This window comes from Peromyscus californicus, unplaced genomic scaffold (genome assembly GCF_007827085.1).
Source record: "Peromyscus californicus insignis strain IS unplaced genomic scaffold, ASM782708v3 Scaffold_7__1_contigs__length_154581171, whole genome shotgun sequence".
Taxonomy (NCBI): Eukaryota; Metazoa; Chordata; class Mammalia; order Rodentia; family Cricetidae; genus Peromyscus; species Peromyscus californicus.
Window position 1 is genome coordinate 65,271,490 of NW_026294595.1, and position 72,089 is coordinate 65,343,578.

At 37.4% G+C, this 72,089-nt stretch overlaps 5 protein-coding genes and 2 pseudogenes across 5 annotated transcripts; all 7 read right to left on the reverse strand.

Moving 5' to 3' along the window:
• Positions 1-259: 259 nt before the first annotated feature.
• On the reverse strand, positions 260-1,225 carry LOC128101697 (olfactory receptor 4C15-like). The gene has a single exon (XM_052725013.1). The coding sequence runs from the start codon at positions 1,193-1,195 to the stop codon at positions 260-262; it is 936 nt and encodes a 311-aa protein (XP_052580973.1). The 5' UTR covers positions 1,196-1,225.
• Positions 1,226-8,081: 6,856 nt separating this feature from the next.
• On the reverse strand, positions 8,082-12,961 carry LOC128100927 (olfactory receptor 4C15-like; annotated as a pseudogene).
• A 6,338-nt stretch (positions 12,962-19,299) lies between these two features.
• On the reverse strand, positions 19,300-20,238 carry LOC128101409 (olfactory receptor 4C15-like). The gene has a single exon (XM_052724495.1). It carries the CDS (start codon positions 20,230-20,232, stop codon positions 19,300-19,302), a length of 933 nt encoding a protein of 310 aa, XP_052580455.1. The 5' UTR covers positions 20,233-20,238.
• A 10,469-nt stretch (positions 20,239-30,707) lies between these two features.
• Positions 30,708-31,625, reverse strand: LOC128102373 (olfactory receptor 4C6-like). The gene has a single exon (XM_052726082.1). It carries the CDS (start codon positions 31,623-31,625, stop codon positions 30,708-30,710), a length of 918 nt encoding a protein of 305 aa, XP_052582042.1.
• Positions 31,626-39,389: 7,764 nt separating this feature from the next.
• Positions 39,390-40,316, reverse strand: LOC128101548 (olfactory receptor 140-like). The gene has a single exon (XM_052724791.1). It carries the CDS (start codon positions 40,314-40,316, stop codon positions 39,390-39,392), a length of 927 nt encoding a protein of 308 aa, XP_052580751.1.
• Positions 40,317-50,953: 10,637 nt separating this feature from the next.
• On the reverse strand, positions 50,954-51,898 carry LOC128102200 (olfactory receptor 140-like). Its single transcript, XM_052725765.1, has one exon. The coding sequence runs from the start codon at positions 51,884-51,886 to the stop codon at positions 50,954-50,956; it is 933 nt and encodes a 310-aa protein (XP_052581725.1). The 5' UTR covers positions 51,887-51,898.
• An 11,139-nt stretch (positions 51,899-63,037) lies between these two features.
• The window catches only part of LOC128100928 (olfactory receptor 4A15-like), an 11,280-nt pseudogene continuing 2,228 nt past the window's right edge, over positions 63,038-72,089 (reverse strand).

Genomic DNA, 72,089 nt, shown 5'->3' on the forward strand with positions numbered 1-72,089 from the left:
AAAAGAAAGTCACTAACTCTGTCCATTTATTGCTTTCTGCCTTATTTCCTTAAGACAAAGTCTCCACTAAACCTTGACCTCACTGGTTTTCATAAGAGCCTTTGGGCTCAACAATACCTCACTTCACCAGTATTTGGTTAAAAGTGTCCAGCCATGACTGATTTCTGAAATGGGTGCTGGGAATCAGAAATAAATGCTTACGTTTCCACAAGGGCTCTTACCCACTGGTCTATCTCCCCAGCATTGGAAGTGTCATATTTTAATAATCATCAGAAACCATTGTCAATCTCTTCCACATTCTCCTGATGGCAGTTTTTATTTCCTTATTCCTGAAAGTGTAAACCATAGGGTTCAGAAGTGGTGTCATGATGGTGGCAAACACAAACGCATTTTTTTCAGAAGAGAAAGCAGTTGTTGGTCGTGCATATATTAAAAAACATGGGACAAAGAACAAAAGCACAACCGTAATATGGGATCCACAGGTGGAGAGAGCTTTAAGTCGCCCCTCAGAGCTGTGTGATCTCAGAGAGTACAATATGACACCATAGGAGACAAGCAATATAGAGAAGATAATGATGCTTATTGACCCACTGTTAGCAAACACCAAGATAACAAATATATGTGTGTCAGTACAGGCAAGCTTCAGTAATGGGAACAAGTCACACATGTAATGATCAATGACATTGGGTCCACATAAAGGCAGTTGCAAAGTGAAGATAATTTGTACAGTAGAATGTAAAAACCCTCCTGCCCAGGATATCACCACCAAAATGCTACAGAGCCTCCGGGTCATAATAGAAGAGTAATGTAAGGGCTTGCAAATGGCCACATAGCGGTCATAGGCCATGGCTGACAGGACAATCACCTCTATCCCAGTGAAGAAGTGGACAGCAAATAATTGTATCATGCAACATTCAAAGGAAATGGTCTTCCTCTCATAGAAGAAGTCTACAATCATCTTGGGTGTGACAGTAGAAGAAGTACACGCATCCAGAATGGACAGGAATATCAAGAAGAAGTACATGGGGGAAGCAAGCAGTGTGGGACTATAGATGATGGTTACCACAATCATCATGTTGCCCCAAATAGTTGCAAGGTAGATCAACAAAAACACAACAAACAATATTTTCTCAACTTTTGAGTTCTGTGAAAGCCCAAGAAGTATGAACTCAGTGACAAAGCTCTGGTTTTGCATTATTCTCAAGAAGATACTGAAGTAAAATCTGTTCACTTAAATCTGAAATTATCAGAAAAGAATACATCATTCAAGTTTATATAATCAACATGTACAAGTTGCTGCTTCTTTGAATGTTTTGCCAATAAGAAAAGAATGTTACTTTTCTTAAATGTGTAGTTGCATACCGTGTAGTATTAAAGTTGAGTTGAATTTTTGAGTACTTAAAATATCCACATCTAAAATATTGGAGATAAAAATATCTACTTGGGTGAGATGAGAGCAATAGCCTATCTCTGAAGGGTCAGCTTTCATCAGCCCTTATGGGATTCTGCAAGTGAAACACTGAAATGCACTTTAAACTATTCTACATATAAATGAAGCCCAGAATGTTAGTCTCCATTGACTGATCAGAGCATTCACTGCCTCATCTACCAATAAAAGAGGCAAAATGTATTTTAGGGAACACTTCAAAGTCATAGGTTCAGCTTAAACATGGGTAAAAGTATGAATTATTAGAAGTTCCAGTAACTCAGTCTATTTTTTATAAAACAGAAAATTCTTTGGGAAAGTATGCAGCACTCCTCTTTGTGCATATGTTGAAAGGTTGGAAATTTCACTAAATTATTCATTTTACAACCTAACAAGAACTTTACAAAATTTACACTGTTTTCATAATGGATAAGTGAAATACTATTTAAAAAAAGCAATTGTTCCAGACTTAAAGTCCTAGTCATATTCAGCAGTATGTTACTGTGGTTTGTGTATTTTAATTTTGGAAAAGATATAATTAAAGCTTTTCTGATCAAGCCAAGAAAAGATGCTCAACCTGGAACTTTTTTTTCTTGTTTTTTTTTTTGGTTTTTCGAGACAGGGTTTCTCTGTGTAGCTTTGCGCCTTTCCTGGAACTCGCTTTGGAGACCAGGGTGGCCTCGAACTCACAGAGATCCGCCTGGCTCTGCCTCCCGAGTGCTGGGATTAAAGGCGTGTGCCACCACCGCCCGGCTCAACCTGGAACTTTAAAGACACAAGATCTATCATACATGTTGTCTCCACTGAATCAACAGGGTGAAGAGTGAGATATTTCCATTTGTAGAAACTTCAGGAAAAGGATGCTCCTTCTAATTTCTTTCACTCTCTAAATGTTAAATCATAGTCTTTCTTTGTCCTTAAGCAAATGAGATATCTTAATAAAGGCAACAGAGTTAATGATGAAGAATCAGAAGGCCAAGGACCAATCAGCCATGAATGAAAATTGATCACAACATACAGCTAAAAATAGAAACTCACCCTCAAATGCAATTCATAGTCATCCAACTTAATAACTTGCCAAAACTGATTCTTTGAGAATCAAAATACATTCTTTGAGATTCATAAGAATTCACTATGAAACATATCCATACCATCTTACCTGCTCATCTTTAGGTATTATATGGTCAAATTAAAAAATGTCAAAATGTCACTCATGGTAGTATTTCTTTACAGTGCTAGGTGTAATAAATTCACAAAAAATTCAACTGTCACCCACAGAAAGTAATTCCACAAATCATCTTTGTAAATATTCCAAAATCTGATTCATTTTCCTTAGGTAGTCAGAACCCAAAAGGTGTCTATATCTTTTCCTGTAAAATATTCTCATGTGTGAATATATATATAGAAAGACATATTCATGGGTATGTATTTGAATACATGCACGTCTACAGTTGCAAATATAAGTGTGTATAAGAAAAATGTGTTTGTTCTGAAAAGAAAAATGTAATGTTTCAATGACTGACATCTAAAGAAAGTAGACCTTTCTTCACATGTTTATAAATCTATCATGTGACTATTTATTTATTTTACAACAGTCATTTACATGAAGTCCTAAGGTCAGTTCTTCACTAGCATGTGTAATATAACTCCATCCACTCACATGAAATAGCCAAGGAAGCAGTGGCCTGAAACAAACCCTATAAAGTCACTGGATCAGGCAATAATCATTTACGATACGTTAATATGATCAATACTTAATTTACCAGTTGTCTTTCAGAGCTAAGGTAAGATGGACAAAGACATTTAATAAGAAGTCAGGAAGGCGTGGTGCCATGCATGAAATGTCAGAGTGAAACAGCATTTCACACTATGAAAATTCAAAGGGAAATATATTTACTAACACCTGTCTCTCTGCTGCTTTCCCAAAATGCTTCAGCTTTGCTTATCTTACTGTTTCTGACATAAAGGAGAGGACTTTACTGTTCCCTCTCATTGCCTTGCTAATGGACTTCTAAAACTTCTTTTGCTGTCTGAGTGATTCTGCTCATTTTAAGAGAGACCAAGCCACAACCATGAGCACTGAAGAGGTTCAGATCTTCAACTAACTGAATTTTCTGAACAGTTCAGAGGCACTCTCTACACCTACAGAAAGTTAAGGGGACATTCTTAAACCAGCAAACTTCACAGTGATTTAAGGCACTCTTCTTGATTCTGTGTTCTCAGTACCATATCTAGTTTCCAGTTATAGAAAAAATACATTTTACATTTTCTATCAATAGCTATGTAGTAGGGACAACACCCCAACTAACCCAGCTTGTGTGCTATCATTCTTTACTTCAGACATAGTATTTTCTAATCAATGATATCAGAACAGTAAGAACACGTGTGTTACTGAAATGTTTTTTTCAAAAAATAAATAAACTGCTAATGTAGAGATAATAGAAAAACAGCACTTGTGACATTTCTCTGTTACTTGCTTTCAACTTCAAGATGACAAGTTGAAAATGTGTTTAATCTCATTAGACTTAAAGAAGCAGATGTTCAAGGAGAGGGAAGGAAGGAAGGAAGGAAGGAAGGAAGGAAGGAAGGAAGGAAGGAAGGAAGGAAGAGAAAGAAAGGAAGAAGAGAGTGAGAAGGAATGAAGAAAGAAATGAAAGAAAAAGTTCTCACTCTGACAACTGAGTTTTGGGAACCTGAGCAATTATTAGTTGACAAGCACTGGCCTATGAGCTCTGAATACATCATTTTAATCACTGATGTATTGATTACCCATAATTATATTATCAACACTAATGATGAGGAGTCTGAACACTAGAGTGTTTGAAACCCCATACATATAGCTATGCATTGAATGTACCCTGTTTGATTTAAACAGTGTCTTGACATACAGCATCCACACTTAAAGCGCTCCATCATAATTTAAAGTCAAATATGAAAATGTTGTAATGTACCTTAAATAGATCACCACTATGCATCACTTCTGTGAAAAGTCTGAAGTTAGGTATCACCTATTCTTTATGGAGAAGTCCGTTCAGTAGTGAACAAAATTCTGTTTGTATCCAACTCCCCTGTACATCTGAGAAAGAAAGCAATGATGAGAAGTTGCATTGGAAGTTGATGCAAAGCATGTGAACATTGCTTCTCTGGTCCTGCCATCAGCATGGTCTGAGAATGCAAGAAAAACAAAGAAGCCAGGCTGTGTTGTCACTGCATTTATAGAGGTATCCCTGAGATGTTACCAGTCTGGTGAACTGATTCTTATTCCACTGGGTTTTTAAGATTTCTTTCTGCATGAGTTTATGATGCAATTTTTGTGCTTGAACACTTGATTCAGTGTTTAAATCACTTTTTATTAATGTGGTTAGAAAGAGCTTAATTTTTCTACAAGGAGGTTCTTTTAAATTTTCCCTAAATGTTGAATTCTGCCACTAGAGAGATTTTTGTATTTTTTTATCTTTCATATTCGATATTTTTAAATAAGAATTTATATGTCCATGGATGCTATTTTTCTTTTGAATGATCAAGTTCCTGTCTGATAACGATTTCATGTAACACTGTATTTAGAAGGAGATCAGTGCTGTAAAATGATGGAATACAATATTTCTCTCCTGAGTTTAAGCAAAATTCATGGGTATTCACCAAACATAATAGCTAGTTCTTTCATAAGGAATTTTACACTAATCCCTATGAGAAATGTGTATTGCCTGACAAATAAAGTAGCAAAGACTGTTCCTCAAAGAAAAGCATTTTATGAAAAACTATATTTGAAGGTATATGTTAATTTGAATCTTATTTACCCTAAGAATCTTGAGCTTGTGTGTCTATAGCACTTGGATGGTGGTGCACAAATGTCTGTTTCCTTTCATAATCCAGGGAGAACTTGAAATTACAGTTACTTTTCTGTTTTAGCTTCCCAGATGCTGGAGTAATAGGCCTCGACCTAATCCATGGCTTGTATCACATGTGAAAAACCAAAAATAGAGTGTCTAGAAGTGGAAAGGCATTGTGTATTCTCAAAATGTATAAAAATATCTTGAAGATCACTTTAACATAGTGGATACAGCCTTGACATTGCTGCTTGAGGGAAAAGTTAACAGTTGTCTCATAGATCATTCCAGAGGTAGAATAAGCCAAATAGTCTGTCAAATTATGCAGTTCTTAATCATTGATTCCTGCCACTTTTTAAAGAATATATTTATTCATAATGTTAAAAAGGAGAATTTAAGTAACTCATGAAACAATTGTGAATAATGGTACTCAAGCAGCACCAGTATGACAGTTTATGTGTTTAAGAGGAATTGGGTATTCCCATGGGACCCCCTTGACCAACAATTCAGTTAGATATATCCCAGTCCTGGTTCTGGAAGTTTCATTTGATGACAAGAGATGTAAAGTTGGGACTGTGTCTTCCCCATTATTTGGCAATTTCATTTAGATTGCCTCCATATATGGATATATTTTAGGAAGCTTCTACTGTATTAAGTTTCCATACTAACCCTCATATGGTCCTTAATTTTAGCTGTCTTTCCCCCATGATCTCTCCCCTTCCATACTTGATCCTCCTATTCCAGTTATCTCTATCTATCCATAATTATCTATTCTATTTACTTTTCCTAATGAGATCTATATCTGTTCTATATATTCCCTTACTCTAGGCCTACCCTCGTTGGTTATCATTGACTTAATAGCTAATATCCACATACAGGAGAATAAATAAATATCATGGTTTTTTTTCTGGATATGGGATGCCTAACTCAGAATGACTTTTTTAGAGCCATCCCTTTACCTTCAGATTCATGATGTCACTATTTTTAATGCCTAAGTATAGCTAGAGTTTTCCTGCCTGGCCCACAGTCAGGACAAATCTCTCTCACCTGTCATTCCCACAGCCACTCAGACCCGACCAAGTAAACACAGAGACTTATATTGGTTACAAACTGTATGGCCGTGGCAGGCTTCTTGCTAACTGTTCTTATATCTTAAATTAATCCATTTCCATTAATCTATACCTTGCCACATGGCTGTGGCTTACCGGCATCTTCACATGCTGTTTCTCATCATGGTGGCTGGCAGCGTCTCTCTGACTCAGCCTTCCATTTCCCAGCTTTATTCTCCTTCTTGTCCCGCCTACACTTCCTGCCTGGCCACGGGCCAATCAGTGATTTATTTATTGACCAATCAGCAACACATTTGACATACAGACCATCCCACAGCACCTAAGTAATATTTCATTGGGTAAATTACCATATATTCTTTATCCATTTATCTATTGATGGATATCTAGTCTGTTTCAAATTTCCCACTATTATGAATAGAACAGTAATGAACATGGGTAAGCAAGTGTCTTTATGATAGGATGAAGCATCCTTTGGTATATGCCTAGGAGTGGTGCAGCTGGATCTGGAGGCAGATGGATTCCCATATTCCTGTGGAACTACCACACTGATTTCCATAGTGGGCGTACAATTTGCATTCCCACCAAAATGGTTGTTAATGCACATCCTTGGTAGCATGAGATGTCATTTGTTTTATTGATCTTCTCCATTCTGACAGATGTAAGAAGGAAATATCAAAGTAGGTTGATTTGCTTTCCCTGATGGCTAGATGTTAAACATTTCTTTAAGGATTCCACAGCCCTCTTGAGTTTCCTCTATTTTTAATTTTCTGGTTAGATCTGTATCCCATTTTTAAATTGGGTTATTTGTTTTCTTGATATCTACTTTCTTGCATTCTTTATATATTTTGGATATTATCCTTCTGGATGTATAGTTGGTAAAAAATATTTTCCTATACTGTATACTGCAGCTTTGTTCAAATGACAGTGTCTGTTGCCGTGCAGAAGTTTCTCAGTTTCATGAGGTCCCATTTATTAGTTGTTAATCTTAATTCCTGTGCTAACGGGGTTCTGTTTAGAAATTATATTTTTATGTGCCAATGAACTCAAGATCATCACTCCCTTTCTCTTTGTCAGAATCAGTATGACTGGTTTTATGTTTAAGTCTTTGATTCATTCGAACTTGAGTATTCTTCAGGGTGATAAGTATGGATCTATTTGCATTCTTATACATGCAGAAGTCAAGTTTGACTGGCACCATTTGTTGAAGATGCTGTCTTTTTTCCAGTGTCTATTTCTGGCCTCTTATACAAAATCAAGTATCTATAGAAGTGTGAATTTACGTCTAGGTCTTCAATGTGATTCCACTAATTTCCAATATAAATACCTTCTCTGTAGAACAATGTGCTCTCTTTCTAAACAGTGAGTAAAGCATAAAGTACTTATCAAAGTAAATATTGACTTTTATTCTTGACAGTAAGTTTTCAAAGTGTGATTTTCCTTGTTTGTGTGTATGTGTTTGCATTTGGGAATTAGCTCTCATGCAAATGCACAAGTCAGCAAAACCCAGATAAGGGCACTGACTGTGGTCATCTATTCACCTGGACCTTATTTTCTTGAGACAAGGTGTTTGAATGAATTTTGAGCTTGCTGATTTGTGAGCTCCCGGGGACTTTCCATATTTCAGCAGAGCTAGGTTAAAGGTATGCTTCCATGTCTGTCATTTTCCTGGATTCTGGCTCCCAAACTAAATCCCTCATACTTGTACATCCCTCATACTTGTACATCCCTCATACTTGTGCTCTTACCCAGTGAGACATTTCACCAGTTCTGTAAGTGTAGCACTTTGATATATATCATTATCAATACCTTCCCTATTTTCCTAATGGCATTCTTCATTTCCTTATTCCTGAAAGTGTAAACAATAGGATTGAGAAATGATTTCAGGACAACAGCATATATAAGCATGCTTTCTCAAAGGTTAATGAGGATATAGGTAGTCCATTAATAACAGAAGGAACAAAGAACAAAAGTACAACAGTACTGTAAGAACCATAAGTAGAGATAACATTGTATTGCCCTTCAGAACTGTGGGCTCTTGGAAAGAACACGATGACATTATGGGAGACTAGCAACAAGTAGCAGGTTAAAATTCAAATAAAGCCACTATTGGCACTGACAAAAATACATGTGTCAGTGTAAGCAAGTTTCAGTAATGGGAACAAGTCAAACATGTAACAATAACTGGCATTGGGTCAACAGAAGGGCAGTTGCAATTTAATCTGTATGACAGAATATAAGTAGCCCCCTGCCCAAGTCACTCCTACCAGGAAGCCACAGAGCCTTTGGTTCATGATGGAAGAGTAGTGCTAGGGTTCTCAAATGGCCACAGAGCAGTCTTATGCCCTGGCTGTTGGGACACTCTTCTCTAACACAGTAAAGAAATGTACAACAAATAAATACGTTGTACAATACTCAAATGAGATAGTCTTCCATTTACACAAGAACTCTACCAGCATCTTGGGTGTGAAGTCAGAAGAGATGCATTCATCCTGGAGGAAAAAAGAAGTACCTAGGACAGCCCAGCAGTGCAAGTCTATAAATGATTATATGTATGTGTGTTTGTGTGTGTGTGTGTGTGTGTGTGTGTGTGTGTGTGTGTGTGTGTGTGTGTATGTGTGTTCTCCCTAATAGTTGCATCGTAAACCAATAAAAATGCCAAAACTTGACGTTTTTCTTTGGGCTTCTAGCTCATAAAAAATGTCATGGAGACTTATTATTAATTATGAAAGCTCAGTCTGTAGGTTAGGTTTGTCCCACTAGCTCTTATAACTTAACCCATTTACATTCATCTATGTGCTGCCAAGTGACTTGTGCCTTTTACCTCTCCCTACATCCAGCTCACAATTCTGTCTTTCTTCTTCCCAGCATTCTCTCTGCCCAAAAAATACTGCCTAGCATTGTCATTATAATTTCATGAGTAGTCCACTTTATTGTACCTCCAGCTACCTTCCCCACAGACTTTCAATTAATCTGCATATTTATTCAGTTCCTGAATTCATTTTCACTAGGTAGTCACAGCTTTAATATTTGTATCTCCTGTGTGTATGTACATAAGTGAGATGTATCAGTAAAATATACTTTTCTATTTTTTTTTTTTTTGGTTTTTTCAAGACAGGATTTCTCTATGTAGTTTTGGTGCCTGTCCTGGATCTCACTCTGTAGACCAGGCTGGCATTGAACTCACAGTAGACCAGGCTGGCATTGAACTCACAGAGATACGCCTGGCTCTGCCTCCCGAGTGCTGGGATTAAAGGCGTGTGCCACCACCACCATGGCCAATAAAATGTACGTTTATGTGTGAATTTCTGCCCATATATGCACAAGCAAACACACACAGGTGTGCACACATATACTGATTGTTACAAATCTGTGAGTAAAACTGTAATTTACTTTAACTGTGGAACAAATAATGTGTTGATTTTAATGGCTGATATTTATACCAGGCAGACACATTTTACATATAAGTATGTCTAGCCAATGAAGTTACTTAAATTTATTTTTAAACAATCATTTCTATTGTGTCCTAAAGTCTGTTGCTCAGTAGTATTCATAATATAATCTTTTTATATGTTTACTCACAAGCTACAGTCAAGGAAACAGTGGTAAAAACTAAAACCCACACAGTCATTGAATGGGTTGGCAATCATTTATGAGACCAAGATTATTCTATAATTTACTAGCTGTCATTTAGGGCCAAGGCAGGATGGAAGAAACTGTAGCAAGATCACAGGGCGTAAGATACATATATGAAAATGTTACAATAAAACTCATCATTTTGTATAATGACTGTGAGGGAGGCAAGACTACTTTATACTCTTAAAACTTGCACTCAGATCCAAACTTTCCATTAAGATTAGATTATTCAAGTTCCTAAAACTCTAGGAGCCTAGGACTTTTGCTATGTAAATGAATTTAATAAGAAAGCATATCCAAAGTTCTTTTTTGAAAATCACATAAAATTAAAAATGGAAGCAGAGACTTAGGAATAAATGATGATTTTCATTAAGAAATTCACCGCCGGGCTGTGGTGGTGCATGCCTTTAATCCTAGCACTCAGGAGGCAGAGCCAGGCATATCTCTGTGAGTTCAAGTCCAGCCTGGGCTACAGAGTGAGTTCCAGGAAAGGTGCAATGCTATACAGAGAAACCCTATCTCAAAAAAACAAATAATAAGCCGGGCGGTGGTGGCGCACGCCTTTAATCCCAGCACTCGGGAGGCAGAGCCAGGCGGATCTCTGTGAGTTCGAGGCCAGCCTGGGCTACCAAGTGAGTTCCAGGAAAGGCGCAAAGCTACACAGAGAAACCCTGTCTCGAAAAACCAAAAAAAAAAAAAAAAAAAACAAATAATAATAATAATAATAATAATAATAATAAAAAGAAAAGAAATTCACCTGACAGGCACCAATGACACAGAGCAGAGAATATAGTTTTAGTTGTGAAGACGTATTATGCACCCCAATAAAGCTTACCTGGGGATCAGAGGACAGAGACAGCTACTAAATTAGACATAGAGATCAGGCAGTGGTGGCACACACCTTTAATCCTATCACTTGGGAGGCAGAGATCCATCTGGATCTTTGTGAGTTCAGTGCCACACTTGGCTACATGAGAGAAACAGGACCAGGCAGTAGTGACAGCCTTTGATCCCAGGAAATAATATGGTAGGACACAGAATAGTATGTGAGGCATGAGGAAACAGGAACTCACTCTCTTGATGCTGAGGATTTCATAGAGGCAAGCTAGTAGCTGGCTGTTATGCTTCTCTGATCTTTCAGCTTTCACCCCAATATATGACTGGGTTTTTTATTAAAAGACCATCTAACATTTGAACAATATTGAGTTGTTCAGCACACGTTCGTAAGTAACTTTTTTCTTCATATTTATTTACAAGGTAAAATATTATATCTTCAGTTGCAGTGAGATGTATCTGTTTCAAGGAACAATATTTTCTAAAGTTCTTAGCATTCAATGGCCAGTTGTTATGGTTCATACTTACAGTTTTTCTTGTTTCAGATAGCTTTCTTTCATAAAGAAAACAAAACTGACTGGGAGGTACTAAGAAATGAAGGCCCTATATGAAATAAAAAATAAAGTGTTGTCTTTATCTTTCATGCTCTAATTAGATATTCATTAGTTATACTTACAAGTAAAATGACATCATATTTTCAGCAAAATGATTTCCAAACCTCTGATTAAAATACCCACAGTGGTAAGTATAGGGTAGCCAAGGTTTATGACTACAAGAATGACTATTTTAACTCATTTAGAAGACCATTGACCTAAACACAATGTATAGTCTAGATTGAATCCTGCAATAAAAAAGTGTAACAGTTGAAAATTAAGCTACATATGAATAGAATGTGTTTTGTAGCTAAGAATAATATATACACATTCATTTCCTAATCCTGACAGTTTCACTCTAGCAAAACAGTGTGGTTATCAAGAGAATCTACAACCTGTACTATCTTGTTTGCTTTAATCTAAAATTAGTTCAAATAAAATATTAAATAGAAAAAATTTTGTTCATTTTTTGTCAAAAAAGGTAGCAATGCAACTTTATATCTAACAATCATGTGTCACTGAATGAACTCTAACACCTCAAGCTTTTAGGTTCAATAAGCAAAGTCAGCATTATTTTGTCAGAGATTGATAAAGTCTGACAAAGCTCAGGCTGGCTTCAAATTCACCATGCAATCTAGCATAATTAATTAATTAATTAATTAACTTGCTTTTTCCAGCCCAGTAATAGTTTCCTCTCTCTCTTCTCCTCTCAGTTCCTTCGCCCAGTTTCCCTGTCCTCCTCCCCCCATTCCATTCCTCCTTTAGCTTCAGAAAAAGACAAGCTTCTCATTTATATCAGCCAGCCATGATCAATCAAGCTGCAGTAAGACTAGGCACCTTCACTCCTATTAAGGCTGGATGAGGCAACCCATTAGGAGGAAAGGGTCCCAAAGCAGGTAGCAAAGTCTGGGACAGCCTCTGCTCCCAGTGTTAGGAATCCCACAAGAAGAACAATCTATACAACTGCAACATGTGTGCAGAGGGCCTAGGTCAGTCCCACACAAGTTCTCTGGTTGTCTGTGAGCCCCTGTGAGCTCAGGTTAGTTGACTCTATAGTTTTCTTGTGGTGTCCTTGACCCCTCTGGCTCCCATAATCCTTCCTCCCCCTCTTCCACAAGGGGAAGGATTGCCCACTCTTGGCCTAAAGTTTAGCTGTGGTTCTCTGCATCTGCTCCCATCAGTTGCTGGGTGAAGCCTCTCTGATGACAATTAGGCTAGGCACCAATTTATGAGTATAGCAGAATATCTTTAGGAACCGTTTCATTTACTTTTTAAAAATTTATTACCACTCATGTTTGGTTCTATCCTAGGTCTCTGGGCTGTCCAGCCTCCAGGTCCTGGCCCTCCAGGCCATGTTAGGTGTGAGCTCCCTCTCATTGTATGGGTCTGAAATTGGACCAGTAATTGGTTGCCTACTCAGCTACATTTCTATAATTTTTATCTTCTTTATCATAGCACATCTTGTAGGCAGGGCAAATTGTAGGTCAAAGATTATGTAACTAGGTTGAGGTCCTAAACCTTCATTGGAAGTCTTGCCTGATTATAGAGGATAGCTAGTTCAGGCTCCATATTCCCCATTTCTAGGAGTCTTATCTAAGGTCACCCTCATAGATTTGAGAGTTTCCAATGCACTAGGTTTCTAGTTTGTCCCAGAGAAACCCTCCTGATTCTAGTTGTCTCTCCTAGGACTCTCTCCCTCCAAACTCCTCTAACCCAATCCCTCCTATTCCCATGCCCATCCCCCATCCAGACACCCCTCCACCTGCTTGTGATGTCTATGCTATTTCCCCTTCACAGAGAGATTCATGTGTTGTAGATGAATTTCTAAATAGTCTTATTAAATAAAAAACACGGAGCCAGATACATGGGTGAAAGCCTAAGAGAGATCAGGGAAATAGGAAAGCTACCAGGCAACCTCACCTCACCAACTCTGCAGCTTCCAAAATGTGTGATTCCCTTATTACCCACGCCTATATGCCTCACTGTTCTGCCATCTGATTTGCTCTCTCTGTTGACCTACATCACTTCCTCTTCCTAAGCAGCTCTGTCACATCCTGTCTGTCTGCACAGATCTCCAGACCTCCATGGTTAACTAGTTTTGGAATTTAAGGAGTATTCCATCACACCTGGCTCTGTTTCCAAAGTGGCCTTGAACACACAGAGATCCTGCCTGCCAAGTGATAGGATTAAGGGTGTGTGCTACCGTTGCCTGAATTCTTTGTTTACTTAAAATGGTTTGCTATTTCCTTTGATCTCCAAACAAGCTTTATTTATTAAAGCACAAATAAAATATCACCACATTTCAGCACAAATAAAATATCACTACAGTGTGTCCCACCTTGAGCCCTGCCTTGTTACTCTTTGGATCCATGGAATTTCACATCATTTTAAAATTTTCCTCCTGCCTCTACCTCCAAGTGACAGGAGTTACTTTTGCTCCTGCTCAGAGATGCCTCATAGCAAGAACCCTGGTCCCTGAGCCATCTCCTGAAGCAGAGACCTTGGGAAGTGTGTCTGTCTTTCTGTGCCCCAGGGTCAATCTTGACCACTGTTTTCTTCATATTTTTCTCAAAATGTTGAATTCTTCTACTAAGGAGGCTTTGATTTTTTTTTTTTTATGTGTAACATTATTTTCTTGCTGTGGGATGGTCTGTATGTCAAATTACTCTGATTGGTCAATAAATAAAACACTGATTGGCCAGTGGCCAGGCAGGAAGTATAGGCGGGACTAACAGAGAGGAGAAAAGAAAGAACAGGAAGGTGGAAGGAGTCACTGCCAGCCGCCACCATGACAAGCAGCATGTGAAGATGCCGATAAGCCACAAGCCATGTGGCAAGGTATAGATTTATGGAAATGGATTAATTTAAGCTATAAGAACAGTTAGCAAGAAGCCTGCTATGGCCATACAGTTTGTAAGCAATATAAGTCTCTGTGTTTACTTGGTTGGGTCTGAGTGGCTGTGGGACTGGCGGGTGACCAAGATTTGTCCTGACTGTGGGCAAGACAGGAAAACTCTAGCTACATTTTCTCTTCAAAAAAAGTATAATTTGTTTATGATCACCAAATATTAGCTCTTTTCTTTTGAAGTGTTCTTGGATTTCTGTTAGAAAATGCTTTAACACAGCATCATGGTTATACAATGGATGGGAAACAGCTTCTCTGCAGAATTTAAGCAAAATGCTTTGTACCTACCAAACATAAGAGCTGAATTCAGTCATAATGAATCCTTCTGTCAATCTACAAGGAAAGTATATGTCTTGTTTTGAAAATACTATATCAATAACTGTTCATGAAAGAAAAATATCTTATGAAAGATATATGAAAAATAATATAGTGTTATATAATATATAATGGTTCTTATGGTCTACAAGAGCTATTAGGCAGAGGTAAGTGGATCTCTGAGTTCAAGGACAGTCTGATCCATAGAGCAAGTTACAGAATAGACAGGGCTATTACACAGAAAAGCCCTGTCTCAAGAAAAAAATATTTTATGAAAAATATATGAAAAGCAATATAGTATTATATGATATATAATGGTTCTTATGATCTGTCTCCTCTTCCCCATATCCCTAAATCTTGTGGATCAAGGTATGATAAAGACAGCCCATTTAAGCATGAGTGCTCCGAAGCTTCTCACTCTCTGCATATTACCCAGCTGTGAGTCCCTGTGTTAATTACCAATGAATTTAAGAAGTGACTTGGATTAGATATTAAGATGCCTGCCTTAAAATAACAATTGGTAAAGCAAAACAAAATTAAAAGGCTGTGAATTTGAATGAGAGAAGAGAGGTATATTGAGGAGTTTAAAGGAAGGAAAAGCAAGGTAGAAAATTTAAAATCAAATTATAATCTTAAAAACTTTTAAACAATCTGATCTTAGAAGAGCTTGCCAAATCTTTGGAGTGCTTGCCAAGTAGCTGATACAGAAAAGTAGAAAAATATGTAAAAATAAATAATAACGAACCAGCCAAATAAACAACAAAAAAAAGCCAAGCAATACAGAAACATCTGTGATGTAGTTTTATGACTGCTCTTCTTTCTGCAGATCTTAAGTTCTGATAGCCTTTCCAGTCACTGGGATCAATGTGGCATAAAAACTTTTGGAATTAAGTTCTCCCAGTTTTACTTATTTTATTAAAATTTTTCATGCAATATATTTTGATCATATTCTTTCTCTTTCCCCAGCTCCTCCCAGATCCTCCCCACCTCCCTCCCTACCTAACATCCTATTCTTTCCATCTCACCTTTCTCTCTCAAGATAAAAGGAAAACCAAAAGGAACAAAAACAAAAATTAACATCAAAGTTACAAAATGCAACAAAAAGCATATGAAAATATAAATATGGAGTCTGATTTTGTGTTGACTATACTCCGGAACATGAGTATTCCCTGACATGTGGTTGATATGCTTAGCATTGTGCCATTGAAGAAAAATGAGTTTCCCTCTCCCAGAAACTGTCAATTACAAATGGCTTCTTGGTTAGGGGTGGGCCTTTGTGCCCATTTCCTCTTCTGTGTGTTTGGATATCATCCAGTTGGAACTTGTGCTGGTCATGTGCACGCTGTATAACTTCTGAGATCATATGTGAAATTGATCTATTGTGTCTGAAAAATAAATTTGGTTTCCATAAATTCATCTACCAGTCTTTGTTCTTAAGATCTGTCTCCTATAACACATAGCTATCCGAGCCTTGTGTGTTAGAGGTGTGGGAAAGTTGTGATAAAGACAGCCCATTAGGGCTGAATGCTCCAAAGTTTGTCAATGTCTGCACATTGTCCAGCTATGAGTCTTTAGAAGCTTTTCCACTGAGGGTTGATTGATTGGTTGTTAGGGGTAATTTTACTGCTATATCAATTAGCAAAATAATAGTATTAATTTTCCTGTAGGAGTCATGACCTATTTAGTCTCAGGTTTTTGACCCCACTAAAAGTATCATGTATTGGGTATTGGTTCCATCTCAGGAAATAAGCCTTAAATTTAAAAACAGAAAAAAGTGGTTAATTACTCCCATAACATAACCTTCATGCTACTATTACACCAGTGGGCATATCTTCCAGGCAGGTTGCCATTTATTTGAAATTTTATAGAAAAGATAAAGACCTACAAATTTTCTGATAGTGTCTTCCCTTTCTCCTTAGACCACAGTCATTTTATACCTAAATTATAAAATCCTTTGAATTTGTCAGCATACCAGCCCTCCATGTATGCTACCTACCATCAGACAGGGTAGACTCTTCAATGAGGAATATAAAATTATGTAAAAACAAGAATTAAAATTTTAATTAAAGAAAATAGGCTTAATCAGTAAGAAAATTCAAATCAAAACTTTACTGACATTCCATCTCACAGCCGTCAGAATGACTGTCATCAAGAAGACAAGCAGCACAAGCCACTGTCAAATAAATGGAGGGTGGAAGGTATAAGAAATATCAAATAGGAGTCTTTTCTATCAGATACTATAAAATCTGTGTTTAAGATAAAGAATGAAAATCTTCTTGTCTTCCTCATCTTATAAGACTTTTATGTAAATGTTTTAATCCTCCCCATCCAATAAAAACTTTGTTTATGCCAAGTCCATGACTATATTCTAGGAATTTGATGACCTGAAGCAGTAACCACTTTGTCCTTCTTCCTTCATTTTCTACACACCCGTTTCTTTCTTTATGACCACACGCTTATTTCTGATAGAGGGAAGAATGACTTATTCAGTGCTAGTGAGAGCCTGTTCAGCCATTATGAAAACCAATATGAGAGTTTCTAAAAAATTTAAGACTATAGCTTATAACATCTAACCACAACCTGACTGAATATCTATCCAGTAAACCAAAGTAAACTTTCAGTGGAGATGTATTTATACTCATATTTACCATTCATTCATTATAGCTGAATTATAGAATCAGTTCAGGTGAGCACCAACATAGCAACTATAAAAATGTGATCTATATAGACAAATGTAATTTTATGTATCCATAAAAGGAATAAAATTATGTTGTTTGTAAGAAAATGGATGGAGCAAGAGACCAATGTGTGAAGTAAAATAAGCCACATCTCTGATCAAAGACCTATTGGATGTTTTATCTGACATGTGAGAGAGAGAGAGAGAGAGAGAGAGAGAGAGAGAGAGAGAGAGAGAGAGAGAGAAATAAAAAAGACAAGAAAGTAAAGGGAAACTACTAGGAATGAAGAAGAAAAACATGAGGTGGAATGTAGAGTAATTGAGGAAAGGAATGTAATCAAACACATTACATGTGTGCATGAAAATATTATATAACCTCTTAGGTTGTACAGCTCATAAACCCTTAAAAAGTGAAGAAAAGGTACACCAGTGTGTCCTCGGTTTGTTACACACTTCTGAGTCTGTCAAAATGTATATGCTTTGTCCAGATAATGGTTTAAAACTTAATACTTTATGACCTTTACCATGAGACAACAATGAATGCAATAATTTTTGTGCTTTGTCTATTGTTAGAAATTTTGTGCAGCAATAAGTATAACTCACATCAAAGAGGATGATAACATTGGGCCCACAGAAGAGCAGCCACAAAATGAAAAAAAAAAAATGTGTATGATGGAATGTAAAAATTCCCCAGATCTGGCTACCCATAGCCGAGTCCCCAGTTCATGATGGAAGAGAAATGGAAGGGCTTGAAAATAGCCACATGCTGGTCATAGGTCATGGCTGTAAAAACATGAAGTACTGAGGAAAAAACAAAATCTTTTTTAGAGCACTCGATTAATACGTGTTTTAATATTGGCATGTTAGAGGAATTTTAACTATAACCACAATGCAACCTAAGATAATAAATTCATTTATGGAATTACAGGCACAATTTATCTTTTTTTCTTTCTGTTGTTCTTGAGGCAGGGTGTTTCCTGTTTCAGAGGTTGGCCGAGAAGTATTTATGTAGAACAGATGGGTCACAAACTCATGAGGAATCTCCTGCCTCCACCTCCCAAGGGCTGGGATTACAAAAAACAGATATGTCTAACTTGAATCATTTCTTTTTTGATAACTTCAAATAAAGTTGTTTTTAGTTTGGGTATAAAAGTCATGAAGATTAAAGTCAATGTATAAATTGAAATACAATCCTCTTTTGAGAACTTTTTTTTCTCCTTTTTGCTCTATGGTGCCTGAATGTTTTACTGTGTCTTGGGGGCCAGAAGGAGAGTCAGCTCACTTCATCTGCAGTTGATCTTAGCTGTTTTAGTTCTGTGGGTTCTCTAGAATTATTTTGGGTTGTTTTCTTAAGAATGACTATTCACAAATATGGAATCCTCCCATCTACTTTCCCAGGGCTGACTGCCATAAGATGTCTCTCAACCCAAGGAGAAAACATGCAATGGCAGGAATGGACCAACCAAGAATTCTCTCTCAAGATATCAAGAAATGATTCAAATTCTATAGCAAATGGCAAAGGACTCCCATGAAATAATGGAGTCACAAGAGACAGGAAACCTATAGTACTTCTATGAAGATTTTCTTCCCATCCTGCCTAAACTCTAGCTGCTACAGAGATCACTCTCATAAATTGAAATTTCTTTTTACTGAAAATAGGTTTAATAAGTTTTCATCCAAATGTGTATGACATTTGGAATTTCCTGCAGATTTTTTTTAAAGCATGTACTTAATAGTCAACACTATAGCTGGTATTTTTAATTGCATTCTTTTTTATTAATAGATTCTAAGTAAGTATAAAATTCAGTTCTCTTTAATTTACACACAAGAATATTGAGTTTCCAACTCAGTGGACCTGCCTGATATAAAAAGGAAAACAACCATCTCCAACCATCAAAACAATGCTAGTTCTGGAGAATTGCATTAACTCCTTATAGGTAATAAACATACTGTAGGTTTGTGTCAATAGTTTTGAATCCTTTACTATTAATATTAATTCTGGTAAAATGCAACTTTTTATTATTCATCTGAATGCACTATTAATTTCTTCCACACTTTTCTTATGGCATTCTTCATGTCCTTATTCCTAAAAGTGTAAATCATAGGATTAAGCAAGGGGGATAGCATGGTGTAAAATATTGCTACCATTTTGTCAAAGGAGAAGGCAGTAGGAGGCCTTGCATATGTAAATATACACGGAACGAAGAACAAGACCACCACAGCAATGTGGGACCCACAAGTAGACAGAGCTTTCCATTGCCCTTCAGAACTGTGGAATCTCAGAGACAGCAAGATAAACCCATAGGAAACAAGCAACAAGGAGAAGATTATGATGCAGATAAACCCACTGTTGGCAACCACCAAAAGGCCAAAGATGTGTGTGTCAGTGCAGGCAAGCTCCAGCAATGGGTACAAGTCACATATGAAGTGATCGATGACATTGGGTCCACAGAAGGGAAGCTGTAAAGTGAAGATAATTTGTATGATGGAATGTAAGAAACCTCCTGCCCAGGCCACCCCCACCAGAGTGCCACAGAGCCTCCTGGTCATAATAGAAGAGTAGTGTAAGGGCTTACAAATGGCCACATAGCGGTCATAGGCCATGGCTGTCAGAACAATCACCTCAGCCCCACCAAAGAAGTGTTCAGCAAAAAGTTGTATCATGCACCCTTCAAAGGAGATGGTTTTTCTCTCATATAGAGAATCCACAATCATTTTGGGTGTCATGGCAGAGGAGAAGCTTGCATCCAGTAAAGACAGAAAAGCCAAAAAGAAATACATGGGGGAGCCCAGCAGTGTAGGGCTGCAGACAATGGTCACCACAATTGTCATGTTGCCCCCAATTGTTGCAATGTAAACACATAAACATACGATAAATATCAGTTTTTGAACATTTGGATTCTGTGATAGTCCCAGGAAGACAAATTCAGTTACAAAACTCTGGTTTTGCATGTTTTCCAAGGAAAAGATGAATGCCCAATAGAGAGCATATAATTTGGCAATGATAATAAACATTTGCTTCAATCCCATTTATAATTTTGGGATCATCAATGATTTATTATAGCTAGATCCAAAATAACATTGAGTGCTTGATTTCACTGAGAATAGAAAAAAGAGAAAAATTTACAGGGTGATTGTTGAAGATCAGTCAGATTGAGGCAGAGATAAATTGTAGAATACTTAAAATCTAGAGCTCTGCACACATGGAAACAGAAACAGCTGCATGTATGGAATAAGACTGACAATATTTTATATGTAATTCTGTTTGACAATTTACTTGAGATCTGAAGTGATTTGGTGGAAAACCTTCTGGCCTTTTGCACATGTTATGAGGATGTGAGGACTGCATAGTCATGTTTTCCATGGCCAGGGAAGCACGTAGGAATGACTAGATAAAGGAAAAATGTATCTGTAAAGTGAAGAAATAGCCTGAATTTTAGGAGACAAATGAACATCATGAATACTTCTTCATTGTTTAAAAAAAATCTATACTGAACATGGCCTTTAATAAATTTTTATCACTTCTTAGACTTTTGACTAAAGTCAAGTGTAGTACATGTCATTATGAGTTTGATACAGAATTCAATTAGTATTTATGGAAGAGAAAGACATATAGAAATGCCCAGATAACAGGCTTATGCATTAAATACAGTGTTTTTTTAATCATTATCTGAAATTGGAACAGAAGTTCATAAAAACAAATAATGCCACTCCCGAGTTTTGTTCTCATGGTTGATAATACAAAGTAAGCATTCCACAGGCCCCTAGCTGTTGTTTTCCCTGCTTTATTTGTAAGAAAATTATGCTTCAGGAAATTAAGTTGATATCAGGGGAAATGCCCAATGTGATTCAAATACTGGACAGAACTTCTGTCCAAGCTTAAGCCTGGTCAATTGAATGAACAGGGAAAAGGGTAACAATTTTTCTTTTATCCAGAACTTCAGAGCAGAGGAAGCATTACAATGTCTCTTTCTATCTGTAAATATTAAGATTTCTCAATAGTTTATTCAGGTTTGAATGGGACATATTAATAAAAAACAGAAAATGATAAAGAATTAGAAATTAATGGTCCAGTAGCCAATATATGAAAGTTGCCAAGAGCTATGTAATTGCTGAAGACAAAGAGTGAATTGAATTTTAGTGAGGGCTTTATTAATATTTTTCCAAAGATTTATAAATCTTGTTTGGTCTAGCCATGTATAGTTTCTAATGACACATATATCTGAAGCATAGATGACTTTCTTAAGAGGAAGAAATCTCCCATTAAAATATAACTGCTCATCGCCTATGACTATGATGCTATGTCAAACTTGAAAGTGTGACGACAATGCTGTCTATGGTAACTGTGACATTTTTAAACTTATTAAGCAATCTAGTAAAAGCCTTACCACAGAAAGATTTTCCATTCATTTCTACTTGTGCACAGAGATGAAAAGAATGATTGAGTTCTTGCACATATTTCTGACATGTATCAGTCAAGAAGCATATGTTTGTGAAGATATAGACATAGACATGTTTATACCTGTTTGTTAAAAATAGCCAAACAAAAGAATAATATTATGTACTATGGAAGTCAAAAAGAATCTTTTTTTAATAAATTCTACTTTCAGTTAATAGAAATCAATTTAACTATGAATAAAACTAACAAAGATGCAAAATGTACGTTAGTTTCTGTCCTTGATTCTCTGATTCATTTCTCCTGGGTGTCTGCACTATGAATTTCAAAATCATTTATAAACTATTATCAAGTAACAGGAGCATAAAACAAGCTTCAAATGATCATGGAGCCAGCCAATACCTATATATCACTGAGAACGGTATACCAATAGATGACTCAGGGTCTGATTAACCCAGGCTAGGGCTAAAGAAGGAAAGAGATTGGGGAGAAATGAATCAGAAAACCATCTCCTGACTCTTGCAGACATGCTCAATAGAGGATTTGCTATTTGTTCTGTGACTTTGAGCAGATTACTTGAAGTTCTAAAAACTCCCAAAGCCTCATGTGACATTTCTGTGCTTGAATTTGATAACAAAGTCTCTCAATTGGTTCTTAAGACAACAGGAAAACACGGTACTATGAATGCAGTCAGAATAGCAGGAGAAGACAGTGTTGAGACTCCTCACAGTCAGAAGGAGGGCATTATACACCTAATTTCATCACCACTGAAGATACATATTTTCTCAATCTTCATATATGTTTAAAAATGTTAAGATTTTATTTTGGCCAGTCACAGCATAATCACTAACAATAATCTAAACATCTGCCATTCACTCACAGATAAATGTATGACATTGCCTTCAGAACTCCTCCTCCAGATAGCTTCATTGTATCAAGAAAATCAAATTGACAGGGACAGTGAAAGAAAGGCAAACTTACATTAATTGAATAATTCTTATCACCTATACCCTTATCAATTTTCCTCAATTAAGCTTTTTCAAAATAAAAGTTAACATAAAAAATGTTTAGTTTCTGCTATCAAATATCCAGCAACGCCAGCTTGCTCCTGTGGCAGCCATGTCACTTAACAACCAAAGGTATTTCTACATCTTCTGAAAAAAAAATGGAGACAGTAACACGGATCAAGCTCAGAGACCTGTAAAAGTCCTCCAGACAGTTACAGTAACCACATTTTGCCAAAACATATATCAATGATGATAAAAAATACTGATGTCTGCATGATTTTAAGCAGCAATTACATAAAAAGTAAAATTTTAATTAGCATGAAAATAGAACACATCCTTTAAAAATTATGCCATCTTCAAATGTAACTCTTAAATTGCAACAGAAGTGGTTCATTCATTTAATTATTTTATAAAGCATATGAATAACAATTCTGAATGTGTAAACATGTTTGAAACATTTATATTAATAACTTCTGCTTTAAAAAATTACTATAAAGTTGAAATGAGATAGGGAAACAATATAATGGAAAATGGTCCACTAGAGATACTAGTAAAAGGGAGAGTTGCTTAATTGAGCATAGAAAGATGTTTATATAAATCAAACATTTATTCCTCACCCACCCAGGTAAGAATGTTCCTTTACATGACAATCTGGGAACTACATCCCTTCAGATTTCAGTACCTGCTCTCGGCTTTCACTGATGCTCTGATGACTGCCCCAAATGCTTCAGTTGTCATAATCTTGCTATTTCTGGAATGAGATGGGGTGTAATACCATTTCTGTGTTTCCACTGAGTTCATTCCAGAGGGTACCTGAAGCCCCTCTTGGTGTCTTCTAATTCATCTGATTTAAAGGAGACACTAAGCCATGGCTAGCACCAAAACAGTGCAGGACTCCAGACGTTCAGTTTTCCTGAACATTCTTAGGCAGGAACCTAGCATTGTTCACAAACATCAAACACACTTAGGGAGAGTATATGGATACCTTAACTAGGAATACTCCACTCTGTGACTTATGTCATTCTTCTTACCTTAGTGTCCACTCTTATGAAGTTGGCTGGTGTGTGATTTGTGGACATAGAAAATTCCATGTTGTACATCAGTTAAGTAGAAAGAGGACAGCATTCATGCCTCCACATCAGGATTCTGGAGACATTCTCTGAAAATTCACTGTTTAATCTTAAAAATGAGGAAGTGATAAAAGATGGAAATATGTTTAAAAATAATTCTACTGGTGAGGTAAAATAAAGCATGTGCTTGCTGCATTTTTAACTGATTTGTATTTAATTCACAGATTAAATTTAAATGTAATATTAATTTCATTAAACATATCAGAATGACTGCCTTGCACTTCCTTCAAAATCCTGATTATTTTTAAATGTCTTCAGTTTTTATTGGATGTTTATTATGCATCAAGTCCTGTCCTGCAGGTTTCATATATATTATTTTACCTGCTTCTCTCACCATTGACCATAGCAGCCACAGTCTAAACAGTGCAGCCTAATTATAAATCCCCTCTGAAAATGAAATAAAAGAATTATAAATCTCACTTATGTCAACCTATTTCTTATCAGTTCTAGTGATGAGCCTCTCCTGTTTTATATGGTGTAGGTTTCCTCAGTGTCTGCTTACACTCTAATGTTCCTTCTCATTTTTTCTTCTCATCTCTTACAGAGTGGAGGGGCATCTTCGGCAATCCACTACCCCTTATGTGCTGTCTACAGCAGGTTATCAAAGAGAAACAAAAGAAGCAAAAGTTTTCTTTTTGATTTACAACTGGAATTTAAAGAGTTTTCCATGGGATTTGAGATTATGTAGCCACACCCACCCCAGAGCTTGGAAACTTTCCATTATTGTGATTTTCCAAGACATAATTTTGAATGTTGTTACTCCCTCACTTGTTTATGAATTTCTATGTCCCCAAAGAATTAGAGGATATTTTTTTCTTTTCTTTGTACTTCTTCTGCATTTCGATTTGAAGATAGTTCCAAATATAAGGCTTGAGTTCTGAGACAAGATTGTACCCGTCCACAAAAAATAAAAAAAAAAAAATGGATATTCTGGCACAGTAGAATGTTTAGCAAAGAATATAACTTTTATGTACATACAGAAATATTTATTGGTTGGTCAAAATGTTATGTTTTTATCCTGGAAATGAATTTGGAGATCCTTTGACTTTAAAACTAAATGCAAAATTTTGGCAATTAATTCTTTTCTTTTATTCTAGAAGTGAGAGCATAAAGCTAGCCAGTGTCTTGTTAGTGGAACATAGCACTGAGCCTGAAGCATGGTACTTAGCTCACTGGAAGTTTCAGAAAAGACCATAGAAAGAAATACATCTGATTTGTTCAATTTTAAATATCACATTCTACTTAGTTTTCACACCTCACAGAAAAAAACAGAATTGAAGTGATGCATATAAAAAATTAAAACCTGGAGATTGATCTCTTCAATAGTCTATAGAATCAAACTGAAGTGGTTTTTGTTTTGTCTTGTTTTGTTTTTGTTTTGTTGTGTTTCTTTTTTTCTGTTAGTTAAAAGTTCACAATTGTGTCCTAATCAAAAAGAGTACCTGGCATGACCACACAGCTAATGCATTTTGTAGCCTTGTTGGTCACTTTGAAACATCTAGATTTTCTGTTTCTATGACTTCCTTTGCTTAGTATTTTATTGCCTATTTCAGTGAAAGGAGTAGAGTTAGATTACAATTAAATGTCTTCTGATATGAATAGGGCAGATAATGTTAAAAAAAAAATACCACATTGGTCCAGTTAGAAACCTGTCTTGAAAGAACTTGAAGGAGATAATTCCAGATACTCCTCCCTCAAAACCACCTAATATTTTGCATAGATTTCTAAAGGTTTGCGATGAGCTTCGTAGGTGTCCCATGGAAGGACTCACAGATTAAAGGATGTATACACACCTCACAGCAGGTGTGGTGTTATAAGTGCTGACACTACAGTCAAAGTACTAAAAAGTAAAATTTCACAAGGTCCAGTTCCAAAAGTCAGCAGGGTACTTTGTATCCCAGAACTTTAAACATATTCTTTATCACATAAAATCACCATGTTGATACCATGGTCATTACTGTTCTTGTATAATTTTATAAAATATCTAATTAAATAACCAAAATGGAAGCCATTATGCCAGACTAAACTCCTCAAATATGATCCTGACTATAGGAACTGACACAACTTCCTATAGGTGCAGCCAGAGACTGGGTGCAATCAGTAGACTCCAGAGGTAGACTCTGAGGTAAGAGATAAACTCAATAGGAAAAAGTCATGGGCTGAGGAACATGCAATAGAACTCAGTTGTAATGCTCCAGAAGACACTACCCAGTTCCTCACACTTAAGAAAAACTTAGAAAATTTCAACATGAGTTCTCCAAGTAGTGTATGGAGTCAAGGAAAACAGTCCTTCATGCCCAGGTAAAAGGACAAAACTTTCTGACATATTGGTTCTTCTTATCAGTTAAAACACAGTAAGTTTGCCACAAAAGATGGTTTGGAGAACATGAAATCCTTATAGCATTAGAGAGCATGTCTGACCAGGAAGAGGATCTAAAAGGTACCATACTTGGTGAGGAAGTCATTGAGGAGTAACTTGTAACAGAGTAGTTCAGAGAGATAGCCAGATTAGACATCAGAGCTTGACTAAATGCTAAGATTTTAGCTTTTGACACTGCATGTCAATGATATGTGTTGAGATCTGATTTATGAGATTAAAAGAAATATCTGAGTCACCCACTGAGGTTCAACTGTTAAAGCTGAGATCTCAGTGAAAGGGGAACCAAGTATACACAGTGGGTACTACTAAGTTTGATCTTTGCAGGACATTGTTAGGTAGATATTCTACTTCCACTTAAAGTGGATATATATTCTTAGTTTACTTTAACTTCAACTTCATGTCATGAATACTACTGAATTTTTCTTGTTCTAATAGGTAATATAGTTTACAAGCAAAATAATATTTACTTCAGAGATCAACATTGTTAAAAAAAAGTAAAGTTAGGCAAAGTTATAAAACATTGATGAGAAGACATTTTTGGAATTTAAAAGGTTATATGGCCCATATGAATGTCCAGAGAAGTTCTGAATTGTATAACTGAAAGAGTCTAGGCCTACCTCTTTACAGTTTATATTATATATATATATATATATATATATATATATATATATATATATATATATATATCAAGAAGATTACAATGAGAGCTGGCAGTTTGGTTTCCGTGTCTCAGGAAGTTAATGGGGTCACAGGCAGATGGGTATGACTCCACCATAGACTACTGGCAATGGTTGAGAGGGTACCTGAGCTGACCTACTCTGGTGATCTGAGGGCTAAACACCTTAACTGTCATCATATAACCCTCATCAGTGACTGATGAAAGCAGATGCAGAGATCCACCGCCAAGCCCCAGGCGGAGCTCAAGGACTCCAATCCACGAGACAGAGGAGGGATTCTATGAGCAAGAGATATCGAGACCATGATTGGAAAAAGTACAGAGACAACTAGCCAAACTAGTAGAAACACATGAAGTGTGGACAAATAGCTGAGGAGCCCCCATCCAGACTAGACCCTCTGGATAAACAAGACAGTTGTTTAGCTTGAACTGTTTAAGGGGGCCCCAGGCAGTGGGACTGGGACTTGTCCCTAGGGCATGAGCCAGCTTTTTGGGGCCCAGTGCCTATGATGAGACACTTTGCCCAGCCTTGGTGCAGGGAGGAGGGCCTTCGACCTGCCTCAACTGAATGTACCAGGCTCTGCTGACTCCCCATGGGAGACCTTGCCTAGGAGGAGATGGGAATCAGGGGTGGATTGCGGGGGCGGGGGGGGGGGCTGGAGGAGGGAGGACAGGGAAATCTATGGTTGGTATGTAAAATGAATAGAAAATCTCTTAATAAAAAAGGGAAAAAATTAAAAAGATGAAGATTACAAATATGTTAGATTAGGGATCGATTTTGTTCAACTATTTTTTTAATTTCATAATTGAACCAGGCAAAATGTTCTACATAAAGTTCTTACACAGACAAAAGTTTTCATATTATTAAGCTCACATTCTTCTTTGAGATAAGACAGGATTATAAATTTTAAATCTGAGTATTTTCTGCTAAATAATTGGTATAAGACATAAAATATCATTCTCCATTGTTAATACATAAAGGGCGATTTTTGATCCTCAGCTTTTAAAACCATCAGATTCATGTTGGATTTGGGTTTTAGCTGTGTACTAAAAAAGTATCTTTGACAATTCTGCTATTGCTGAACTTAAGGTTTTTTAAAAAAAAAAAATCTCTGTTCAGGGCCTCGCCGCTTCCCATGCTGGCTCTTCTTAGTGTTCAGCGCTGATCCCATCCTCACTTGTTTATAAACAACGTTTTCTGTTTTGTTCAGAGTGCTCTTTCCACTGGGTTGCTTGTGGGTGGTCTGGTCATTTGGATCTCAGTTTAAAAGTTCCTATGGAAAGACCAGCTGATTCCTAGAAGTAATCAATTACACACTGCTTTAATGAAATTACCCAAAAAACGTTTATTTCTCTAAGACATCTTTGTTTTCATTTTTATATAAATTATTTGGTTTATTTACTAAAATATAAGGTCCCAAATGTAAGGAAAACATATCTTATCTACTATTTTCAAAAGATTTTCCAGAATTTCTAACTCAACACATCCTTATAAAATGAAAGAAGAAAAGTTGTAGTTGTTGATTAGAGCTGATGATTTTTATACCTATATACTGGCTAAACATACACACACACACACACACACACACAGTTATTTAAAATGAAAATCATTATTTAAATGGTTTATTTGAATACTGTACTTGATCCTATACTTAATGTTATTGCATATTTTTTATTAAGAGATTTTCTATTCATTTTACATACCAACCATAGATTCCCCTGTCCTCCCTCCTCCCGCCCCCCAGCTTTTCCTCCCAACCCCCCCCCCATTCCCACCTCCTCCAAGGCAAGGTCTCCCATGAGGAGTCAGGAGAGCCTGGTACATTCAGTTGAGGCAGGTCTAAGCACCTCCTTCTTGTACCAAGGCTGGGCAAAGTGTCTCACCATAGGCACTAGGTTCCAAAAAGCTAGCTTATGCACTAGGGACAGGTCCAGATCCCACTGCCTGGGAGCCCCCTAAACCATTCAAGCAGAACAACTGTCTTGCTTATCCAGAGGGTCTAGTCTAGTACCATGGGGGCTCCTCAGCATATTTGTTTTATGGCAACAGAGTATTAGCTCATATCAAAACCTTAGGCTTCCCAAATACCTAATTAAGGGAACCAGTTTAAAATACCATAGTATATTTCTGGAATTTTCATAGTGAAAATACTTAAGAAAATAAATATCATTGGTTTTGGAAACCAAAATTATGAATGTAATAGCAAAATCACATCCCTGTAGTCATTCAAATAAACTGCACAGATCTATAGAGTTGTTCTAGTCTTGTGGGAAACACAAGATTTCAAGACAAAGGAATATAATTTTAAAACATCTGCCATCAACCAGAAGTGACCCTGAGTTTATTTCACTAAAGAATGACAAGAGAATCTGGGGAAGTGCCCCCAAAGGGTAAAGTGCTTGATAAATAAGGAGAAGGACCACAGTTCAGGTCCCAGAATCTACATAAAAACAGGGTAGGCTTGGCAGCAATGTGGAATCCCAAGAGAAAACTGGTCATAGTCTCCAAAACCATGACTTTTGGATTCAGTGAAAGACTCTTCCTCAAGGAAGGTGGAGATCCATATGGGAAGGCACCTCATGCCTCAACATGGATGCACACATATTCATGTTCATATTCACCTGCACATAGACATACATTCACACACGTGAAAATGCAAAAATACATGCACGTTTGCACACAATATACACCCATACAAACATGCGCGTGTGTGTGCACAAAAAACAAAAACAAAAAAGAATTACAGAAGTTCAGTGAATGGTGGCCACTGTATTAAAATAGCACTCTAATAAACAGAAACTGGCTCAAAACGGGACATGCGGAAACTTGCAATCTGAGGTAATTCTATGTCCTAAAATGCTTATATATGTTCATCCTGTTTCCTTATTTCTTCACCTTTATTTGCAAACAATTAATACCTTAAATTTCTTTGAGACTTATTCTCACCCAGCAGTATTTATTAAGCATATATTGAGTGGCCAGGAATGGCCAATTAACTAGGGTGACAGTGTAAAAGGAGAAACAGAATCCCTGCTGATAAAGAGATTAAGAAGGGGGCAGGCCCACTACCTGTGGTGGGACACACAGCCTTGAGGCAGGGGGAGGGCCTTGGACCTGCCTCTACTTGAATGTACCAGGCTCAGCTGACTCCCCATGGGAGGCTCTCCCTTCTTGGAGGAGAGAGTGGAGAGTGGGTTGCAGGAGGAGCCTGGAGGGGCAGGAGGAGGAAAGAAGGGGATCTGTGATTGGTACGTAAAATGAATTAAAAAAATCTAAATAAAAAAAAAAGAAGTGGGCAGGGAAATAGAACATGAAACCTAAGTAGTATTTCTAAAGTAAATACTGATCATGAATCTTAAAAATACAACCTGAATATAGAGTTAGAGAATAAATGAAGTAAATGACCAGAGGAAATCAGGAAATACTTGCCTCTTTTTTAAAGTGGGAGTTTATATGGAAATGGAAAACTATAATTAATAACTAGAAAGCCAGTAAAGCAAATCCTTTGAAAAATTATTTCAGTCAAGAGTAGGCATAACAAAGAAAACTCCCTAGACTGTGAAAGGTTCACACTATGGGTTGGTGTTTTGGTTTTGGTTTTGGTTTTTACAGGTGTTCACAAAGCCATGAGTGGGAGAAAATGTACCACAAAATATCCTGGTGTGGTGAGCTGGAGACACGGGTAGAGACAGATTAAGCACTGAGATACCTCAAACCTGCTTTTTAAAGCCAGAAGCCACCTCTTCTGCTGTGTATCTAGTGGTCTGGAATTAATGAAGAAGGTTTATCTCCAAGGGATTTGTAAGAAACGTTTGCTCCTTGGCATATCAATGACACTCAAGGTCTGCTTTTCGTCCACATTTTTCTCAAAACGTTTTTCACCTCTGAGTTTCTCAAGGTGTAGATCAAAGGATTTAACATTGGTTCAACAATGGTTGAGGACACAGCCATGGCATTGTCTATGGGGTAAGTGACTACAGGCCTCATGTACAAGAAGATGCAAGGTACAAAGAACAGCACAACCACTGTGAAGTGAGAACTACATGTGGAGAGGGCTTTGCGCCTTCCTTCAGAACTGCAAGACTTCAGGGAGCACAGGATGACCACATAGGAAGAGAAGAGAACAAGGAAAATGGTCACACACATCACCCCACTGTTGAGAATGACTAAGAGACCCAGGATCTGTGTGTCCATGCAGGCCAGTTGCAACAGTGGAAACAAGTCACAGATCACATGATCAATGACATTGGGGCCGCAGAAAGGTATTTGATACATGAAGAGAAGTTGAATGGTTGCATGTGCAAATCCTCCCACCCAGGCCCCTCCCACCATCAGGCAGCACACTCGAGGACTAACGATGGTCATGTAGTGCAGAGGTTTACAGATGGCCACATAGCGGTCATAGGCCATCACCATGAGAAGGATGATCTCCACACCACCAAAGAAGTGCTCAGCAAAGAGCTGGGTCATGCAGCCTTCTAGGGAGATGGTAGTGTTCTCAGACAGAGAGTCTACAACCAACTTGGGAGCAGTGACTGAAGAGTAGATGACATCCAAAAGAGACAAGGAAATGAGAAAAAAGTACATGGGGGACCTCAGATTCGGACTCACAGTTATAGTTATCACAATCAATAGGTTTCCCAGCAGTGTGGCCAAGTACATGATAAGAAACAAAGCAGAGAATATTGTCCTCAACTCTGGAATCCTTGTAATGCTCAGAAGAATAAATTCAGTCACATTGTTTGGATTCTCCATTTGATGTGAGCTGGTGAAAGCACAGAATTCTGCACTGGAGACTCTGAAAAAAATGTTATTTCTAATTAGTAACTATCAGATGCACTAGACAGTTGTTGCACCCTGTTTCCCACTCTACTAAGCTTGTATTTTTTTCTCCAGCTGACTATACATACTACCATGTGTGCTTTCATCTCAAAGCACTAGGTTTAGAAGCTAACAATAATGTCTGTTGAAGCTTCTGCCCTAATCCCACAACTCTATATCCTCTCCTTGGTTTAACTCAGACTCAGACTTTCTGTTATAGTGCTTGATTATGTAACAAGAACACCTGCTTTGGTGTTCTAGTGTTATTAGAAAATTTGTTGTTAACACCTTTGTGGAGTTCAGACAGTAGTGGATAGGGGCCAATTGATAAACTATAACCTGTTTAATGCTATCTGAACCTTATATTTTTCTTTTCCTGTCTCACTTTTCCCAATGCTTTCTTCCTGTTTTCCAAAACCAACTGCCTCCACGCAGTCCTTCCCTTGATTTCTGCTCTTAGAAAGCTTGCAGTTATGCTATTTGCCTTCATCTATCATTAAACACACTCAAGAATTTGGAAAGTATGCAAGTATTCATTATATATATATATATATATGTATACATATATTCAAGATTTATATTGTACTACTTTGTGAAACTTGTAAGATTATATATACCAGAAGAATTTTCCTTTATTAAGGACCATTAATATAACAGCCAACTAAGAAGCTGCCTTCTAAACTCATTTATTTTTGTTTATTTGTTTGTTTGTTTTTGACAATTTCATGAGGCATGCAGCCTTGACCCATGAATATAATGTCTTTTTTGAGTAGTTTACAAGCGATGGATTTCACCGTGGTGGTTTCCTGCAGAATTTGTTTTATTGATCTCCCCAGCCGTTCTCTGCCATACTCCTGCCTCTCACTTCCATCATTCTCCCCCTCACTGGTTTTCTTCCTACTCTAATGCTATATAGAATCCCATAATGTCTTTTTCTCCCCTTCACTTTCTTAAAACCTTTTTCCTCTTTCATAGTTCCTTTTCAACTTTTATAACATCCTCAGATACATACGAATACATAAATATAAGGATGCACACAAGCATACATACCCACACACATACATGCATGCATACATGCATACTGCAAGGGCACACAGCTTGGTGTCTTTGTGCAGTGAGATACACCTTGTTTTCAGAGTAAGCAGATTTAGTTCTCTTATGTTAAAAGCCTCCTTGCTGATGACTCAATTTCCAGTCCTGCAGAAGCAGAGCCAGTAATAGCAATCAAAGTCAGTGTGAGTCAGGGGCTGATTAAAGATACAGTGCTAAGATCTTGATAATTTTCTTTTCTAATTTCTGTAAAACCATAAGAGACAGCTGCACATGATGTCATGTGCATTGACTCTTACTTGTGAGTCTAAGGCAAGAAGATTATGAGTTGGAGACAAGTCTCCATATGTATACTGAGTATATGACTTAAAAAATAAAACAAAGGCAAATATTTACATGAGATAAAAGTTATTATCATATGATTTTCAGAAACAATAAACAAGTCTTTGAGAAGTCATGTTTAGTAGCCTAGGAGTCCGGCTCCCGGAACTGCTACCCAAGGTTACTCAGAGAAGACTTCTCAAGAGTGGAATAGATTTCTTATCTACAATAATTCACACACGATCTGAAGGTCATTCTCCTTTTTGCTTCTTCAGCTCTAATTCTCTCATTCTAATCATCTCTAATTTTCTAGCTCTAATTCTTTAGTTCCAATTCTGTAGTTCTAAATCTTTGGTTCCAGTTCTCTCTAGTCCCAGTTCTTTGTATGTGTGTGTGGAGTGAGGGATATAGCTGAACTTCAGGGAAGAGAGAAAAGTGTGAGAGATGAAGAAGTGTGAGAGATAAAAGAAGCAGTGTGAGAAGAATGTGAGAGAGTGAGTGAATGATGTAGAAGTGTGTGTGTGTATGTGTGTGTGTGTGTGTGTGTGTGTGTGAGAGAGAGAGAGAGAGAGAGAGAGAGAGAGAGAGAGAGAGAGAGAGATGAAGGAGAGAGAGAGCTGTGTGAAGGAGCTGCTGCTATGTAGAGGAACTGTGTGAATGAGTTGTGTAAAGAGTTATGTAATGGAGTATGAAGGAACTGTGTAAAGTGCTGTATGGTGAAAGAGCTATGTAAATGAGATGTATAGCTGTGGCTATGTGGAGACTTGTAACTGTGTAATGACAAGGAAGACAAAGCTGTATAGAAAAGAGATGCAACTGTGCAAAAGAGGTATGTGGCTGTGTAGAGAATGTATAAAGAATTTAACAATGTGGAATGTAACTATGGGAAACAGATTTTCAGAGACAGAATTTTTTAAGATGAAATAAAAAAGAAAGTTGTCATCAGAAAATGTTACATGTTTCCTTATTTAACCCTCAGATAGAAAAAGTTTAGCCTCCTGATTCACAAGAAGTTTTTCCTGAGGTCCTGCTACTCTGAGGCATTCTCTATACAACCCTGGAATAATTCTGGGAGCTGGTTGGATAAGTTAATAGCCCAGTCTACCAGCTAATATATCTTTTGTCTCCTCTAAGGATCTTATACTTGCTTATAGCACTCCCTTCAATATAAAAGAAAAAACAGGCATGCAAATGTTTCAAGAGCAATATTCAATTATTCATCAAGGATCTTTTTTTCATTGTTGCAAGCATCACAACTTCCTGCTGACTCTGATCACACAGTCATCTGTTAACAAATCCATTACCCTTCTTTTTCCATCCCTCACCTCTTCCCATGACTCTCTTCATCACTGTCATTCTGGGCATGTGTTACACACTCTGTGCAGATACCATATTTAAATTCTTTTAATTTTTGACCTCCCTGTGGAAGTATTTCAAGATGACTAATTTATTTCTTTACGTTAAATGTTTAATGCTATGCTATATACATTATAATTATTTAAATGTATTCCAAATATGTGTAACAACAACTAAAAACAAAGTGGCCAGGAATTTGAGAGAGAGCAAAGAAGGTGGATTACATGAGAAAAGTTGAGGGGTAGAATTGGTAGCAAAGGCTATTGGGGTCCATCCCTGAATAACCCTCTCCAAGGGTCTGAAGGAGAATCAACAACCAGCTAGAAATCTAATCTAAATGATATCAAATGAATTTATGCACACTCTGCTTTTTCAGTCCATTCACTTTATTGTTCTAAGTACTAATTCCAAATCTAGGCTGCTTTTCAGCTCTCATTCTTATCCCCTCTCTTGCCTGACTCTGTACATTTCTCTCTTTGTTCTACCTTAGTTCTACCACGAGTCTCTGAAGTTTCTGGTTTTTATACACATCCAATCAGCAATTCTCTGGTGGCAAAGTCACAAAGATTGAATTCTTTTCAGGGTCATAAAGCAGATAAGAGTTTACACCAGGCAGTGATTTTCAGGCTGTCTTTGTGACTCAAGGAGGGGATGACTTATAAAAGCCTCAGTGAACTCTTAAAGGAAACGGGGTCAAATGAGAGGAAGAGAGTCCTTAAATCAATTAGGGAAACCTAAGAAGGGAAAACAGGGAATCCATGTGTAATACTGCATTCCTAAGTGTGGTTAGATAATAAGCTGATTAACACACCAAGGTGAAAGTAAAAGGAGTTAAGAATTTGTTAGTTCAAGGTTAGCTTGGGGCAGCACTTTCCTGCCTGCAGGCAGGGTCAGCCCAGGGCACACTTGTTCCCAATCTATCTAAAGGTTGTGAATCAACAAACATGTTGCAATTCTATGTTCTTGGGTGTCTGAGAATGTCTCAAACATTTTGCCTGGACACTTAACACTGACCAAATGCCTGCCAATGAAGATAATTGCAGGAGAGCAGACCTCTAAGTTTACTTTGGAGAAAGGAACAAAGACCTGGTTGTGGGAAACAGGTTTTGACTGTGTGACTGTTTTCACACATAGCTGGGGCATGTTATCCAAATACTCCAAATGTGTAGGGGGAGTTGTGCCCAATAAATGATCAATCACACCATTAGAAGTTCCTGGGAAAAGAACCAAATGGAAATGTTACAATAGCACATAAGAAATTCACTGCAGGAAACAGCTCATACATTCAAAAGGCAATATCATCAAAAGCCTTTTGGCTTCAACCTCCACTAGAGCCCCTGACTCTAATGGATCAGGCTTGTCAGTGCCAGCCAGCTGAGTTCCTACTTCATATTTCTATAACTCACAGCAAAAGGGAAAAAGAAAAATTGTGTAACTATATTTTAATTTCAGAAAATCATTCATTCTATAAAACTAAATTCATTCAATGAAAGCTAAATTGAATTATAGGACTGTAGAAGGGAAACGGGGGAAGGCCACATCAGAATTTGGCAGTATGTTTCTTGATTTCCTGCTTCAAATATCACATTTAGCATCTCTCACATTTACAACTTACATTCATAGACACGATGTGGCCAAACTCAAGAGCTGAACACTACCTTTACTTATCAGTTTGGTGTTGAACCACTGCCACCACACAACCCTTAAAAATTGGTTCAAAAAAAATCTTGCTATAAAATATTGGAAGCTCAGAGCTCTCCATTCTGAGACCAATCACGCAAACAAATAAAACAGTGAATTCCTAACACACTTAAAATAAAATTATACTTTGCAATTTAATTGTTGCAATAACTTCAATGCCATCTTTCAGACTAATTGTTACGATTTCTATCAAGTAATTTTAAGGCACCTCCGATTTCAGTTTTTCACGAGTTCTGTGACCAGCAAGAACCACTCACCTAATGATCCAAGCAAGTAAAAGACAAAGATTATGAAGGCGTGTTGTCTAAGGTCACTTTGACAGAAAGTCCAGTGCCAGCAGAGATGTTCTCATGTCAACTCCTCTAAAGAAGAGCAACAAATCAGAACAGGGGAGGCAATCCAGCCACCATGGGGAAGTAAGTGACTTTGTTAGCAATAAAGTTTCTAATGACTTCAAAGGAAAATTAATGACATGTGTTCTGTGTATCCCAGTTACCTATATAGGAAACAGCTCTGTGGTTTGGAAAGGACCTGAAACTTTCTATGTAGGTTTCCTCAAAAGGGATCTAGCAAAATACCTCACAAAAATCACCCACAGCACTGTGTCTATCATTTGGTTCTCTTTTGATCTTAATTAGTAATATGTCCCCAAAACACATTTTAGAAGGAACACTATTAGCATATTGTCTCTTAGGTAATGACTTGTGGGGAAAGAGGTCAGAGTATAATTTGCTAGAGGCACAGATTTCTAAGATGTGCATGTTTGCCTCATTTCAATCACATTCCTATGTGACCATGTCCCAAATGACTGAGAATCTAATCAGTTTACCAGTAATTTCCCATCTATCCCTACGCTGATGAGAAGTTTCCCAGAGGCAGAAATAAACTGGAACAAAGCCAAGATGATTCCCTACAAAACAATCAAAAGTCATAGATCATAGTGGGAGTCACTCAGTTATTTATTCCAAAACTAAATTATCTTCTTCATGAACAGATTGTCCACACATTGGTTTATCCAACTTGAAATGGATGAAGGAATGGGGTTTTTTTCCTTAACTACCTAGTTAGTACCCTGTACTAAACATTCTTAATCCTGTTCACTGATATTCTTACCTTGTAAGATTATTATTAAAATACACATCAAATGCCAATATTATTTCTCTTATGAATTTCAGAAAAACACCATACCACATTTCCTTTTAGGTTATTTTATTTTTGACAATTTTATACATACATTCAATGTATTGTGATCATATTTATGCCATTACCTTCTGTTATTTCCCCTACTACCCCTGCCAACCCTGTTCTTAACTAGCCCCTCTATCTAAGTAATATCATTCCTTTTCATACCCCAAATCTTACAATATTTCTTCTCCATACTGTTCCTTGGACTTGGCTGCTCTTTCTTCACTAGATATAATCATATGGCAGCAGCCTTTGTGATGTACTTGATGTATAAGCAATACCATACTCTTCCTTAAAACTATTTACAAGGAGCAAAAGTTCACCCACCAAGCTTGTCTGGCTTGTTTGCATCTCTTCAGTTGTTTTTATTTTCTAACATGTTTTTAAATTGTCTGATTAATCTCCACACTCATCCACTAAGAAGTTGATTTATGTCTTAGGACACAGTCATTGGCCTCAGGTTTTACTTGAAATCATCCCTCTGTCTGAGAGTGGAAGATAGTTTTCTCAATACTGCTCCTTATTCTTGGTTTTTCAAGATTCCTAGCTAATCATAGGACAAAGCAAACCACAGAAGCTTAGTTTAGAGTCTGTTGATATGTTTAATTCTCACCAGAATATTGTATTTTAGTACACTAAGTGCTGACTGTGTCATCTCCCAGGTTTGATCTTTGTGGGAAAATGTCATTTTTTTCCACTGAATTCAATATGCTCAAACATTAAGATAGACTAGTCACACTCCAAAAACAAGTGTTCAAGATTCAGCATTATTGTATGTTCAAATTATAGAAGACATATCTCACTGAACAGAAAATTTGAGAAAGGGGAGATTTGTGAGAAGCATGAATGGAGATGCTACAGTGAAAGAATCTTGGGTTCAGAAAGGTGCTTTTGTAATAATATGGAACAACTTGAACATTCCCATGGGCACAGAGGAGCTCTGTTACTTTACAGTGCTACAAGTGATAGGAGGGTTTTTAAAAAAAATGACATCTTCCTCCAAGGGCCAAGGGAATCACTAAGAATATGCACCGATTCATTATCTTTATGTATAAACATACCATGAATTATTGTATTTTCATTTACAAATGGAGGACTGAAAGAAACCAACTTTGAATCCTGCAGCTGACTTGATGTGTGATTTGAGGAAAACATTAGTGACCTTCTCAGCTTCAATTATCTTCTTTGTAAAATGGATACAGTGTCTTTAAAATGATCAGTTTAGATCCTGGGTCATCTACCTAAGTGAATGTGTTTGATAGATGATAATGTATTTAATGTAAACATTTGAATCATACATACCGAGTAATAGCATTAGAAATTTTTTTTGTATATTTCAGTGTGATCACATGGATGAATATTTGCTCATGTTGCTACAAATGTCTACTCCAGTACTGAAAAGGGGAGAAAGTATCTATCCTTTATATCCTAGAAAAAATTTAACCATGAGGATACTTGAGAAAATAAGAACAAATTCAGAGTAATTTCAAAATTTCTACCTTATGTTTTATCCTGATGGAGTGGGGTAGAGACAGATTAGAAATTGTTTCTTCCTTTTGTATACTTGCTTTTACTACATTTTATTATTTTTATATAAGTAATACAAGATACAAGTGAGGTTAAAAAAAAAAAGTCAACAAGTTTTCTTCTGTTCCTCAAATGTCTAATTTCCATTTATCTCTGTCTTTTGTATTAACACAGTTTATGCAAAATTATTTAAAGTTCTGCTGAAAAGCCAGTGTCACCCATGTAACAAATGTATGAAGAAATTAAATACATAATGGTGAGTCTCTAGAGAAAAACATACTCCAAAATCATTAAAACTATATACTTAGTGCTACTGGAAACCCAGACCCTATGATCATTAATATTTGAGCTTTGAAAACAAGACACACACTTAAAGCTATTAAAGGTACATAGAAGTATCTAGTCACTATTAAGTGCCCAAAAAATGCTGTTGTGGGAAGTTTTGTTTTCACTATTTGTTAACGATCTGTAAAATTTGTTAATTCTCTTTCACAGTTCACCACAAACAAAATCCTAGTTGTTTATATGCATCACTACCTTCTTGTCATTTGGAACAGGCTAAGTTATTCTCCTCTTCAACAAACTCTTCATGGCATTCTTCACCTCTGTGTTTCTCACTGTATAAATGATAGGATTTAACATGGGAGTGAGGATTGCAAAGAACACAGTCACCAGCTTGTCCACAGGGTAGGTGGTCACAGGGCGCATGTAAGTAAATATGCAAGGCACAAAGAAGAGAACAACCACAGTGAAGTGAGAGGCACAGGTGGAGAGAGCTTTGCGTCTCCCTTCAGAACTATGAGATTTCAAGGACTGCAGGATAACTATGTATGAGATGAGGAGCATGGTAAATATGAGCAAGCACATGGCCCCACTGTTGGCAGCCACTATCATGCCCAGCCTGTGCGTGTCTCTGCAAGCAAGTTTCAACAATGGGAAGAGATCACACATGAAGTGATCGATGATATTGGGGCCACAGAAGGGCAGATTGATCATAAAAAATATTTGCATGGTGGCATGCAGGATTCCTCCAACCCAGGCTACCACCACCAAGAGTCTGCAGAGTCCTTGTCGCATGATGGTCATGTAGTGCAGAGGTTTGCATATGGCCGCATAGCGGTCATAGGCCATAACAATGAGGAGGATAATCTCTGATCCTCCCAGAAAGTGCTCCACAAAGAGCTGAGTCAGACAGCCGCCCAACGATATCGTTCTCCTCTGGTACAGCAGGTCAATTATCATTTTGGGGGTGGTGACAGAGGTGTAGAAGGCATCGATGAAGGACAAGTAAGTGAGAAAGAAATACATGGGAGCTGAAAGTGTGGGGCTGAAGGAAATGGTGATGACAATGAGCAGATTAGCCAACACGGTAAATAGGAAAACAAACAAAAAGACAATGAACAGTATTTTCTGCAAGCGTGGATTCTGTGTGAGACCCAAGAGAACAAATTCAGTCACATTAGTTGGAGGCCTGTGGAGCTCCATTCAGGAAATAGCACCTTCCCAAGACCTGAACTCCCTACAAAAACAAAAAGGTAGGTCGTTAATCCTGAATGCATTGTCATCTGATGTTCATACCACAGCGATGGTGCTTTCTGTAACTGTGGAGCACATCTTTGTGTTCTAACCCAGTAGTGGCTTCCATTCTTTTTTATCTCCTTATCATTCTCTCTTCATATACTATCAGCTACAATATAGCTATAATGCAGTAGTTACCATTTAATTTACAGAAAAAAAAATCTGATCTATATATATATATGAAATTTGGATTCCCCTATTTCCAAAGTCTACATGATGTTTCTGACTCACTATCATGCTTTGTATGTCTGGGCTCTCCCCTGAGTCTGTGTACTTTCACATGATGAGATGCATTTCATAACCTACAAAGTGCTCACCCACGTAAAGAATAGTCTTGCCTTCTGAATTTACATTTGATCACACAGATGTGACAGTGAATGAAAGACATGGCTTACTGACTACCACACTCACTAACACCCCAGCCATGGTTACCTGCATAAATACATTCTGTCATACAGAAAGGAGGTACCCAACCCCTACTGACAAACTACTGGCATTGTAGCTGAAGGAAGAAGAATCACTCATTTTTGTTGTTGTTATTAACATGTAGCCATATTTAAACTAAGATTTACTTAGTGGGGTTAACATGTCATATCATAAACATGTATAACATTCTAAACAATAAAGAAAGATTAATATTTTTTAATGAACATGATCAAAGCATATCTCTGGTAAGCAGGGCTTTTAGCAAGATGTACAAACTGAAGAAGAGATTTACTCCATGGCATCTACCATAGCATATATGCTATACACATCTATTTCCTCAATGTGTTAGTATAGTATCTGGCATAACACATTCAGGGTCTACCACATATTATGAGACAGGGAAATAATGATGAACCTTATCCTGTAAGAATACAGATGCTTCCTCGTCCATGGGTCAGAGAGTCCATTCACCTTCAACCACCCAGTCACGTATCCATGCTGCAAACTCTATGAGAAATATGATGGATTTTTTAAAGGCAAAGTGAATTTAATATTTTTGATATTATAATGCTAATTATCTTTAAGAATAAATGTATTATTCACTTTCCAGACAGTTAAGTGTTAGCCATAAGTGTTATTTATTCTTCAAATTATGTTCCCCATACATTTCTTTTTCATGGCCTCTTTTCTTTAAATATTATACACACACATACACAAGCACATATATGAATATATATGTATATATAAAATGTGTGTGTTCCTAGGCAACTAAATACAATTTGTTTAATCTATATAATGACTATATATATATACATACATACATACACACACACACACACACACACACACACACACACATATATATATATATATATATATATATATATATATATATGTGTATATAATTTGTGCTGGGTAACTGATTAAGAATAACCATCTTTGCCGGGCGGTGGTGGCACATGCCTTTAATCCCAGCACTTGGGAGGCAGAGCCAGGCGGATCTCTGTGAGTTCGAGGCCAGCCTGGGCTACCAAGTGAGTTCCAGGAAAGGCGCAAAGCTACACAAAGAAAACCTGTCTTGAAAAAACAAAAAAACAAACAAACAAAAAAAAGAATAACCATCTTTAATAAATTTATATTTTCAACAGACTGAGAAAAACAACTTTTTTTAGGCTTTTAAATTCATAAAGACTTACTAAAGAGAAAAAACACATATTTTGAAGGTTTGAAAATAGAAGTTTAAAGTAAAAACAAAAACTGACTACTATGTAAGATAACATGTTTATGCACACACATATGATAATTGCTATAAACAAGTATCTATTAGTCAGCTACTCAGTAAATATTTGTTAGACCCATATATGTGTGTGTGTGTGTGTGTGTGTGTGTGTGTGTGTGTGTGTGTGTGTGTGTGTACGTGCATATACATGTTTGCCTACATGGAAACTATAAAAATGTCTATGTTGATAGCTTGCAGTGGTCCCTTTCCTGACATTTTGTCATCACAGTTCATATGTCTAGGAAAAAATTTATCATGCCTGTTTCTATGTATTTAATTTTCATATTCTCAGTTCTTTACCAGTCACTCATATCATGCATTATACATCACTTTTAGATAAGAATGTAAAATTAATTGTAGAACATGTGAAATGCATTCTGATTTACAGACATAAATTTCCCAAAAAATGAAAAGAAAGCATATATATAAAATTGCATTTTATATTTTCTATGCTAAGTAGATAATGTACATTAGCTTTTATTATTTAAGATGAAATTTTCATGCATTTGTGAGAAGGACATGCTGGAGCATCATTGCATTTCTTACTTGGAGTCAACATGTCTGGAGAGAGAACAGGGTACATGCCCAAGGTGATACAGTGACCTTTGTATCAACTTACAACAGTGATTCTCAACATGTAGGCCACAACCCCTTTGGGGGTCACATATCATAAATCTTGTATCAGTTATTTACATTATGCTTCATAAAAGTAGCAAAATTACAGTTATGAAGTAGCAATGAAATAATTTTATGGTTAGGGGTTACCACAACTTGAAGAACTGTATTGAAGGTACACAGCATCAAGAAGATTGAATACCCTGACTTGAAAAATAGAAATTGTTTCAACTTTATTCTACTAACTAACTAATACTAACCCTAGGAATAAACATTAAAATAAATATTTTTAAAAGGCAAACGTGCAGCCAGGTGGTGGTGGCCCATGTCTTTCATCCCAGCACTCAGGAGGCAGAGGCAGCCTGTTCTACAGAGTGAATTCCAGGACAGCTGGGACAACACAGTGAAACCTTGTCTCATAAAAACAAACAAACAAAAAACAAAACAAAAAGATAAACATTCTATAGAAAAATATATATGCAATTCTCAAGGACTGAGATCAGTTAGAAAGCATAAGAACTATTAGACATTGGAGAAATATGTATGTAAAATATTGATCACCTGGAATGCTATGTAACTCTCAGTGAGGTAGGTGTTTTATCCTGGCAGGGTTTTGCACACCTACAAACCCAGCACTTGGAAGATGAAAGCAGAAACATTGGGAGCTCAAAACTACTCTCTGCCCTATAGCAAGTTCTAGACCAGCGTTTGTTATAAGAGAATATTTCCAAAAGAAACAATAAAAGTTTTCTTTTTAATTTTTTAAAACATCATAGGGAGCCGGGCGGTGGTGGCGCACGCCTTTAATCCCAGCACTCGGGAGGCAGAGCCAGGCGGATCTCTGTGAGTTCGAGGCCAGCCTGGGCTACCAAGTGAGTTCCAGGAAAAGGCGCAAAGCTACACAGAGAAACCCTGTCTCGAAAAACCAAAAAAAAAAAAAAAAAAAAAAAAAAAAATCATAGGAAAGTCTTGTATTGTCATATTAATTAGGGAAATTTAGGATGGAAAAATTAATATACAGTATGATATTTACTAATTTAAATATATTTAAATATAACGGAAAGACTCCAGACTACTTTTACTTCTATGAGGGTGGAATTAGCAGAGTTATCCATAGTGTTTGGCATGCTGAGAACAGACAAGCCTAGAATGTCTGGGGTAGTGGGGATCATACGATGTTTAAGTTCCGTATGCTCCTTGGGCTCTATAATTACATGGCCTTTACAAAATACGCAACTCTCACCTGTCAGCTCGTCTGACAAGCTCAATGTCCTGGGCCCCAGGTAGCTGTTAGTTCCTCAAGACATAAAGCTGTAAGTTTAAAGATGCCACCTAGCTCAGTCATGCTACATTGTTGTTGATTATAAATGGCTCTTTTGCATAATGCCTTTCTCTGGAGCTTATCAAGTATTGCCAATGTGCCCTGTTAGCAGTCAAACTCTGAATTTCTTTAGTCCTGACTAATTAGACCTCAGGAGCATTCCACTGCCATTAGTAAACTTTGCTAAAAACAATTATTCCACTGAATATAGAAAACTGACTTCTACAGCATTTGCTTTTAATTAACTTTTCATTGAGTCCTGCTGAAGACAAATCACTATGCCAAGAGAAATCAAAACAGTCTACTGATAATTTTTAGTATTTGATAATAAATGAACTAAGAATATTTGTGAGGAGTCTGAAAATTAAGTATTTAAATTAAACACTTAAGTGGGTAACTCTATGATTTAGAATTTTGCATTATAATATTTTATCAACTCATTCTTCATTGTTATATTGAAACATTTTCAGACATAATGAGTTTTAGTTATGACCTGTTACTATAACAGCATATATCACAACAGATACAATTTACAGTGCTTCAAAGCAGTCATTTCTGATACTAATTATTTAATTATACTATCGTGATCATGATGAAAATTGTCAGATGCTTGAATTATATTCAAAGTTATAAAATTCATTTAGCCATGTATATTAAATCTGCAGAACAAAAAAAGGCATTGGTATTACCATATTATTATATAGAAAACTGAATCAGGTTATCAGAACATCATCTGCCAAGACAAAATAAGGGCCAAACCTCCTGAATCCTGGGCCAATGCCCTTATTCTCAGATGTTTGTTGTTTGTAGCAAATATGTCATGGTACATTTATGCTGTCATACATTGGTAGGTTTACTGGAATTATCTACTAAAAGAAGCACATAACAATATTTGAAATTATTATTTTTTATTCTTCTCTCATATACTATATCCCAACCACAATTTCTCCCTCCTCCCCCCCCCCTCAGTTTCTATCACACTCCTCCCTTCTCTCCCAGATCCCAACCTCCCATCTCCTCTCAGAAAAAAGTAGGCCTCTCAGGTATGTCAATCAAACATGGCATAACATGCTACTAAAAGAACAGGCACATACTATCACATCAGGGCTGGTGGAGGCAAGCCAATAGGAAGAAAAGGTTCCCATAAGCAGGCAAAAGTGTCATCAACTGCCCCTGTCCCCACTGTTAGGAATACTCAACCATAGCATACGTGCAGGGGACCTAGTTATGACTCCTATAAGCAGGCTCCCTGATTTCTGCAAGCCCCTATGAGTCCCATCGATTGATTCTGTGAGCCATGTTCTCCTGGTGTCCTTGATCCCTCTGGTTCTTCTGATCTTTCCTCTTCCTCCTCTACAGGACTCTCTGTGCTTTGCCTAAGGTGGGATTCTGCATCTACTCTGATCAGTTGCTGGATGAAGTCTTTTTGGCCTCTTTGATGACAATTTGGCTAGGCTCCTGTTGGTCTCAGAACACTCTGAGGGCAAAACAAGCTGTAGGTAGAAGTTTTTGTGACTGGATTGGTATCCCAATCCCTCCAATTGAGGTTATAGAAGTTGGCAGGTTCAGGTTATTTGTCCCCCCATAACCAGGAGTCCTTGCTTTACGCTCATAGATTCTGTGTAGTTTCCCTTGAACTAGATTTCTACTTCGCCCCCTAGAAGCCCCCACAATTGCAGTCGTTTCTCCAAGTATTTAACCCCCCACCCACTTGATCCATCCTGTTCCCAAATCCTCTTGTCCACAGTCTACACACTAAATCTATCCTATTTGCCCTTCTCACGGAGATCCTTGGCAGCCCCCCCTTAAACCCTCCTTGTTACTTAGCCTCTCTGGGTCTATGGACCATAGCATGATTATCTTTTACTTTACAGCTAATATCTACTTATAAGTGAGTACAATATGGCATATTCCTACATACACTCACATGTACACAGCTGTATTCAAATAGGTCTTCAAAAATTAAAAACAAAAGAAGTGTTATTTTCTTGAAAAAATTCAGTCAATACAAATAATATAAGGCAAGGTAAAGGAAGGAAATAATAAACAAAACTGAGATCGCATGACTAAACTTAATTTGATTAGTTGTGAATAATTTAGTCTCATCATAGTGTTTGAGATAGCTGAAACAAGTCTGAGTGAAACTTTGAAATTACCTAAAGGACTTAAATGGATGTGTATCTTATTGAGTATCATCTGCAAACATGTCTTAAACTTGACTTGCAGTCCTGGGATGAAAAGGAGTCCGACTGGAGATTGAGCAGGTGTGTTTTTGACAGTCATTGGCAATCAAATGGAATATTAATATCAATTCATGATGGCTCATTGTTCACAAACTCTGCATTTAGATAGCTGCAGGGATGGATGGAGAGGTTATAAACATTACTGTTCTATAGTGTGTTCCCCAATGTAACAAGAATTTGAGATCCACCTGCCTCTGCCTCCATCAGCAAATCCCACCAGCATGCACCACCACAACTGGCAGTAGCAATGGTCGAGAGAGTGCCTGAGCTGACCTACTCTGGTGATCTGATGGCCAAACACCCTAACTGTCATGATAGAACCCTCATCCAGTGACTGGTGGAAGCAGATGCAGAGATCCACAGCTAAACCCCAGGTAGAGCTCCAGGAGTCCAATCAGCGAGACAGGAGGGATTATATGAGCAAGAGATATTGAGACTGTGATTGGAAAAAGCACAGGGACAAATAGTCAAACTAAAGGAAACACATGAACTATGAACCAATAGCTGAGGAGCCTCCATGAAACTGGACCAGGCCCTCTGGATAAGTGAGACAGTTGATGAGCTTGAATTGTTTAGGAGGCCTCCAGGCAGTAGAACCAGGACCTGTCCTTGTTGCATGAGCTGGTTTTTTGGAACCTAGCACCTATGCTGAGACACTTTACTCAGCCTTGGTACAGGGAGGAGGGGACTGGACCTGCCTCAACTGAATCTACCAGGCTGGACTGACTCTCCAGGGGAGACCTTGCCTTGGAGGAGGTGGGAATGGGGGGTGTGCTGGGGGGAAGGCTCGGAGGTGGGAGGAGGGAGGACAGGGGAATCTGTGGCTAATAATGTAAAATTAAATTAATTATAAAATAAAAATATGCCGGGCGGTGGTGGCGCACGCCTTTAATCCCAGCACTCGGGAGGCAGAGCCAGGCGGATCTCTGTGAGTTCGAGGCCAGCCTGGGCTACCAAGTGAGTTCCAGGAAAGGCGCAAAGCTACACAGAGAAACCCTGTCTCAAAAAAAAAAAAAAACCAAAAAAAAAAAAAATAAAATAAAAATATGTATAAAAAAGAATTAGAGAAAGGACAGAGATGATAATGGCCAAATAAGTGATAAATCATGAAGAAAATTTTTTAAAAAGAAAATACTAGAGCTCCAAGGAAAATTGTGTTGTTCTAGAACAACAATCAAGGAGTCAGTTTGAAAAAAGAAAAGAAAGGAAAGAAAAAAACACCGAAGATACAACAATATTTATATATTTCAAACTGAGAGAGTAAACCAAAATTATAGAAAAAATTAAACATAGATCAAGACACAGTTGGTATTCATAGAGGGACATATTGAGGAGGATCTGGAGAAATTAGAGGGAAACTGATCATTGTACATTGTACACATTGAGGAAATCACAAGAATTTTATAAAAAGAAAATGTAGTATTTGAAAATTCAAAAGGAAGTTAGTTGAGGTATTAGCATAATATTTGATAAATTTGTGAACTACTATAATAATTTATTGCCTGCCAAAATGTTCTTATGTATGGTTTCATACCCTCCAGTCAGCATAGGAGCATTTCCCAGGCCAAAACAACAACAACAACAACAAACCCTCATTAATATTGATATTTGTATAAAGTTGTTAAAAATGAAAAAGCTTGCCGGGCGGTGGTGGCGCATGCCTTTAATTCCAGCACTCGGGAGGCACAGCCAGGCGGATCTCTGTGAGTTCGAGGCCAGCCTGGGCTACCAAGTGAGTTCCAGGACAGGCGCAAAGCTACACAGAGAAACCCTGTCTTGAAAAACCAAAAAAAAAAAAAAAAAAAGAAAAAGAAAAATCTTTATAGACACAAATTTGATTGTTGCATATAATCTCTAGAAAACAAGCCAAGCTTCCTGCTTTCAGCAGATATGGGAATATGTATGATATCTAAAGAAATGAATATATTGATTCAGGATGTCTGGTGGTACTTGATCCATCAGGACCTGATCTTCTGCAGTGTGATAGATAGAAATCTATTCTCAGTCTTTTACATAGAACTAAACAAATTGATGAAAAGCATTTTATTCTTCAATTTCTGTGAAGAATCATAGCTTTCATGGTGTTCGAAGGTACCATACATTTATTACCAGAAGAGAAAGGTAATAATCAGTCTCACCTCACTAAAACCTTGCCACCTACAATAGCATCCAGTCAGCCTATACTGGCACAACAGAGGCACACATGTTATGGAAATAACCAATCACTTGTTTAAAATCGAATTTAAGGCCCACTTCATGAATTGGAACACATACTGAACACTGCTAAGTCCCATTCATATAAAGAAGCCATTTACAATTGGTATCGGCTAGTATAAAAATCATTTTTTTCCAATGAAGTGACACTGGGTATACCAAACACACTCCAGGGCAAGCCCCAAACTCAGGAAGCTGACCAATACAAAGCAGACTCCATGATTTTTGTTTTATTTTGTTTGTGTATGTGTGTTGCTATTGTTGTTGCTTTGGTTTTATAATTCTTATCTTTGGGATTTTTAAGGAAAGGAAATAACATGAAATATGAGACATAGGGCAGCTGGTAGGTTCTAGGAGGAGTTGCAAGAGGGAAACAGCATCATCAAAACGTATTGTGTAAAAACTTAAAAAATAAATAAATGAGTATATTATCACAGACAGAGTCACAGAATGTGTTCACCTTCCAAGTAATCTGAATAAATAGCTTATAGGGATAGGATCAACTAAAGGAGGTCAATGGATAAGAGATAGTTGCAGAATGATAAATAAACCCAAGTATCTCCAATACGATGCCTTTGTTCTTATTCTATGTAGTACCTCTGTATTCGTGATGCTTTCTAAGTGTTGATACAGCACAGAATCCACTGATTCCAGCCAAAGGACAAAAACTAGATCAGGTAAAAGATGGCAGTAAAGACAGTTATGAATACACATTTGAACTGTGGACAAAGATTACTTTTTTATAAAGCTCCAATAGTTAATCAGAACAGAATCTTATAAGCAAGGTACATAGATTAGGTATAAAGCATTTTTGGTCAACCATAGAATAATTATTCCTGTATTCCTTTGATGGAAATTATAACCCACATCCTAAAGAAGTATTTGTTTGTTAAGAATTATTTAATTTATGTGTGTATGTTTTGCCTGAATGACATAAGTGGAACATTGGGTGCAGTACCCATTGAGACAAGAAGAAGAGTTGTGGATCCTCTAGAACTGGAGTTACATATGGTTGTAAGCTGCCACATGGGTGCTGAAAATGAACCTAGTTCTTCTACTGCAGCAACAAGTACTCTTAACAACTGGGCCATCTCTACAGTCATAAAAGAAAGGTTTGGAGAGAATTCCACAGTCAGTGAGCTGAGTGTAAAACTTACTGTTTAAATGTAAAATTGTCTAATGTAGATTCTTTCACCTTTTAAAACAGCTGCATTTAATTGCCATTGATGATTTTAATTCAATAAGTGACACTGTTTATAACATAATTAAAATGTATTTTATACATTAAGCCACAATTTAAAACCAATGATAAGGAATATCATCTAAGAAAAAAAAAAACATAGGTTGTGGAGTAAGGGATATTTGAGTTAAAAGCTGGTGTACCTCTTCCCTTTTAAATAATTATCAGATTTAATGATGTTATTTGGTAATAATACCATAGGCTGAGACTTAAATCGCTTATATAGAACTAAATACGATCAATTTTAGAAAAACAACTTAAATCCAATGCTAAAAGAAACTCAAATAAAGCAAGTTAGATAGAACAAACAAATGGCAAGAGAAGAAATTTTGTCAAGTATCTTTCTTCCAAATTGGATTTCTTTCTGCTACAAATGCTCACAGATAGTACAGTTTGAACATTAATACTCCATGTATAAAGGTACAAGATGCAACTCTCAAGCTAGAAAATAGAACTATAAACAACATGAGAATTTTCTGACCCCAATATTGCATTTTACACCATTTGAAAGGTTGAAGAGAATCTACTTTAAATCTGAAAGAGTGTGAACGTAACTAGTAGCTCTCACTATCTTGGTCTGGTTATTTCACTTTTCTGAACTATAGTTTATTTAATCTGTAAAACAGGTATAATCATAACATAGGTATAAGAAGTACTTAGGAAAGAATTTATGGTATAGTAATCTCCATTTGGCCATAGTCACGGGGTCAATATTAAATAGAATCATTAAAACATTAAATGGAAAGGTCCAGATATAATTTATAAATTGGAATTGCATTACTGTTTTTGTCATGTGAAGAAACTCCGTATCATCCTACTGGGTACAACCTCGGACAAGAATTTTATACTAGACCATCATATTCACAATGTGCACTCTAACCATTTTCAGTGTTTAAGTAGTTACTGAGGTACCAGCATGGAGCATAATGGTGTCACAGTGCTTGTGTTTGATTGACCCTGATTTCACTAAATAATCATCACAAAGTATAAATATTATTTAATATGCTAGTATAATTTTTATTTAACTAGTTGTATTGAATTTTTATTGTGATTAATTTAAAAATTTAATTTATAATAGATACATGTATGTAGAGTTTAATAATATTAATGCTTCTAGGATCCACTGAGGATCTAGAAATTTATTTTTCATGAATAGCATGTTTCCCATGTTGTGGGAAAATACAAAAATAAAATATTCATATTATATCATTTATTATCTAAGATTGAATTCTTTCTCAGTAACATTCTAATTGCATTTTTAACCTCTGCATTCCTTACGGTGTAGATAATCGGATTTAACATGGGAGTGACAAGAGTATAAAACACTGCTATGGCTTTATCCAGATGAAAAGTTGTCACTGGTCTCATATATGTATAAATGCAGGGTACAAAGAACAAGACAACAACTGTGATGTGGGAGCCACAGGTAGAGAGAGCTTTTTTCCTCCCTGCAGAGCTGTGTGTCCTCAAGGAGCACAGAATGACCACATAGGACACCAGAAGCATCATGAAGGTGATCACGGGAATTACACCACCATTGGCAGCAACCAGGAGACCAAGGAGGAAAGTGTCAGCACAGGCCAGTTGTAGCAAGGGGAAGATGTCACAACAGAAATGGTCCATGACATTAGGACCACAGAAAGGAATCCAGAGAGTAACAAGTATCTGCCCAAAAGAGTGAAGAAAACCCATTATCCAGCATATCCCCACTAGGAGACGGCAAGTATGGTGGTTCATCCTAGTCACATAGTGCAGAGGTCTACAGATGGCCACATAGCGGTCATAGGCCATGACCACAAGGAGGACAATCTCCGAAGCTCCTAAGAAATGTTCAACAAAAAGTTGTACCATGCAGCCACTGAATGAGATGGTTTTTGTCTCTGAGAGCAAATCTGCCATCATTTTGGGGATGATAGAAGACGAATAGCATGCATCTATCAGAGATAAAAAAGCCAGGAAGAAGTACATTGGGGAGTTCAAAGTCTGGCTACAGACGATGGTACACACAATGAGCAGGTTTCCTGTGACAGTGACAACATAGGTGATGATTAACATCAAAAGCAGAATTCTCTGCAACTGGGGATTCTGTGTCAGCCCCATGAGGATGAATTCAGTTACATTCATTCTGGTTTCTTTCATTTGAATGATGCTGGGGAGCTTAGAAGTACTGAGTTATCCTGGAAAAAAAAAGAATCTTAATAGCAAAACTGATGAGAAACTTACTTCCTATGTATACATAAGAGAAAATCATTTTAATAAAAAAAAGACCATTATGTTTCATGGTATGCAAAAGAGAAGAAACGTGCTATTTCATCTATTTTATAAAAAGAAATTAGAATCAATTTCAACATCTTACAAGGATCCTGCAATCTTCTTACATGTGGTCAATAGGCAATTTTTCCAAAAAAAAAAAAATTCACACAAGTCACATGTTTTTCCTCTGTCTTGGCCATGGGTTTTTCTGAAACTATACATATTAGTGGCTTATTTTTATATGAACTCAAGCAGAAACAGACTATTCTATTAGAGAACTTCAGATGAAGCTCTCAATTTCACTCCCACCCAGAGTAAAATAGAATAAGTATAGTTACATATTAATTCACAATTAATCTAAAAAAATCAGTGTTGTCATGGAGTATATCTACAAAACAGTATGTGTGTGTGTGTGCGTATGTAAGAGAAAACTTACTTAAATGTACCATAATTTTAAGATGTACTTATTAACCAGATTTGTTTAGAAATTTTTTAAAAAGTCATATTCAATATTTATTGTCTATTATATGCTGTCTATTATATTATATTATATACATTATTATCCATTATATGTCTGTCAGTCCGTGATCTGAAATTTATATATATGTATATATATATATATATATATATATATATTAATTAAAAATAAAGGTAAAGTCTTTTAATATTCCCATATGAAATGAATATGAAGAGTTAAAAATAGAATTATATAGATAATTAGAGTGCAGCACTTGATGTGAGAATAACAGCAAAATAATGCTGTTGTGGAGTCTTAGGAAAACCATTACTTCCTGTAAGGCAAAAAAGAAAGTCTTCACTGACTAGGAATCCATATCTAGACTGGAAGTGAGTAAGAGAGAAGGTAAGAATACACTTACTATAAAGCTCCAGATAGAAATACAAGTATGATGAATCCCCATGGAAGGAGCAGAGGTTGTATCAGTAACCTAAAGCATCCTGGGGTTAGGTTCAGTGAACAAAGAGGGTTTGTTGTAGATATTTTTAGGGTTTTAAAGGCCATATTCAAGAGTGTGGTTTTATTTTGGATAACAAGTCAAGCCTCCAGATTTTATACAGAATAGAGACATCAACTTACTTAGCTTTTTGTGCGTATTGCTCTAACTGCTCTATGATGGATAAGATATGGAAGAATGAGAGGAGAAGCAAAAGTCTTGTTGGCGTGTTTATGTCATGATCCCATTGAAAGGGCAGTGCTAACAGAAATAATGGTTTGCAAGGGAAATAAGAAAAAAGAACATAGTAAAATCACCCAAAGTTTTCACTCACATTACCCCCCCAAAAGAATCTATTGCTACTGTTGAAACAATGTCATGTGTACAGACCTCAGCTAAAACACTCAACATTTGTTTGAGTGCTTGTCAAGAAACAGACTCGATTATCTTTAGATTGATAGTAAGTTGTATACTATTATCCCTATTTAATAAATAAAATAAATGAGTCTTAGAGAATTTAAGGAAGTTGTTTAATGTCACTTGGAAGACTATAACCCTAGATTTACCCTGAAATGTACATAAAATGCATTTGACCTCTGTCTCTTACAAATATTCTGTAATTTGAAGGTACCTGACTTTAGCAAAGGTGAAGATAAAGGGAGAAAAGTTCCACTAATTATCATTAAATATATAAGAAAAGGTTGTTGGCATCAGCTACTTACTTTTTATGAACAGTTTTTTAAATAATATACCAATTATGAAAATGGTGACATTGTTTGTCTCACATAATTACATTTCAAACACAAATGACAAATGTAATTTTCTGGCACAAAGAATGTTTACTTCATGAGTTGTTACTCTGTTACTCTTCTCTTTGAAATCATACTTTTTCTACTTGATTACTAAGCAGCCTCTCTCCTCCAAACACAAACAGGAAATCTCTACTTGTGAGTCCCCTATCTAATTACTCCAAATGGTTTTTGTACTAGAGATATAGTGGGGAGTATGACTAGAAAATTGTAGTCCAACTGCCAAGTCCTGAAGTATTTATTTGAGATTTTCACCGTGTTGAAATAATAAGGACTTACCTCTTGTGACAAGGGAGTTAAAATTTGGGACCATGAGGCACCAATCATGAACGTTATCAAGTCAGATTATCATGGCTTTTGCCAAGAAAGAAGTTCCTGAATTTGGCTCCTCTCAGACACAATTCTGAAAGATGCAGCTTTGACCAATTGCCATGTTTTCACTTACCTCTCATACAGCAACACATATGGAACCACCTGAACACTTTTCCATGAGGAACTCTCTCAGGAGAAAATGATTTCCATGTATGTCAAAAAGGTATTGACACCATTACTAAGAAGCCAACAGTACAAAGGCCATGTCACAAAACTCACCTTTTTAAAAAGTCATCCCTTTCTGTAGGAATTAAAAATGAAAAATCTTTTAATTGGTAGACATAAGCTCAATGCTGTATTATTAATGTGATATATTTTGAGAGAAATTTGTAATTACATAAATTTTACACAGACAAAATGTGGGAAATTAATACAGCAAGGCAGCATGGTTATGTTATCACCTCTATTTAATATTTTCTTGAAAAATGTGTTATTCTCAGTTAAGAAACACATTTTTGAAGAAATTTCAATGCCTTTCTGAATATTCTATTATTCCTTTCTTATCTCTTGTGTTCTTTCTGTGGTCACAAAATGCATTATAGAATGTTTTAGAGCTAAGAAATTTTAGCCCACTTGCCTTCTTATGCAATATTAATAATTTGTCAAGTTATAAACTCCAGCTTGAAAGTTAGTCATTTGTATATGTTACAGTTTCTTTTAATCAATAGGTAAAAATAATTAGGCATGGAGGGATTCAGCCTTGTCCTCCATCATAAACATTTACTGAAGAACAGATCTAAAGATATAAGTTCAAGTCTCTTTGGTCTACATCTTTTTCTTTACTTTGCTCCACAGAACCTGTAAATATCAACAGTCATCATTAACCTGTCTTACACCACCTTCCAAATAAGCCCTTAAAAGCAATGTTTCTGAATCTGATTCATGGAGGTGGAGAAAAAACTAATAAATTCAGAAGCACTTGGGAATTTGAAATATGTCACCTTCTCAGATTCCTCTGAGAATATCCCACTTACACTATCAGGAGAATTAAAATAACCAACTTATTTATTTTGTGAAATCAGTTGATAACATACTATTAGTCCTCTTCCATCACTCATGTGCCCTAAACATACTATTAAAGGATAATGTACATTGATTCATCATGCTTTATTTTTAAGCCACTTTCATATTAACTATATAGTAATCCCACTGTATAAATACATTATTTACAGCTTTATTAAGGTTTATTTCACTTACTCAAGATGGTGTAAAGTAAGTTATAGAATTGCAATCCAATTTATTCACTTTCATTGGTAATATGTGATCTAATTTAAGACCTGTCCAAAATACACAATCTCTCAAAGTTGATGGGCCCCCTTTGATTTTTCGTTTGTTTGTTTGCTTGCTTTTGTTTATCTATTTGGTTATGATATTCTGGCTTCATCACTGGAATATATGCTCAAGCCACCACATGAAGAATAAATCTAATTAATCTTACCAATAAAAACCAGGCATCAGATATCTGAGTAAATATCTGAAAGATCAGAAAAGCAGGGGAGCAGCCATAGTTGCTTTCAACCTCTCTGGTTCCTCCAACCAAAAGGGCTGAGACCCAGGATCAGTCTCACCTTACCAGTTTTTGTCCCTCTCTCTATCATCTTCCAAATCTCTATGGTTAACTAGTGGCTAGCTGTGACCTCTGACTCCATGCAAGCTTTATTTGTCAAACACAATAAAATATCATGCAACAAATCTCCTTTTTTTGTCTAAATAAAAAGGGAAGGTTTTATAAATAAAAACAAAAAGGGTTGCAGTTTGGCCATCCCTTCCCTCACATCTAGTATCCACTTATGAGTAAGTACATACTATGTTTGTCCTTCTAAGTCTGGTTTACCTCACTCAGGATGGTATTTTCTAGTTGATCCATTTGCCTGCAAATTTCATGATGTCATTTTTTTTTTTTTTACTGCTGAGTAGTACTCCATTGTGTATATGTGCCACATTTTCATTATCCATTCTTCAGTTGAGGGGTATCTAGGTTGTTTTCAGGTTCTTGCTATTACAAATAATGCTGATATAAACATAGTATGTACTCACTCATAAGTGGATACTAGATGTGAGGGAAGAAATGGCCAGACCGCAACCCACGGCTCCAAAGAGGCTAGCTAACAGGAAAAGACCCTAGGAGGGACACATGAATGGCCCAGCAAAGGAGAAGTGTATGAGATCTACATGAGCAGACTGGGAGTGGGGGTGTGGAGGGAGAGGAGTGGGGGATGAGAACATAGGGAAATGAGAGGGTCGAGCTGGAACAGGGACAGAGTGGGAGGGCAGGGAGGGAGATACCATTATAGATGAGAACATCATGGGAATAGGAAGAGGCAGGGTGCCAGGGTGGCTCTCAGAAATCTACAAGGATGACCCCACCTGGGAGTGCTGGCAGTGGTCTAGAGGATGCCAGGACTGGTCTACTCTGGTGACCAGTCTAGTGAGTACACACTAACCACCATCATAGAGCTTTTGGCCAGTGACTGATGGAGGCAGATGCAAAGATCCATGGCCAGGCACCAGGCTGAGCTCCAGGAATCCAATCAATGAGAGAGAAGAGGGATTCTGCAGGCAGGGGACATCGAGATCATGATGTGAAGATGTGTAGAGATGACTAGCTACACTGGTAGAAGCCCATGAACTGTAGAATAGTAGCTGTGGAGCCCCCACGGGACTGGACTAGACTCTCTGAATACGGAAGATGGTTGTTTGGCTCTAACTGTTTGGGGGGCACCCAGGCAGGGAGATTGGGATATGTCTCTGGTGCATGGGCAGGCTTTTGGGAATCTGGTGCCTGCGGTATGGCACCTCGTCCAGCCTTGCTGCAGTGGGAAGGGGCTTGGACCTCCCTAAACCCAGTGTGCTCGGCTCTGCTGACACCCCATGGGAGACCTTGATTTGGGGGATGTGAGGAGGTGAGGTGGCTTGGGAGGGAGGGCTGAGGGGTGGGAGGAGGGAGGAGATGGGATCTGTGGGTGGTATGTAGAGTAAGTAGAAATTTTCTTAATAAAGAAAAATGAAAACCAAAAAAACAAAAAGGGGAAAGTTTTAACTAACATAGAAAAACTATATACAGTAAGTACAATAACTGTATACAAACATATACAAGCAAGAATTATATTAACAATGACCAGTCCATAGCATTTTATGAATTCAGAGGAAATACTTTTTCTATGCTATGTAGGTGAGTCCAAAGTGTTGTACATAATTCTCTTTCTATCCTAACTTGCATTATCAATTCAAAACTATCTTTTAATGTCTCTCCACCTTTTATACTTTATACCTTTTTGTGAGTTTCTTTTCTGACTTTGTCAACAAGAAATAATGTAACTATAACTATCTAGTCTTCAACTTCATCAGAGACCTGAGAGGAATATATTACTTGAGTAAACCGGAAGTATAGAGCAAACAACTTCCAATATTAAGAAATGACAGAAATAGCTGGTTGCCTAGATAGTAACCCAAGGTTCTTCTATAACAACATTGGAACATCCATCTTCAGCCTCTAGGTCTAGAATATTTGACAGAGTTTTCTGTGAAGCAGGATTTTTGAAGGACTGTTCCATCTCGTCTAGGCAAGGTTCAGCAGCCACTTTCTTTTATGTTCTTCTTGTCCAATTTGGAGGGCATACTGTCAGCAATTGAGGCAAGGGCAGTTTTTTGCCCAGTGTCTAACTTTTGCCGCAAAGAAAGTAAACTCCATATGAAGTTTCTTCAATGCCTATCATATTCTTTGAAGTGGATTGGTGCTGCCAGAAGCAGACAGTCTAATTGTCATAAAAATAGAACCTTATGTTATTAAAACATCTTAAATGTCATATTCTGAAGGTCTCTGAAGTGCTTGAAGACCACCCGTCTGTCTAAAATATATTTGTTTGACCTGGAAAACATACCTAACAAGACTATAAGTTTTATTGCAATAGCTGACTAACTAATAACCTGCATTTCTTTATTATCCTAAATAGTTTTTTAATAACAACTTTCAAGGACTACAAATTTACATTATTTTGTTAAATGAGGTGGAGATGTACAATACCCTGAACAAGATTAGAAAAGTATATACAAGATGTTCTAACAAAAATAACATTAAATTTGTATCAATATGCAAATTATCTTAAACTAGAGTAGAAACTATTTACAGTATAACAAAAATAACCTCAAATTTGTATCAATATTCAAAAATCCACATTAAGGTAAAATATTTAAGACTAGTTGTTGCTTTTTTGGTTTAAAAGTAGATTCAGTAATCTACTCTTTTAGCCTATCATTTCTATATCCCCCCCTTTTTCTTTTCAGAACAAGATCCCTGAATCTAACAATTTGTTCAGGTTTTTCCCTGATCATTACCAATAGCAACTTATATCCACCCCCCAAATATGACAAATTATTTATGACCCACTGAATAATTGAAAACCACCCACCCTACCTCTTGGGAATGTGAGTGTTGTGTTCTTAAAATTACTTCCTGCTCTCTGGGGGTGACAGCTTCTTTAGGGGACCTTGAAAAAATTGGGATAATTGTTAAGTCCTGGGAGAGCTAGCTATATCATTTGTTGTCCAGTCTCTGTAATGGGAAAGTGCAGGGATTATATCTCAAGTCCTGGCTAGAGTACTCTGTAAGGCTGGACTATCTCAGCTAACCACCATGAAAATGTCCTTTGTAGTTGGTTGTCCAAATCCAATCTTTGGGTGGCGTTTGTCAGGAATCATCATTGTGGGGCCCCATCCTCCTTTTGGAAACTTCAAAGCTTGCTATTAGGCATGGTAATAGTTCACTGAAAAAAACTTAAACATTTAAAATGTCATATGCAGCAGATCTGGAAAAGATTAGAAAATCATAGTTTGTTAAGTGCATCCAGAGTACAAAAACTTAATTCATACTTACCTGACAGAGACTCAAACCTGAAATCATATAGAGAAAGCTAGATGAAGCCTTTTCTAGAATTAGTTAGTTAGTACTCTATATGACAATTAATATCATGACAAAAAGTTTAAAATATATACATATATATATATATCTTATAAATTTTAAGATAATATTTATATCTTAAGAAAAGTTTTAAAGAGCCAAAATAAAACCAAAGAATTATGATATTACTGGCAAGAGAATAGTCTCTTAATTTTGATTTTCCTTCTGTCTCATATAAGGTGGCTCTTCTGACCTAAGATAGATTTTGAATTTTCCTTTTAACAAGCATGCTTGGATTTAAGAGAAGGAGAGACCCATGCCCCAACTCCAAAGCCAGTTAAATTTTTAATTGAGCTGGGACTACAAAAAAGACCATTTGGAATACGTGTCTGTAGTGCACAGCAGAAACAAACATTTAGAAAGATTTATGAAATTTTATCCTGTTGGAAATTGTGGTATACCAATAAGCCAGTTTATTCTTTTCTTGGAATATTTTCTCTGGATGATTCATCCTTTTTCTTCAGATATCTCATTTGTCCAGTGGTCTTCAGATTCATTAGCTAAATGTCTTCATTCTCCTGGAAAGACAAAAGCAAAACCCTGCCCCAACCCTAACTTTGGGGAGTTTCCCTCTTGGCAAGTTACTTCTAATCAAATGAAAAGCATTTGTCAGTCTTATAAGTTAGTTTAGATTGAATGGTCATGCTGTTAGATGAACTATCACCTCTTCTAATCAAGAAGTATCTCTTGGTTAAATCAGATCTTTATTGATTTTTATAGTATCCATAGCTTTCCTTCTCCTATGGAAACAAAAGCAAAATCTCTTCCCCAATGTAACACATATCCTGGTTTCCATTCTGAGGTCAACACATCTTTAAAGTATACAAGCTGATTTAATTTAGTCGGTTTTTTTTTCCTCTTACTCAATGTCTCTCTGCAACTATTGTTCCTTTCTCATTAGCACTTAGAAAATTTAAAGTTAATAAAGCATTATGCAATCTATCTCTGGGGATCTTTATTACTCCTTTCTGTTTATTAAGCATATCTTTTAGAGTTCAATTAGATCTTTCTATAACTACTTGTCCTGTCCACCAAAGACAATTCTCTCTCAGTTTCAGTTGATAATTTCTTGGACTCTTTAAGTCCTTGCCATCTTTTTATGTTTGAAACAAATTACTCAGTTATTGTCTCCCAGCAATCTTTGAAAGCCATTAAGAGTCTGCATTTATCTCTCCTGATTTATACCTTTTAGGAACTGAATTTTTGTAAACCTGTTTTATATCCTAGGTAATTAAAAGAATCTTCTTCCTGTATTTTTTCAGAGGCAATTTGTAACCCTCAACAAGGCAAAATTTTCTGTACTTCTTCAAACATTTTATATGAAATATCTACATTTGAATCAGCTAGAAGGATATTATCCATATAATTTTAAATTATAGATTGAGGGAACTGTATATGAATCATTTCCATATGCTTCAATATGTTGAGTATTTAGCTGCTTCTGTACCAGGTTTTCTAAAGCCTATAATTGTTCCGATGTCAAAGTTCATTGTTCCACCCACACAGGTTTGTCCATCATTTTAAAGGTGGGGCTGTTGGTACCTTTGAAAAGTCAACAGTGTTGTGTCCCTCTTTTGTACAACCTGAATGGTCGATGACTGTTCCATATGATACTTTTTAATATTTATTCCAGAAATATACATTAGTTTATGGTTTGTTTCTGAGATTGGAAGAATGTTAATCTGGGTATTCCATTGTTGTAACAAGTATCAACCCCATAAATTCATTGCTGTATTAGTCACATATGGCTTTAATTTTCCTCTCTGTCCTTCTGGTCCTATATATTTGACCCATATCATGCTTTGTTTTACCTGACATAAAGTTCCAATCCTTAAAAACTGAACATTTGCCTCCTGAAGAGGCCAATTTGGATGCCAAGATTCTGGTGCTCTTATCTGCCCCAGTGTCTATGAGACCTGCAATTGCAATGTCATTTATTCATATTTTTAACTTTGGTCTTTCCTCATTGATAGAAGTTTGCCAAAATATTTGCTCTGTGGTTTCTCCTGAAATTTTTGTTTTATCATCTAAAGCTGTTATATCATCCAGAGAACTCTGACTTTTTACAATAGGCATTAGGTCCTTTAATAGCTCTGGGAAGGTGTTTCCCCCATGGTGACAGGGAATGACTGAACCAAAATTGACATGGGGGCCTATGAGAGGCCCCCCAAGTCATTTTCCAATGGCAAAGGGTTAACTTGTCTATCCTTGTTGATCTGCATTCATTGGACCAATGTCAGCCTTTGACATACCTTGTGCATCCTCCAGAAGCCAAGAGCCTTCTGTTTGGATTAAAAGAAACATTGTTTCTAGGAATGCCCTATCTATAATCCCTTTTTAGATGTCCTTGTGTGCCACAATTAAAATACCTGACATTTTGATTTTTCTTTAAGCCTCTGTAAATCACCTCTCCTATCCAGGCATCATCATGGTTATGAGATTCAGTGTTGACTGTAACTCGGATCCATTACTCTATGGGTGCTTATCTTGCCTTCAAGGGCCTAATTACCCGTTTGCATTGTGATTTAACATTTTCAAAAGCCAGAGATTCAATTATTATTTATCTAGCTTCTGAATTTGGTACCACTCTATTTACACTTGAAGTCAATCTTTGTAAAAAAAAATTAGTGTTTCCTTAAGGACCTGTATAACTTTAGTACATGACTCAGTTCTCTTTCTGCTTTTTCAGTTCTGTCCCAATCATTTAAAATTGCTGCATGGCATAGAGCCAGGGTATGGGCATCATATATAGTCTGTCTTTGTACATCAGCCTAATTGTTCTCTCAAAGAAGTTGGTCTTGGGAGATTTCAATACCTCTAGTCCTACTTTGTTGTTCAATGGTCCTAGCTTCATCTTTCCACCAGGCCCTCCACTGTAATTGAGGTGCAGGTTCCAATACTGCTGTAGCCAAGTCTTTCCAGTTTTGTGGGACAATTCTGTTACTAGTTGATCATGAATTTAACATCTGCTTCACTGTAGCTAGAGTTTTCCTGCCTGGCCCACAGTCAGGACAATCTCTGTCACCCGCCAGTCCCACAGCCGCTCAGACCCAACCAAGTAAACACAGAGACTTACATTGCTTGCAAACTGTATGGCCGTGGCAGGCTTCTTGCTAACTGTTCTTATAACTTAAATTAATCCATTTCCATAAATCTATACCTTGCCACGTGCCTTGTGGCTTACCACCATCTTCACATGCTCCTTGTCATGGTGGCGGCTGACAGGGACTCCTTCTGCCTTCCTGTTCTTTCTTTTCTCCTCTCTGTTAGTCCCACCTATACTTCCTGCCTAGCCACTGGCCAATCAGTGTTTTATTTATTGACCAATCAGAGTAATTTGACATACAGACCATCCCACAGCACTTCACAAAAGGTGAATGCATACCACATGAGACTATCACTTCTCAAATTTGAAGAACTGACTCAAATCTAACATTTCCACAGGTATCCACTCAGATCTTACATAGCCTTGGGGATTTCTATTATTCCTATAAGGTGACTGGATAAATAAAGGGTAGTTGTTTGATAACCTGGGGCTGTTCCTCTCTAAGTTTTAATGTAATGGTGATGTCAGTTCTCCTTTAAATTCCTTTGTCTTTATCTGAATATCTCTATTATCTGTTTTAGTACATTTTTCCAAGACTTGTAACTTATCAGTCAAAATTGCAATATTTTCTCTAGTAACTTTTTCTAAGGCCTGTATCTTGGCACTCATATCAATGACCCTTTTTAGGGATCAAACAAGAATTATCAAAATGGTAATTAAAATTATGTCAGTCCCATCTGAGTTGATTATCCCTTCGTTTAATTGTTCCATTTTTAAACCGTCTATTGGTTAATCATACAGAGACCTATCTCCTTCCACCGTAATAGTGTTTACCATTTTTTAACATGGGAAAAAACTTTCTCTTTAAAAAACAACAACAAAAAAAACTAATTCTCCCCTTTATGAATTCCCAATTGTCTCACCAAATCTGCTGAAGATGATGGTGAAGCGTAAGGCTGGCTGCCACTGCATAGCACATCTGAGTGGAGAACGCAGGTACTCCACTGCTTGGATGAATACAGCTGTCACTGACCACATGTCAGCAGCCTGAGGAGGCAGTCCAGGGAAAGGCCACAATCCACTGGGAAAAGGAGCCAAAGAGGCAGTCGTCTGAAAAGCAGACATGGGGGAATGTGCAAAAACAGCACCTGTGACCAGTGAGAAGTGAAAGCACAGAGCTGCCTGAAGGCAGACCTGGACAAAGGTGAGGGGCTAACTACAGTTTGGAGCCCAGGCACCTGTGGAGTTTGAGGCTTGTAGAGATTGCTGTAGCAACACAGCAACAGGAAAATCCCAGACATGCTCATAGGGCTTGCAGTTCTTATGCACAGGTCTGGCTTGTGCCTGTGACTGCAAGCTATTGGCAAGCAGTTATTTCATGAATCTGTGCCCCAAAATTTGGAAGTCCGATAAAGCATGTCTATGTAATCTTATCAATAAAAACCTGGAGTCAGATATCACAGTAAAAACCTAAAAGATAAGAGAAGCAGGAGAGCAGCCATAGTTGCTTCCTACCTCTTCAGTTCCTCTGACCAAAAGGGCCAAGATTCTGTCTCAGCCTTTCCTTACCACCTCTTGTCCCTCTCTCTACAGTCCTCTAAACCTCTATGTTTAACTAATGGCTAGCCCCACCCTCTGAATCCAAGCAAGCACTATTTGCCAAAACATAAACAAAATATCAAAAACAATCATACTCAGCTCATGTTTGAGATTTTATTCTCTATTGCAATGAGTTATCTAAGAATTCAAGCACATGATAGTCACTTTTATCAGTAAACAAACTAAGAAATAATAGAATATAAAGTTGTAGCTATTGATTAAGTAAAGTTTGTGAAAATATCTAATGTGTTGTTTTTTTAATATAAAAAGAATTCAAGACCAAAGGATAGAATATTCCCAAAATGAAACATTAATATAATAGTAGAATCAAAGCCTAAATTTGCCTTGATCACCAAGATTGGTGGTTCCTAGCATACAGGTTCTACATTGCATGTCATCAGTTTTCTTAAAATTCAAGCACATGGAGGCCAAAGTTTAATCCATGAATTTAAAAAAATGCTAAAACATAAAATTACTGATTGTCAATTAAGTGAATATATTGGGATAAAAGAATCAAAGACCTAAAAAGGAAAGAAAGTTCATAAATAAGCTTGTTGGCATATTTGTTGCACATTTTCTTGATTGGTGATGCTGTAGTATCTAACCCACTAAGAGCAGTGCCAACCCTGGGCTTGTGGTCCTGGGTTGTATAAAACAGCATGTTGAGAAAGCAAAGAAAAACAAGCCAATAGGCAAAGCTCCATTCTTTCATAGTATCTGCTTTAGTTCCTGCTTCAAGTTCTTTCTTGAGTTCCTTCCCTAACCTTCATGATAGAATGTGACCTGAGATTTGTGAGATTAAATAAGCTCTGTCTTCCCCAGGGTGTTTTTCGTCATGGTCTGTCAAACAGCAATAGAAACACAACTAAGAAAACATATACATATACAAGCCAAACCACACCCCTATCTCTCATCATGTATAAAAGTCATATAATAAATCAAACTTTAAAGAGAAGACCCTAAAACTTTAAAATTGTTAAAATTCAAATCAAAATATATCTGCTTTTAAAACTGACAAATGATCTGAATAGATATTCTCCAGGGGAAGACATACAATGAGCTAAAAAGAGACATGAAAAAGTTTTCAATGTCACAGAAATGCAAACTTCAGTGAGATATAAACTCACTCTGGTTAAAGTGACTATTATCAGAAAGATACAAAATAACAAATGATGGCAATGATGTGGAAAAAAGGACATCACATGTTACTAATGAGAATGTTAGTTACTATGGCCAATATTAAAGCAAATACAAGACATATTCTGCAAAGATAGCTAGAGATAAATCTCCCCTGTGGCCAGGCAAGTCCCTTGTTTTTTAAATATCCAGAAGAAAAGTGATCAATAGGTTAAACTCCCCACCTAATGTGCCTTTATTCACAATAACCAGAAAATGGAATTAACCTATGTTACCATGTGGATGAATGGGCATAAACACCTGCACTTACCTACTGGTCCAAGATTACCTGATACAGCTGTGAGGATAAAATTAGGTCAGGTTGGAGGGGCCACAGCACAACTGAGGTTGTGACAATTTTATTGAGAGCAATAAGACTTTTTTATACCTTTATCAGAAACAGAATATAATTGCAATTGCCAGGATCAATACAGTTGTAGTTACCAGGAAACCTTGTTTGCAAGTCATACAAGGTACAGAACATTAATGTCTAAGACTAATGGTCCTATCAAGCCATCATACTTCCATGACTTCTAAGGGAACATACAGAGAAACACAAAGCAGCCTAAATACTTCACTGCCTGAGGGAGTACATCAGTCTCCTGGGAACTGGAAGGCACATTATGCCCCAAGAGCCGTGACATCTAACCTGAAAAACATATGGCACACGCCTCTCAAGGCAGCTAGGCCAAGCCAACTCGATGGTTCTCTGCAAAAGGGTAAATACAAAGGTGACCTAAGCATACAGTGGACACTATTCAGCCCTCAGAAGCAATGAAATCTTGTCACAGGAAAAAATAAGGAATTGGGATAAGCTGTGTTCAGAATAGTCTATAACAAAGACTTAAAGCACATATATTAGCATCTGTATGAATGGCTCTGCACTTTAGAGCACTGGCTGCTTTTTCAGGGGACACAGGTTTTATTCCCAGCTCCTACATGGTTGTCGCGCCCACCTCGACCAGCAAGGAAGACACAACACCAAGCTCTTCTTTCTGCTGTTTATTCAGGAACCTTGAACAATCTTCTGACCCCGGGGAAAGCCAGCCCATGCCCTTTATAGCCACTGGGCAACCAACCCATAGTGCCACGTGGACAATGCCGATAGGGTCAGACATATGCAAGCAAGCCAGATTCTATGCCCAAACCAAATAAGGAGTTGTTTATCCCAGAGAACACCCGCCATCGGGAAGGCGGAAGCCGGACGCCGGCACCATCTTTGAGGCGCGGTCGTGCACAGCTCTCTACTCATGGTGACTCACAATCAGCTGTAACTCCATTTCCACAGAATACAACACCATCTTCTACCCTCCCCAGGTACCATGCACACATGTGCTGTACAGACATGCAATCAAGTAAAATGTTTATATGCATAAAATAACAATAGTAACACAATTAATGGTTATGTTTCATTATGATCTCTAATGTCTTCATTTCCCGAGAGACATGTATCACACAGAAACAATGGAGCTAATTAAAACAATAATATAGAGCAATGAGGCACACAAAACAGAATCTTTTGTCTTTAGTCTTCTATAGAGGAGAGGCAGAACAGAGAAAACTTGGTGACTAGGAATAGAAACATTGGGTAAGAGAGGAAGGAATAATTTCTAGTGTTCTCTACAATATGATGGCTATAATTCACAGAAATGTCTGTATATTTTAAAATATTCAAAAGAATTTTAATGGCCTCAACCAAAAGAAATCATACATATTTGTGATGATTATGCTAATTATGTGATTTAATCATATACATTTCAAAATGTTATACTTTATCAGACAACTGTATATAATTATTTTCTGCCAATAAAAAATCATTTTAAAGTAACCTATGGCATTATTTTAAATAAAGAAAAAATGTTGTGGCAGCTTAAGAATAAGTATTGGGATTTTTGAGCCAGATTTTTTTCCTACATGGAATAGCTTATAACCTCACTGAAGTAATTCAGACAAACTACACACATTTGTTATCCTAACTGAACTATACTGTTACTTCAATTAACCCCATTGTTTTCCAGTTGAGATCTGCCCTTTGGGAAATAAAGATGTTGAGGAACATAATGAAATATATGCTTTAACTCTATAGGACTTTCTTCACAAAGACACAACCCAAAGAGTTTGTCTCTTCATGTCTACTCATATTCCAAGGCTGAACAAGAAAATTAGGTGAAAAAATATACTGGGAATCATTGCTTCAAATTTTTTCTTTTTTTGTTGAAATTAATTTGCTTGACAATGGCATACATGTACATAGTGCATTCTGTACAAATTCACCAAGCCCATCAACCTCCAAACCAACAAGTCTCCCTCCTACTGTTTTTTCTTTTGTATTAGTTTTGATATTTGCTTTGTGAGCTAGTGATTTCAAACAAGTCACCTACAGGGCCATGAGCATAGAACTATCCCCTGGAGAATGAATACATTTCACCTGTTGCTACAGCACTGAAGACAATGATTTCCCTCTTCCATCAGCCAGCAACTGGCAAAAACTTTCCAGGAAGGAGTGAATTCCATAACTAGTACCTGTTCCATCCATCTTGTTCCTGTTTGGAAAGAGTCTGGTGGAAGATTCTCCTCAACTCCCCTCCCCTATCTCTTTCCCTAAACTCACCCCTTCAAAGCCAGCCAAACACAGCTCCACCCCCAGAGAGGCTCAAGACCACTCCCACGAGGTATATAAGCTGCATTCCAGAAAACAGACATGTGGTTCTTCTGGTGTTTCCTCCAGGTCTCCTCTCTGAGGGGCCAGGGAATCACCCTGGAATACTTCACCCATTAAACCTGGGCTTTTCCTGATTCAGTCTGATTTGGATTTGCTGCGGAGAGGCTTATCAGGGTGGAAAAGACTTATCAGTTCCTTTCTTTTTCAATGTTCTCTGAGTCTTGGAGCAGGCAGTATGGAACTTGCTTTGAGGTCAAGCACTCAACAGTAACTTTAGTCCCCTGACCAGCCATAGTTCGCTCTTTGGGATGATTTCTGCTTACTAACACAAAGGAGCTAACCAAGGATGAAGGCAACACCACTTGATGGTTATATGCCGCGGACTGGGTCTCAGTAGGGCCACCAGACTGAGGGAGAACAGGATGAAGGTGCTCAGGATAATTGGAATTTGGCGATGACAGACAGACACAGACACCAGAGTATGCTGTGAAACTGCTGCAATTTTACTGGACATCAGGTTGAGATTTTATACAATCTTAACAAGGAACTAAGCCCAGGAAAGCAATAGATGCTATCTTTTGTGATCACACAATGTGGTTTTCAGAATGATTAATCCTTTCAGACAGAGACATGCTGTGGCCTAAACCCTAAGAGCCAGATTACGCACTCAATAACTGGCAATCCATTTCTAGTAATTTATTAAAGACAGTTACAAAGTCCTCGCCAAGAGCCTTAGCCCACCTCTTTAGCACAGGTACTATACCCCTCAATATAGCTGACCTTGTCTACCTATCATATGTACACCATACCTTTCTGCTTCTAGCCAGCCTTTCCAGAAAAGGCAACTGATTCCACAACATTCTTTTTGCCCCATGATTTACCCAACCGATTCCCTTCATAGTCATAAGCCCCTGTAAAAGGGGGTGGATCTAAGTAATTTCTACTTCTGGGATTCCAACAAGGGGGCGTCCATCATTTCCCATTAATACAGTATTGAATGTGTTTTCCAACCATTCTTGTGGGAGTTGTCAGTTTCCTAAGTTCTCTTTCTTATGAGTTTGCATGAGCTGAGTGAGGGTTATCTAACAATCTTTTTACTTTTACATTTTTTTCCTTACAATCTGTGGGAACCTGAATCATTAGCTCTTTCTGTTCTAATCCATCCATGAGTGCCCCCATTGAAGCAGGGTTTTTTTGTGCTATCTGCCAAAGGGCTTGAATCATTGGGGGTGGTGCCGGTGTAAAAGTTGAGGAGTTATCAGGTATGTCAAGCGAGCGTCTGCGGGGGTCCAGGCACAGAGAGGTTGTTATTGTCGGGAAAGAAGAAAGAAGCAGGAGTCTTGCCAACCATCCATGGAAGGCTGGTCTTTAGGGAACAATGTATCCAGGAACCATTGCTCGGGCTGATTGCCAGGGGACCGCCGGAGGCATAGCCTCCAGAGACACGTGGCCCCCTTCCTCGTGAGACCACCAGATGGCATTTGTCACACGGGTGACACCGTCTCAGGTGTGGCAGTTATAAACATAAATATTTAGGAAGCAGTTTGACAACATGTCCATTTACCAAAACAGAAGCAACTGGTCACCCTTAAGGTCTACTACCTTCCCAGCCATGAGCCTTTGAGCAGGTTCACAGCAACAGCCATAAAATCTCCTGTTGTGGAACTTGGCCTCAGAGCTAATGACAACACACTGATTACCCCCATAAATGTCATGCCACTGTTGCACCACTGAGCACATCTTGACTAAGAGGTTGATATTGCAACATATAGTGTCCACAGTTGCATATTATAAAACCAAACACTTTTATATTGAATTTAATGCCTGTTCTATAGGAGGGATTTCATGTCTGGTACTATAAAATGGTCACATGTCATGTCTAAGGAGAGTGTAGGCCCTGGGTTGTGCGGGTGGGTGCATCTACTGACATTGTTTAAAGAAATGGTCATATTGTCAAACTTCCTTCTAAATATTTGTGTTTGTGGTTTGTGCTCCCTCAGTCTTGGTTAGAGAAGCTTCTTATTGCTGTGGGCAGTGGTGAATGCAGAGACTTGTAACTGGTCATATTGAAAGACGAGGAGTGAGACAGACTCCCCTATAAGCAGACAGATAGGAAGAGGGAGCAGGCCTGAGTGATAAAGATGGGGAACTTCCAAGATGACTGGCTCATTTCTCACCTGCCTGACCTGAGACAAAATTCTGGAAGCCTAAAGCAAAGGTCTTGCGCACCATTTTTTTCCTGTCAGCATGCCCCCTGCTGACAGACAGGCTCAGCATCTTCAAGACCAGATCAGGACATGTTTACAAGTTGTGGGCCAATCAGCCATTGTCTTTCTTCAAACTGACACACACTGAATTAGGGAGGGTTGTCCCCTTCAGAAATCTAAAACCTCCCAGCACTCAAGGAAATGCTGGGCTTCCGCTTTCTGAGTTTCTCCTCTGCTTTGTGTGATAGGGGTCTTTTTCTGTGGTATGTGTTTCCTCACTCTCAATAAAAGCCTTTCTTCAACTGCTGGTTATGTCTGATCCTGCTTACTGTATCTGAGAATTCTCTGCTACAACCTACAGAGATGGATTTTTTTTCCTTGCAAATTAATTCTTTAACTGGAAAAAAAGAGAGCTCAACAAGAATACTAGCTGGTAAAAAATATTGCTGAGAGTAAGTGACTGTGAGTGCTCAGCAATAGATAAGTCATCCATACAAGCCTTCTCCTACTCAAAACTAAGTGTGCACAATAGCAAATGGGACAGGAAGAATGTAGGAGCCAGAAGATAGGGAGAATGGAGAAGACCTTTGAAATGCTGTCTTCTGGACACAGTGTTGCTGATATACACCATCAACTCCCAGCATCTGTGGATATCTGTACAAGGTCAAGCCAGTTAAAAATTTGATTAAGATTTAGAGAGGGGCTCCCAAGGATCCCCTCTAGCAGAAGAGCTACTGGCAGTTGATGGATAATAAGGGAATCGTTCTTCCTTGGAGATGTGGCTGCTGGTAGGTTACCTACCACCCAGTGTGTGGCCCAACACTCATTTGTACACTGTTAGCACTAATTGGACTAAATGGAATTAATAATAATAATAATAATAATAATAATAATAATAATAATAATAATAAAAGAGCATGTAAAATCACAAGTGAGAAAAGATGGGAGAGTTGGAGGGAGATACAGGGAATAAATGAGATCCATGTGTGAGATTTTCAGTGAATAAATAAAAAATATAATTTAAAAACTTTAGTTAAAAATTATATAAATAAATATTCAACATAGCTCTTTGAATGTTTTTAAAAGACACAGGCTTTCGAGTCTATTAAAGACATGCTTGAGAGATTCTTACTCTAAATAAGGCCTCTGTACAGGAGTCCTGGGAAAAAGAAAAACATATTTCAGTGATGTCTGTGGAGGTCTGGATAGGAATAACCTCATATGATTTATAGAAGTCTAACAAAAACTATAGGATTTATATTATATTAAAAAATATACAGTTAAAGATAAAATGTAAGAAGTTTCTGCCTCAAATCATCAATGATAAAAGACAGACAAAAAAATTACTAATCTAAACCTCCACACAAGCCATAGCTTATGGAAAATAGTGGAGCTCTCAAAACAGGGGGACAGCCCAAGTGTGGGAACAAAAGTCATGAGAGTGTGACTTGGAGGCAACAGGGAATGAACTCCAAGTCACACTGAAAAAAGCTTGAGCAAAAGAAGCCTCAAAACCTACACCCGACAGTGACACACTCCCTCAAACAAAGCTACACCTATTTCAACAAGTCCACACTTTCTTACAGTGCCACTCCCTTTTGGGGCATTTCCTTTCAAAGCACCACACCTGTTATTCTGAAGCTCATATGCTCACTAGAACATTTGGAATAACCACATAGAAATGGGAGGGTTGGGTCCAAGGACAACCACCTATTTAAGCTCCATGTTCAAGATACACTATACATGCAAATGAAGAAACTTATAGATGATCTGAAAGCCAGGTAATGACTCAACTCATGAGATGATAGCCTTTGACAGAAGTTTCCCAGGTGAGCTGCTCAAAATTTCTGACCCACAGAAGACATCTGATAAAATGATAAGGCCATTCTAGCATTTCAGACCAGACTTAACAAACCCCAGGAGTATCTGACACTGGAAGTAATTCAGACACTAAACAGAATTACTCTTGTGAAGATGTGAAGAATGGTGTTGTGGGGTAGTTATTCAATAGATGGACTTGGGAAACCTACTATTGTAAGGATTATGTCCTTAATTACGTCATCAGTCTGCAACGGCGTCCCAGCCTAAAAAGCAGGCATGCCCTCTCTGTGCTCTCTTTTTCCGCACTCTCTCCTGCCATATTCTCTCCCCTCCATGTGCGATCTCTCTCTCTCTCTCTCTCTCTCTCTCTCTCTCTCTCTCTCTCTCTCTCTCTCTCTCTCTCTCTCCCTCTCTCTCTCCCTCTCCTCCCTCTCCCTCTCCCTCTCCTCCCTCTCCCTCTCCCTCTCCTCCCTCTCCCTCTCCCTCT

Excerpts from the sequence above, each read along its gene's own strand:
- LOC128101697 (XM_052725013.1), bottom strand. The coding sequence starts at position 1,195 with ATGCAAAACCAGAGCTTTGTCACTGAGTTCATACTTCTTGGGCTTTCA.
- LOC128101409 (XM_052724495.1), bottom strand. The coding sequence starts at position 20,232 with ATGCAAAACCAGAGTTTTGTAACTGAATTTGTCTTCCTGGGACTATCA.
- LOC128102373 (XM_052726082.1), bottom strand. The coding sequence starts at position 31,625 with ATGGAGAATCCAAACAATGTGACTGAATTTATTCTTCTGAGCATTACA.
- LOC128101548 (XM_052724791.1), bottom strand. The coding sequence starts at position 40,316 with ATGGAGCTCCACAGGCCTCCAACTAATGTGACTGAATTTGTTCTCTTG.
- LOC128102200 (XM_052725765.1), bottom strand. The coding sequence starts at position 51,886 with ATGAAAGAAACCAGAATGAATGTAACTGAATTCATCCTCATGGGGCTG.